Raw genomic sequence first — 72,089 nt, forward strand, 5'->3', positions numbered from 1 at the left:
ATATACAACTGAAAACTCACACCCCAGAAGTGACTCGAACCCATACTGCCAGGAGCAACGCAACTGGTATGGACAGGGACGCCTTAATCCGCTTGACCATCACGACCGGACAAGGAAGTGATAGCCGAAGCTATTTGAACCACTTCCCCGCCGGCACTCGGATGGTAATCTTGGGCATAGCATTTTATCACATCACCTCAATCTTTGGGGCACACGTGAGGAACACAAATGCAAACAAGCCTGAATGGTCCCCAGGACTATATACAACTGAAAACTCACACCCCAGAAGTGACTCGAACCCATACTGCCAGGAGCAACGCAACTGGTATGTACAGGGACGCCTTAATCCGCTTGACCATCACGACCGGACAAGGAAGTGATAGCCGAAGCTATTTGAACCACTTCCCTGCCGGCACTCGGATAGTAATCTTGGGCATAGCATTTTATCAAATCACCTCATTCTTTGGGGCACACGTGATGAACACAAATGCATACAAGCCTGAATGGTCCCCAGGACAATATACAACTGAAAACTCACACCCCAGAAGTGACTCGAACCCATACTGCCAGGAGCAACGCAACTGGTATGTACAGGGACGCCTTAATCCGCTTGACCATCACGACCGGACAAGGAAGTGATAGCCGAAGCTATTTGAACCACTTCCCCGCCAGCACTCGGATAGTAATCTTGGGCATCGCATTTTATCAAATCACCTCATTCTTTGGGGCACACGTGAGGAACACAAATGCAAACAAGCCTGAATGATACCCAGGACTAAATACAACTGAAAACTCACACCCCAGAAGTAACTCGAACCCATACTGCCAGGAGCAACGCAACTGGTATGTACAGGGACGCCTATACCTATACTCCTCTTGACATACCAGAAAATATCCTAAGGAAACTACTCCAAGCTTGTACTAAAGAGGCACCCTTCTTGAGGCCGGATGGGCACATGTATAAGCAAGTAGATGGGGTCGCCATGGGTTCTCCCCTAGGTGTCCTGTTTGCAAACTTCTACATGGGTACCATCGAGCAAAAAGTCTTAGTCGACATGAACTTGAAACCGGCCATATACTGCAGGTATGTTGACGACATTTTTACACAGGTACCTGATGTCAGACATCTGCAGGAGCTGAAGGAGGCATTTGGGCGGAGTTCCGTGCTGCGTTTCACTTACGAGATGGGAAAGGATGGGAAGCTGCCCTTTCTAGATGTAACAGTCATGGAAAAGAGCGGAGGTTTCCACACTGCAGTCTACACTAAGGAAACGAACATAGGAATGTGCCTAAATGCCAAAAGCGACTGCCCAGATAGGTACAAGAGGAGTGTTGTTAACGCATATGTCGACCGTGCTCTCAGCCACAGCTCAGAATGAAAGCAAGTGGACGAAGAACTCTGTAGGGTAAGGCAGGTCCTACTCAACAACGGCTTCTCCAATGGTTGCGTCGAAGACATCATAAGAAGGAAAGTGAAACGCCATGAAACCTCTGAAGAGACAACCAACACAACACCTATACCCCCTATTAGACTATTTTACAGGAACTTCTTTTCCACAGCTCATAAAACGGAGGAAAGGGTCCTGAAAGATATTGTTAATAGAAACGTTATCCCTATAGACAAAAATCAGAGGATACAACTGACGATTTACTATAAAACCAGAAAAATGGCCAGCCTACTCATGAGAAACTCTCCAGACACAAAACAGAACGCTTTAAAAGAGACCAACGTCGTCTATGCCTTCAAATGCCCACTTGGGGACTGTAAGCTCCAAAAACCCCAGTATATAGGCAAGACAACAACATCTCTTTCTAGGCGTTTAATGATGCATAAGCAACAGGGCTCCATTAAGGAACATATAATCTCTTCCCACAACCAAACCATCGCCAGAGAAATTCTAGTAAACAACACAGAAATCATCGATAGATACAGCGATAGCAGGCGGCTTGACGTTTGCGAGGCACTACACATCAAGAAGTCAACACCAGCAATCAATAGCCAATTAATGCACAACTATATTCTACCCACCTCAAGACTCCGCTCCAATATAGAAGCATCAAGAAATATGGACCAATAGGCTTTCTGCAATCACTTCTATTCAATACCTATTGTTTCGTGTTCTGTCTTGAGTTGATGAAATTAATACCTTATTAAATACCACCTCACCCCATCCACCTCACTCAAATGTAGATATAAACAAATCGGAGATGTGTAAGTTCTATTCAGTTGTGTATGTGTAAACTAAAGTCTTTGAAAATGTAATAAGTTTTACGAAACGCGCTCAAGTGTCGCGTCAGACTAGAAATAAAAATAAATTTGGAGAATTGATTTTCGAATTACCACCAACAGTGAAAAGAAATGTACGAAAGATTGAAAAAATTCGTGTTAGAATTATTAATCTTACTTTTTCGGTCATATTTAATAATATATGTCTACAGGAAAGACTGCTACCAAAATATACTAATATATATATATATATATATATATATATATATATATATATATATATATATATATATATATATATATATATATATATATATATATATATATATATATGTCGTACCTAGTAGCCAGAACTCACTTCTCAGCCTACTATGCAAGGCCCGATTTGCCTAATAAGCCAAGTTTTCATGAATTAATTGTTTTTCGACTACCTAACCTACCTAACCTAACCTAACCTAACTTTTTCTTCTACCTAACCCAACCTAACCTATAAAGATAGGTTAGGTTAGGTTAGGTAGGGTTAGTTAGGTTCGGTCATATATCTATGTTAATTTAAACTCCAATAAAAAAAAATTGACATCTTACATAATGAAATGGGTAGCTTCATCACTTCATAAGAAAAAAATTAGAGAAAATATATTAATTCAGGAAAACTTGGCTTATTAGGCAAATCGGGCATTGCATAGTAGGCTGACAAATGCGTTCTGGCTATTAGGTACGACATATATATATATATATATATATATATGTCGTACCTAGTAGCCAGAACTCACTTCTCAGCCTACTATTCAAGGCCCGATTTGCCTAATAAGCCAAGTTTTCCTGAATTAATATATTTACTATAATTTTTTTCTTATGAAATGATAAAGCAACCCTTTTCTCTATGTATGAGGTCAATTTTTTTTTATTGGAGTTAAAATTAACGTAGATATATGATCGAACCTAACCAACCCTACCTAACCTAACCTAACCTATATTTATAGGTAAGGTTAGGTTAGGTAGCCAAAAAAAGCTAGGTTAGGTTAGGTTAGGTAGGTTAGGTAGACGAAAAAACATTAATTCATGAAAACTTGGCTTATTAGGCAAATCGGGCCTTGAATAGTAGGCTGAGAAGTGCGTTCTGGCTATTAGGTACGACATATATATATATATATATATATGTCGTACCTAGTAGCCAGAACGCACTTCTCAGCCTACTATGCAAGGCCAAATTTGCCTAATAAGCCAAGTTTTCCTGAATTAATATATTTTCTGAAATTTTTTTCTTATGAAAAGATAAAGCTACCCATTTCATTATGTATGAGGTCAATTTTTTTTTATTGTAGTTAAAATTAACGTAGATATATGACCGAACCTAACCAACCCTACCTAACCTAACCTAACCTATCTTTATAGGTTAGGTTAGGTTAGGTAGCCAAAAAAGTTAGGTTAGGTTAGGTTAGGTAGGTTAGGTCGTCGAAAAACAATTAATTCATGAAAACTTGGCCTATTAGGCAAATCGGGCCTTGCATAGTAGGCTGAGAAGTGCGTTCTGGCTACTAGGTACGACATATATATATATATATATATGTCGTACCTAGTAGCCAGAACGCACTTCTATGCCTACTATTCAAGGCCCGATTTGCCTAATAAGCCAAGTTTTCATGAATTAATTGTTTTTCGACTACCTAACCTACCTAACCTAACCTAAGCTAACGTTTTCGGCTACCTAACCTAACCTAACCGATAAAGATAGGTTAGGTTAGGTTAGGTAGGTTTGGTTAGGTTCGGTCATATATCTACATTAATTTTAACTCCAATAAAAAAAAATTGACCTCATACGTAATGAAATGGGTAGCTTTATAATTTCATAAGAAAAAAATTAGAGAAAATATACTAATTCATGAAAACTTGGCTTATTAGGCAAATTGGGCCTTGAATAGTAGGCATAGAAGTGAGTTCTGGCTACTAGGTACGACATATATATATATATATATATATATATATATATATATATATATATATATATATATATATATATATATATATATATATATGTCGTACCTAGTAGCCAGAATGCACTTCTCAGCCTACTATGCAAGGCCCGATTTGCGTAATAAGCCAAGTTTTCCTGAATTAATATATTTTCTCAATTTTTTTCTTATGAAATGATAAAGCTACCCATTTCATTATGTATGATGTCAATTTTTTTTTATTGGAGTTAATATTAACGTAGATATATGACCGAACCTAACCAACCCTACCTAACCTAACCTAACCTATCTTTATAGGTTAGGTTAGGTTAGGTAGCCGAAAAAGTTAGGTTAGGTTAGGTTAGGTAGGTTAGGTAGTCGAAAAACAATTAATTCGTGAAAACTTGGCTTATTAGGCAAATTGGGCCCTGAATAGTAGGCTGAGAAGTGCGTTCTGGCTACTAGGTACGACATATATATATATATATATATATATATATATATATATATATATATATATATATATATATATATATATATATATATATATATATATATATATATATATGTCGTACATAGTAGCCAGAACGCACTTCTCAGCCTACTATGCAAGGCCCATTTTGCCTAATAAGTCAAGTTTTCATGAATTAATTGTTTTTCGACTACCTAACCTACCTAACCTAACCTAACCTAACATTTTCGGCTACCTAACCTAACCTAACCTATAAAGATAGGTTAGGTTAGGTTAGGTAGGGTTGGTTAGGTTCGGTCATATATCTACGTTAATTTTAACTCCAATAAAAAAAAATTGACCTCATACATAATGAAATGGGTAGCTTTATCATTTCATAAGAAAAAAATTAGAGAAAATATATTAATTCAGGAAAACTTGGCTTATTAGGCAAATCGGGCCTTGCATAGTAGGCCAAAAAGTGCGTTCTGGCTACTAGGTACGACATATATATATATATATATATATATATATATATATATATATATATATATATATATATATATATATATATATATATATATATATATACATATATATATATATATATACATATATATATATATACATATATATATATACATATATTTATATATATATACATATATATATATATATATATATATATATATATATATATATATATATACATATATATATATATACATATATATATATATACATATATTTATATATATATACATATATATATATATATATATATATATATATATATATATACATATATATATACATATATATATATATATATATATATATATATATATATATATATATATATATATATATATATATATATATATATATATATATATATATATATATATATATATATATATATACACACACACACAAATGGAAATGTTCGTTTGTTCAAAATCGCTAATCTCCGAAAGTTCTTCACCGATTGCTTTGAAATTTTCACTCGACGTTCCATTCGCATCCGAGCGGGTTTTTATATACATATTATATAGATGTCATGTTTGTGACGAGAAAAAACTTTTTTTTTGTATTGGTTTCGAAATGCGGTTCTAATGTTGGACAACCAGGCGTATGCCGCTGATGTTATTCTCTTGATATGGGCTTCGGAGGACAGGTCTTGCGTTATATAAACCCCCAAGTCTTTCTCTCTCTCTGAATCTTGAAGTATTTCACCTCCCAAATGATACCTTGTATCTGGTCTCCTGCTCCCTACGTCTATCGTCATTCCACTACATTTGCTTGGGTTAAACTCTAACAACCATTTGTTCGACCAATCCTGTAGCTTGTCCAGGTCGTCTTGAAGCCTCAAGCTGTCCTCCTCTGTTTTAATCCTTCTCATAATTTTGGCGTCGTCAGTAAACATTCAAAGAAATGAGTTTATACCCTCAGGGAGATCATTTATGTAGATTAGAAACAGGATAGGTCCGAGTACAGAGCCCTGTTGGAATCCACTGGTGACTTCACGGCAATCTGAGGTCTCACCCCTCACTGCAACTCTCTGCTTCGTATTGCTTAGGTACTGCCTTATCCACTAATGCGCCCTACCACTTACTCCAGCCTATTTCTCCAGCTTATTCATCAGCCTTTTATGGGGTACTGTGTCAAAGCCTTTCTGACAGTCCAAGAAAATGAAGTCCTCCCATCCTTCTCTTTCTTGCTTAATCTATGTCACCTGGTTGTAGAGCTCTATTAAGCTTGTAAGGCAAGATTTTCCCTCTCTGAACCCATGTTGGTGATTTGTCACGAAGTCCCTTCTCTCCAGATGTGTTACTAGGTTTTTTCTCACGATCTTCTCCATCACCTTCCATGAAGTACAAGTTAAGGTCACAGGCCTGTAGTTCAGTGCCTTTTGTCTGTCACCCTTTTTGTATATTGGGACAACATTTGCTGTCTTCCATATATCTGATAGGTCTCCCGCCTCCAGTGACCTGCTAAACACTATGGAGAGTGGCAAACAAAGTGTCCATGCACATTCTTTCAATACTCATGGTGAGACTTCGTCCGGGCCAATAGCCTTTCTATGTCCAGATCCAACAGTTGCCTCATGACCTCATCTCTTGTAATTTCGAATCCTTCCAAGGCCGCCTGGTTTACTACCACCTTTCCTAGCGCAGTGACGTCACCTTGTTCTATTGTGAAAACCTCCTGGCACCTCTTGTTGAGTTCTTCAAACACCAACCTCACCTTGTTTCATTACCTGTTCTTTCACTGTTGTTTTACTCCTGATGTGACTGTGGAGTAGCTTTTGTTCGGTTATGGGTTTGCTTGCTATATCATTTTCATAATTTTTCTCTGCTTATCTTCTCACACTAACATACTCATTCCTGGTTCTCTGGTATCTCTCTGTTTTCTGGTGTTTTGTTATTTCGGAAGTTCCTCCATGCCCTTTTCTTCAGTTCTTTTGCTTCCATACATGCCCTATTAAACCATGGATTCTTCTTTTGCTTGTCGGATTTTTCCTTTATGGGCCGGTATGAACCTTTTTTACTGCCACCTGACACTTTTGGGTGACATAGTCTATCATGTCTTGTACAGACTTAGCACTGAGGTCTGTGTCCCATGGTATATCCCTTAGGAAACTAAGGGATATACCATGTGTGTGTGTGTACTTACCTAATTGTTCTCATCTAATTGCGCTTACGGGGGTTGAGCTCTAGCTCTTTGGTCGCGCCTCTCAACTGTCAATCGACTGGCGTGCAGATTCCTACGCATACTGGGGTCTGTCATATCTACATTTGAAACTGTATGGAGACAGCCTCCAACACATCACTGCCTAATGAATTGCACCTGTTAACTACTCTGTCACTGAAAAAGTTCTTTCTTACGTCCCTGGGGCTTATTTGGGTACTCAATTTTCACCTGTGTCCCCTTGTTCGGGTACCACCCATGTTAAGTAGTTTATCTTTATCTATCTTGAGGTTATCTTGAGATGATTTCGGTGCTTTCTAGTGTCCCCGTGGCCCGGTTCTCGACCAGGCCTCCACCCCCAGGAAGCAGCCCGTGACAGCTGACTAATACCCAGGTACCTATTTTACTGCTAGGTAACAGGGGCATAGGGTGAAAGAAACTCTGCCCATTGTTTCTCGCTGGCGCCTGGGTTCGAACCCAGGACCACAGGATCACAAGTCCAGCGTGCTGTCCGCTTGGCCGACCGGCTCCCTATTGTCTATCAATCCTCCCTATCTCCCTATCAATTCCTCTGAGAATTTTGTAGGTAGTGTCTCTCCTTATTCTTCTGTCTTCTAGTGTCGTGAGGTGCTTTTCCTGCAGCCTTTCCTCGTAACTCATACCTCTTAGTTCTGGGACTAGCCTAGTAGCATACCTCTGAACTTTTTCCAGCTTCGCCTTGTGCTTGACAAGGTACGGGCTCCATGCTGGGACCGCATACTCCAGGATTGGTCTTACATATGTGATATACAAGGTGCTGAATGATTCCTTACACAGGTTCCTGAAGGCAGTTCTGATGTTAGCCAGCCTCGCATACGCCACAGATGTTATTCTATTGATATGGGCTTCAGGAGACAGGTTTGCTGTGATATCAACTCCTTGATCTTTCTGTCCGTTTCATGAAGGACTTCATCTCCCATTCCGTATCTTGTGTCTGGCCTCCTGCTTCTGCTGCCAAGTCTCATTACCTTACATTTACTGGTGTTGAACTTTAGTATCCATTTGTTGGACCATTCATTCAGTCTGTCTAGGTCTTCTCGGAGCCTCATACTATCTTCCTCCGTCATAATCCTCCTCATAATTTTTGCATCATTTTGTGTGGGAAAACTTGAATCATATAATTCATATAAATTAATGCTTATTTTGATAGCTGCGAAGGACCATCACTTTTTAAAGGAAAAGTGGTAACCGGGTAGAGGAAGTGGTTTACTATTAGATCCATGAACTAGTGTCATATGGATATTATTGATAACTATTATCTTGAATATTAAAGGAACTGTAATTTATGAATCAAATCTTCTCACCCAAAATAGGGGGTTAAATGCCAAAAGACTATTGTATCCCTGACATCATTTCAGTGTGGTTCGTTCGCTGAAGTAAATGAAATAAGTAATTGCAAAATTGAACAATAATAATTAGAGGCGAATGGACCTCAAGATACTACAATAGACTATTATTACTACCAGTAGTTAGTAACATGGATATATTAAATAATGGTTAGATAAGAAAATTGTTGGTATCTAATGTTCATGAGGCTATAGAATTATACTTTACTTCTTAGCTCACGTAAATGAAATATAATTTAAAATTATTATTAGGTTTCAATTGTTCTTAAGTAAGCAATAACGAAATTGAAATAATCTCAGCTGCTTAGCTGTGACATTGAACGGAAGCGGGATGTTGAGATGGCGTCATTTGGAACTGGCTGGAACACGTGACCTGCTAGCGTAGCGTGGGAAATGGTTGCACTCACGGCTGCTCCAACACACGCTGGAAACCCAATGGGGTGTTAAATTTGTTTACACAAGTTAAATTATATCATTACGATTCAATGGACGGGACAAATTAAATTCCCTGTGAACGTACTTGTCGTTAGGGGAGGGATCACGACGTAATGATGGGCTAAGGGAAAAGTTATCATATAATAGAGCTCCTATAAGAAAACTAGACCACTTTACCTGCTGGTTGTCCACCGATGCAATCCTTGGATTGCTAATGGAGTAATTGCACACCCCAGGGCCGATTAATAGCAAAGGCCAATCGTGTAGTTGATGAAAGTTTTGCCTCTCCCTGGACTTATGGCCGCCACGTTGTCTCAGGCGTCGACCACACGCGTGGAGGTCTCGCGTCCGACTCTCCTCCCTCAACCCCTCTCTCGCGCATGAGCAACATATTTTAGTAGAAACGGAAAATTCTTTTCCTTGTAATTACTTTACTTAATACACCAATGATAACAGGGTCGCAATTATAGGGAGTTATATATTGTTTATATTCTCGCTGAATAATAATATATATGAACAGTGTTCTTATTAAACGAGAAATGGATGGAATTTCTGTTTCCTCCATGATAGTTTAAGATAACAGATAAACTGTTATAATGTGATATTTTAGTTGATAACTCGTTGGTTTTGGATCACTAGTTGTGATATTATCAGATATTAATTCTTGTAAAGAATACTGACAAAGGTTGAGAATATTATTAAATTCTCTGGCATGTTGACATTAATTATGCCTTGCTGGATTTATTCTGACGCAATACTGTCCCTCGATGTGGGAAGAATTTGGTAAATGATGTGCAGATAGGAAAATATTAACTTATATTAGTACTACAATTAGTAGAGTTAGTAATTAGTATGGTTAATACAATATTCATGTGTCACTACCCTGACACCTGATGATGTCAGGGTAGTGAACTCCCAGATGTGGGAAGGAAGTTCTTATTGACTCAAAGTAGGAAGTTGGTAGAGTGCTTGATTGTCATTAGCCCTTAAGCTGCTAAGGGGTCCTGGGGACATTTACACCCTTGTGCACAAAAAAAAAATCGTCTTCTAAACATGTTAACTTGTGTCCTCTGAGCATAGGAAAAATAATAAAAAAAAATTATTGTACTTACCAATGACGTAATTGAGCCGACAAGTTGGCCGATGACGTCACAGAGCGTGAGCACTCAAGGGTGATGCATCAGGGAGCCATCACTCACGGTCAGGCCCGAGTTGCCGCGAATTTATTTTCGCGGCATTATTTACAGTATTCTTGGCACATAACAATAATTTTTTTGGCTAGTATTGTTCCAATTACTACCACTAGATGTTGTATTATAATAAAGCTGGTATAAACTCACTACGCGCTCACATATTAATGTCGCAAGTATGCCCACCAAAATGGTATAGTTTACAGGAAATGTTCAATGTATTTGTTTTCTTCAATATAAACACTAAAATTGACTTAATATGAACATTTATTTACAAAATAATTACACATTTAGTAGTCCTGGAGACTGTGAAACTGTGCAAAATAGTCGATATAACACAGAGGGACTGCACACACTTCGCACCATGTTAACACCAATTTACTTTTCTGTGGCCTCAGTTTGGTACTGGAACACACAACACCGACGCTGGCCTGCTGCACGAGCTCCAGTTGGTGGTAATTTCTTGATTTGGTGTACCGGAAAGGCCTCCCTGTAAGCGAGCCTGAGTGCAGGAGCATGGTTCAACATTGGGTCTCGAATGGGTCTTTGTATGCCAGGGGTGTCCTTGCCAAATTTACCTAGTAACTGTTTCACAACTTGAAAACTAAATGAACGGAAATATGGTTTTCTACTTGTTTTCAAAAGATACATGTTGTAACTGTTCAGTATTGTTACGTCAATAAGGTGGAAGATCATTTTCTTTGTCCACTTTACTGTTTTCCATACACACTCTACAGCACCCACCATCATGTTACATTTATCAACTAAACGCATGTTGATGTTGTAGTCCATCACACAATCTGGCTTATATATTATTTGCTTTGTTGTTCTGTTCACCTTGCCACTGTCCACCATTGAACCAGGGTGAATGGTGGTCAGCATGTTCACTTCACGTCTGTCTTTCTACCGCACTGAAAGTATTATACCACTTTTTCTTACCTCGCAATCACCTACTTGCATAGCAGTGTCAAACAGAGGCATTTCCTTCGTTTTGGCTTTATTGTGTCACACACTCCAGTTTTATTATCAAGCAAGAATTTGGTTAGTAAGGGGACTGGAATAATAGTTATCTGTGTACAATATGATGCCCTTGTTCAGATATAGTGCAAGCAGTGCCTTCACCACACTACCTGAGAAGCCATGTTGGTCATTAGCAGGAATGTCTACATTTGTAGCGGAATATAGTATCATGTGTAACACCATTCCTGATTCATAGTCACAGAGCACAAAGAATTTCAATCCAAAGCGGTGGCGTTTTAAGGGAATATACTCTTGAAGGCAGCACGTCCTTTGAAAAGCACCAGGGATTCATCAATAACCAGCTTCTGAGCTGGTAGTAATCTTGGAACTTTCCAATCAGGTCATTTAGTACGTGCCTCACCCTCCAAAGCCTATCATCCTGTCTCTCGTCTGCATTATTTGCAAAATGAAGGCAGTGTAGGATCAACAGAAATCTGTCTCGGGACATATATTTCCCGAACAGTGGTGTTGGAACAGCGTTGTCTTTGCTCCAATAATCTGATATTACATGTTTCACAAAATGTTTCATTAACATACAAATTGCGAAAAACACTTACAGTTCACCTACAGTTGTCTCTTTCCAATGCTATAGTCGTGAAAATTCTGATACCTCCTCACAATAGAGATCGGCCGCAAGTCTGTTCGTTTCGTGAACAATATGTTCCATGAGCGGGTCATCGAAATATGGAGAAAAGAATTCCATTTCACTCATTTTGTCACCAGTATCAGGGAAAAGATCTGTAATTCCCACATCTCTATTGTCGAAGTCGGGAATTTGTGGAACAAAATCTTCCCCATCACTCCACACAAATAAACCGGCGAGGAATCCAAGGACCAGGAGCTGAAGCAGGTCTAGCAACAGAAGGGGCAGGAAGGGTCGATGAGGGAAAAGTATTGGAATATAAGAGGATTTGTTCTTCATTGTCGCCATATTGTTCCATGCGGCAGCGCTTGGCTGGGCGGGCAGTGGTGTAGAGTGATGTTGAGTAGTAGCGGGTAACTCTCATGGCATCCTCACCCTCGTGGCACCAACATGTTCACCCTCACTATCTGTGGTTTTTATTTCTTCAGGCTGCGTATAGTCCTCATCTATATCCGAGTCGTCAATATCAGATTCGTCAACGTCTTTGAACAATTCATTGGCTATTTCGTCTTTGGCCAAAGACTGTGCGGCGTGGTGCGCTGAGCGAGGTCGGACGCGGGGTCGTGATGCGCTCGTCATGGTGTCTGGCCATTAACTAAGGCCTGGGAAACAAAGGAGGCCTGCTCTAGATTTTTTTTCAAGATTACGTCTGTTTACAATCGCCCCTGGCTACGGTATGGGTGACCCTTTTACACTGCGAGACATTTGAATCGTGCCTGGCACCCTTTGGTGTATATATACGCCATGCGCACAGTGGGACATGTTACTCATGGCGTATATATACGCCATGCGCAGTTTAAGGGTTAGCGTGCAAGATGCAGTGAAAGGTGGATGATTGATTATCATTTCTATTGCAAAGGAATGGCAATACTGAAGTTTATTGAATTACAACTATAGGCTGGATTACCTGCAAAGATATATGTATATATATGTTCTAGGGCTGATAATGCCATATTTGTTTTACAAGGTTTAACCCTCTAGGTGAGGTTCATAGTGTCATAAATGTTTTATAAGATTTAACTCACTGGGTGTGGTTGGTAGCATATGTGGCAAGCCAGAAGTTGGGCTACCACTTGGTATAAGTAACAGACAGAGTCCTGCTGGTATTGGTTTGCAACCAGGTTATAATATCATAAGGTGTCGAAGTTTATATACTTGTATATTGTATGTGAGTGCTTTAATATATATGTCATGTGTGTTGTACATGTTCTCTGTCTAGTAAATGTATATAATTTACTGGTTTTTGCCCTTGTCCTAGTGAGGCTTCCCAGAAAACAGAACAGAGAGAGACAGCACCTCAGCTGTGGACAGGGTAGTACAGAATAATAATTCAAACGAAAAGGGGATTGAGATCATAGCAACCAAGGAGAGAGTTTGGGTCACGGAGGCTCAAGTGGGTGTGTGCACATGATAACGAGGTTTGTGTTACAGCTGCATCCCCGAAAAATGTGACGCTGAACCCCTCTTCAAAAGCAAGAAGCGTGCAGGGTGATCTTCCGATTAAAGTGTAAGCACTCTACAGAGGTTTTATTTTGGTGGGTTGTCTGGAAGATACAATCTATCGACCCACAATAACATATTTATATTATTACGTTGACCCACAACGTAATACCTATCATAACCAAGGCACCTGTTTGTTCCCAGGCTGGTCACGGCGGCTAGGCGGCGGAGCGGCGAGGCTTAAGTGGTAGCCCACCACCACCCCTGGGGAAAGGGTGGCGCTCTTCAACAATGGCGTCAAAACACTATGACTGGAAATTCCAACGAATTTCTATGGGAAAACTGCCCTGAACACTGGCACGAATTTCCCTCACTCTACTGCTACAGAACACTAACGGTAGGTCAAAACGTCTGACAAATCATTAGAGTGGGGACTCGAGTTCGTTGGTGCTCGTATAAACATTACCCACTTTCCACGATTTCCCCTACTCTCCCTTGCTATCCCCAAATACGACGAGTTCCCGGATTCTGCTGTGTTCCACGGGCCCCTCGACGACGTGGCTGGTCGCAGAAGATGTGGAGTAGCCAACCGCCAAGACGCCCTTTTATTCAATTTGGCCGAATGAGCAAAGGGAACTTCAGGCATAGGCGGCAGAATGGCTTCCTCAAGCAAGGTACTGGCATCTTCCCGGGTTCTCCTTAAATGAACCAGTCAGAGGAAGGCATACAGCTGCCTTCCCCTCTTAGCCAATCAGAGATGGACTACTATGGCCGCAGGGTGACTCCAAGATGGCCGACCAAGATGGCGGGTGGCGTTGCCATGGCGACGAGGCTGGTGGAGTGGTGGGCGACCCTTGTCACCACGCTGGCTACTCCAGCGCAAACCCTCTGTCTCCCTAGAGCCCTACAGAACCAAAAGTGTTGCTCGCTCTAACCTTCCCACAAATGCACTACCACGGCCATTGTAGCATATTCGGGATGCTGACGACTCAGGCTCTTAGATGAGCCCAAACTCGAGATTATTCGTGTACAGATTACCAGAACTAGTCCACGTGCATGGCCGTGCACAACTGTGTGCGTGCTGAGTTGATGGGCATATAAAACCAGTGGAAAGTTTAGCTGGTGTCAACCCATTCCCTCACAATTTTACAATCAGTCCTAAAATATACATATAACTCAGTCTATGGCTGTAACACTAGAGGCATCTGCATGAATATTCCCCAACACAAACGATATCAATCTCTCACCTTCCACTGCATCTTAAACGCCAATATGCATTCAAGCACTCTCCTTATACATTAGATGTGATCATCATGAGCCTCTGTTCCGCTCGTAGAGGCTTCCTACCATGTATATCTCAAATTCTCCCAGAATTGTCAACAAGGTACCACAAGGTACAACAAGGTTTGATACCTGATCAACCAGGCTGTGACTCATACGTCAGGCTGCGAGCAGCCGCGTCTAACAGCCTGGTTGATCAGTCCAGCAACCAGGAGGCCTGGTCGACGACCGGGCCGCGGGGGACACTAAGCCCCGGAAACACCTCAGGGTAACCTCAAGGTAAGGTTCCTCTGCAGTCCTCCCAAACTGCTACACAATGAAGTTCTCTTCAAACACCAGTGATGCTTCACCACTGATCCCACAGACACTTGAAACTCCTCTTCACTGCTCCGTTACACAACTCGAGGTGCACTCTTCACTACGGGGTCCTGCTCTGCCGCAGAGTACAGCCTTCACTTCTTCAACCTCAAAGTTTCCTCCATTAACTTCTTCCCTGGCCTTAGAGTTCTTCTATCAACTCCTCTCCCCAAACAAACCGGCAATTTCTTTTGGCATATCAATACAAAATATTTCCCTAGTAAAACTTACTTAAATGTATTCACAAAACATAAATATTTTCCATCCGATATTTCTTTAAACTGTCATACGTCTCGAGGGTACTCCCCCGTCCGGACAAGTCCATGCTCGACATTGGCTGGCAGCCGCCGCCTCATATTCCTGATCATATTGTATAAAACAAAGAAGACTACCAACCTCCTTATTAAAAATAGCCTGAAGCCAATGTAGAACCCTTTACAGCAGTCAAGCGTTGCATACATGTTCACCTATCCCCAACGAAGGATGTAGCCTTCAATCTATGTACATAGGTATGATGTTGACGAAGCTTCCATTCGGGGGCCTATACGAGAGATTGGAATGACACACCCTCAGTTCGAGTCCAGGAGGTTGGACTGATACACCCATTGTGGCAGTAGGTAGGCCGTGTGACTGAAGGCATATTTTCTCTCTCTCTGGAAGACCTACACGACAGGATGGAGAAGGTACAAACTTTTGTGGATTCAGGCAAGCCTGAGGACTTTGAAGATTGCACCAAGGAGCAGTTGAAGCAGACAGCAGAGAAATGTGGCATCAAGGTGAAGTCATCAAAAGTGGCCGGAATGAGGGATGAGATCCTTAGGCAGTTGAGAGCTAAAAATGAAGTGGCAGAGCACCGAGCCCAGAAAGGAGCTGGATGTGGAAAGGAGGATGAAGGGCAAGATGAAGTGAGATCCCAAGGTTCAAGTAGGAGTAGTCGCAGTAGCAGGAGTAGCAGGAACAGGAGCTTAGAACGGTTCCAGGTAGAGCTCCAGATACAACGAGAGCGTGAGCGTGAGGAGAGACAGTTCTAACTGGAGAAGTTGAGGTTAGAACTTCAGATGAAAAATGAAGCAGAAAAGGAGAGAATCAGACTTTAGGTAGAAAAAACAGAGAAAACCAGGATAAGAGAACTGGAGTTAGAACAGGAGTAAGAAAAAGAGAAAACCAGGCTAGAGGTATAGAGAGAAAAGGAGAAAACAAAAGAAATGCAGATAGAAGCCAATAGAACTTTGGCAGAGCAAAGGATTGAACATGGGTTGTCAGAGAAAAGGACATTCCCCTATTCGTGCCTGAAGAGGCAGAGAGTTTCTTCGAACATTTTGAGAAGGTAGCCAACATCAAATAGTGGCCACAAGAAGAGTGGGCCTAATAAGTTCAATTAAGGTTGACCGGGGCTGCCAGAGGCATATACCCAGCTATCATTGGAGGAAAGCCGAGATTGTGACAGTAAAGAACAACATATTACGTTCTTTCAGTTGACCCCATAAGCATATAGGAAACGCTTCAGAGAAATGAGGAAGGCTCCAGCAAGTACATTTGCTGAGACGGCAAGGGATCTGGAAAGGCGTTTCCAGAGATGGATGGTGGCTGCCAGAGTTGGATCTTATGCTGATCTAAAGCAGTTAATGATCATGGAGAAATTCCAAGAAATGATGCACCCCGAGACGAAGTTCAAGATCCAAGAGGCATGAGTAAAGGATGTAAGAGATGCCGCAGATAGGGTAGACATGATTACAGAGGCGTATAGGACCTTAAGAGAAAACAGGGTGAAAAGTGAGGCGAGACGTAACAATGGCAGACCCAGTGGAGTCTGGGGAGGAAGAAATTATGGTAGACCCAGAGGGACCTGGGGTGAGAAAAACTTTGATAGGTGGGCAAATAAACTGAATTATCCAAAGACACAGAAAAGTAGGTTGCACATTTCATCTAAAAGTAAGGATGATGGAGCTGAACGAGAAGCTAATCGCGTGCCAAGAAATCAAGAGTCCAGTCAAGCCCCACAGAGTACAAGTAGTGTGTACTCTGAGGAGTCTGAGGAGCTCCAACGCGAGTGGACCGAGTCAGAGCCACTCGGGAACATATAAAAGAGACTTCTCTCAAATGAGATGTTACAATTGTAGCAAATTAGGTCATGATGCGAGATTGTGTGCAGGGCAAGAGAGCTGTGACCCTGGCCATGTGTGACCCATGGAACAAATGTATTAATATATTTCAAAACAAACCACAGAAACCACTTAGTGAACGAGCGGTATAGGTTGTTCATGAGTAAAGATTGAGTCAGTATAGAAGGCCAACCTGAGGTAGAAGTTGGTATCCTAAGGGATACTGGAGCTAATCAGAGTTTGATTATGAGAAGCCTGATTGGGAATGATCGACTGTTAGCTGGCAGCATGAAGATAAAGGATTATGGGTTGTTGTTGGAGAGTGACATGCGCGTATGTACTGTCAGGCTAAAGTCAGACTATTTGTCGACAGAGGTGATGTTTGGAATATGTTCCTACATACCTGTTCCAGGAGTCCAAGTGATCCTGGGAAATGACTTGTGTGGGACGAAGGTGTTGCCAAAGATCATAGTGGAAGCTGTTCCAGAAGAGTGCACGGAGGGCCACGGCACGGGTGGGACACCCGAGATTGTAGACCTGACTGACATCCAAGAGGATGAGTCAGCGGACCGCCAAGCCATTGAGAACCCTGTCTCAGTAGTGACGAGGGCAGAGGTGGCTGACAAGGAAGACACTGAAAAGGACATGGCAGTGTCGACTCCACCGGTAGAAGATATCGTAGTGGAGATAGCGTGGCTGTTTGATGAAAGCCTTGCTCAGGGAAATGAAGGAGACACTGGTGAGGATGTGACAGTGTCGACCTCATCAAAGGAGGATATCGACGTGGAGATAGCGTAGCTGTTTGGGGAAGGTCGGGCTCGAAAAACGGAGGCCGGTGAGGTCAGAAGTGAAAAGGACCCTGCTGGAGAGAACTAATGTGAAGAGACAGGACCTGAGTAGAGCCCAGCCTGCTGAAATTGAGAGTCAGCAAGTGGAGATAATTATGCTGAACCGAGGTGAAGAAGGATGTGGAAAGACATCCTTCAGGAGTAAAATCGAAACATCGACAAGAGTAAAACATCAAGTTGTCCAATGGAACAGAAGTGTAGAGATGATGAAGTTGAGTCGTTTGAGATGTCAGAAGTTGACACATTTCACGAGAAGCGTGAAGAAGAGATAGTGGAGACTAGTTATAGCCAGGAAGAGGAAGTGAGAAGAGATAGTATGTGTGGAGAGATGCTTACTAGCACCCTAGAAGAGGTAGAGCGACAAGTACGGTCGAGGGCTGTTGAGTGTAATACGGTAATCGAGGAAACTTTGAGGGAAAGAGGAAGCGTTGAAGGAGAAGAATTGAAGTTGTGTAGTATAGTGAAGCGTGAGAAGAGGATGATAATGGAAGCATGTAGGAGTAGGAAAAGGTCGAAAATTCAATGGAAGTCGAAAAGGATAAAGTCTCGGATAAATGAGTAGACAAAAGAAGGTATCGTCGGTGAAGACGAGGAAGTGAAGTATGATGACAAAAGGCGGAAGTATGACGGGAGAGTGAAGTATGTTGGTGATAGACTAAAGTATGATGGTAGTAGATGGAAGCATGAAGACGACAGAGTGATGTATGTGGATGTGAGACTTAAGCGTGATGGCGACAGACTGAATCGTGATGACGATGAACCGAAATAGGAGAACGACAGAGAAGGTACAGATGGTAAATGTTTGACTCTGGACGTGAGAAGTGCAAGAAGAAGAAGAAACGGAGGGAGGAAACAGTAAATAGAGAGGACTGATGTTCTGTGAATGCATATAATTATGTTTTATTAGGGAAATAATTTTTATTGGCATTGCCATGGAAATTGCAAGTTTGTTTGAGGAGATGATGGAAGAACTCCGAGGCCAGGAGGGAATTTAATGGGCGAAACTTCGAGGTTGGAGAAGTGAAGGCGGAACTCTGAACGCTGGGGCAGAGCAGGATCTCACAGTGAAGAGTGGACCTCGAGCTGTGTAAAGGAGCAGTGAAGAGGAGTTTCACGTGTCTGTGGGATCAGTGGTGAAGCATCACTGGTGTTTGAGGAGAATTTCACTGTGTAGCAGTTTGGGAGGACTGCAGAAGAATCTTGTTGACAATTCTGGGAGAACCTGGAGATATACATGGTAGTGAGCCTCTAGGAGCAGAACAGAGGTTCATGGTGATCACACCTAATGTATTGTGCTTGAATACCTATTGTCGTGTAAGGTGCAGTGGAAGGTCAGAGATTGATTTCTTTTGTGTTGGGGAATATTTATACAGATGTCTCTAGTTTCCTATCTGTGTTACAGCCATAGAGTTATATATATATTTTAGGACTGACTGTACAATATTGTTTTGACGAGATTTAACCCCATTTAGTGAGGGAGTAGTAAGTGGCAAGCCAAGAGTTGAGCAGCCACTTGAGAGGGACGGTTTGTGAAGCCAGGATATGGAATTGAATTGCTACCAGGTTGTAGTAGTTTAAAATGTTGTATGCTAATGTTTTATTGTTCCTATTTCATGTACTGTATATGTTCTTCTGTTTATTAAATGTGTATTGGTAACTGGCTTTTGTACTTGTCCTGGTGAGACTTCCCAGAAAGCAAATGGGAGAGAGAGAGAGAAAGAATCACAGCTGTGGACAGGGTGACAGAATACTAATTTACAAAAAGGGGATTGAGGAGATTATTCCAGACAAAGAGACAGTGGGGAGTCATGGCGGCTCAAGTAGGGTGCGTGCACAGGACAACGAGGCCAGTGTTGGAGCCACACCCCTAGATATGTGATGCTGAACCCCTCTCCAAGATAAACTGTCGTACAGGGTGATCAACTGAGAAAACTTTAAGCATTCCAAAGTTCATTGTTGTTCGACCGGTGGTAGCGAGAGTGTGGCTGCAGAAGTCAGTTGTCTCTTCTTACAGGGAGTAGCGTTTTAGAGAGGGGAGGGGAGAAGTTTTACACCTGTATGGAAGTAACAGTCTAGTGCAGCAACCAGATCTTTCTTTGGAGCTTTGAGCTCCATTAGCCCCAACCCCCCTCATGTCAGGACATCATATATCTATATAAATAAAAATGGAAATGTTCGTCTGTTCAAAATCACTAATCTTTGAAAGTTCTTCACCGATTTCTTTGAAATTTTCACACAATGTTCCATTCGCATCCGAGCGGGATTTTATATACATACTATGTATATGTCACTTTTGTGATGGGAAAAACATGCTTTTCTTTAAAAAATTCTTTTTTTCATGTGCAGGAAATCTTTGAAACCTCTTTATCGATTGACTTGAAATTTTGACACAACGTTGCATTCGAATAGGTGCGTGCTTTATGTACCAACTATATACATGGCTCACCTGTGACAGGAAAAAACATGATTCGTTTGGAAAACAGGCGCCATCTTTTGAACGTAAGAGCAGCCCATGCTGTAATCTCCAAAAGTTCTTCACCGATTGCTTTGAAATTTTGACACAACATTCCATTCGAATACACACGTGTTTTTATTTGCATATTATATGGATGCAACACCTGTGACAGGTATAAACATGCTTTTTCTGAAAAAACAGCACCATCTGTTGCACATAAGATCAACACATGCTATACTATATATTATGATTCCATTTCAATGTTTTCGACTGCATTGATAAATTGGAATTTCATAGATTTTTATTTATTTTGTGTGACATTGCATTGGAATTGAACTGTGTTGTTTACCATACTGTTCATATCGTGAGGATAAGTATAGATACCACATTTGTGACATACAAAACCATGCTTTTTTTGAAAAAGAACGGCATCTATTGCACATAAGATAACACATTCAATCTATAAATAAAAATGTAAATGTTCGTTTGCTCAAAATCCTTAATCTCCTAAAGTTGTTCACCGATAGCTTCAAAATTTTGACACAACTTTCCGTTTGAATTCAAACGGGTTTTTATATAAATACTACAGATGTCACGTTCGTGACAGGAAAAAAAACATGCTTCTTTAAAATTGTGTTTTCAAATTTTTTTCATGTGAGGGAAATCTTCCAAACCTCTTTACCTATTGTTTTGAAGTTTTGACACAACGTAGTATTCGAAAGTTGCGTGTTTTTATACACCTACTATATACATGGCTCACTTGTGACAGAAAAAAATGCATTGTTTGAAAACAGCGCCATCCTTTGGACGTAAGAGCAACACATGCTGTAATCTCTGAAAGTTCTTCACCGATTGCTTTGATATTTGGACACAACGCTCCCTTCAAATACACACATGTTTTTATATACCTACTATATAGATACCACACCTGTGACAGATAAAACATTTTTTTATAAAAAAACAGTTGTTTTTTTTATAAAAAAAAGCATCTGTTATTTATCTGTTGCACGTAAGAGAACCACACGCAATACTTTTTATGTTACGATTCTATTTCAATGTTTCCGATTGTATTGATTAATTGAGTTTCAATAGATTTCGATGTATTTTTATTTGTATTTAATTATTTTGTGTGACATTGTGGTGGAATGAAGCTGTGTTGTTTACCACACCATTCATTTCATGATAATAAGTATAGATGCCACACCTGTGACAGGTAGAAACATTTTTTTTGTTAAAACAGTGCCATCTGTTGCACGAATGATCAACACACGCTATACTAAATATGTTACTATTCCATTTCAATGTTCCCGATTGCACTGATAAATTGAGTTTCCATAGATTTTGATTTATTTTCATTTTGATTTAATTATTTTTTATGACATTGAATTGGAATTCAGGTGTGTTGTTTATCATACCAATCATTTTGTGAGTATACTTTTTTTTGTTTTTTATTTCGTTTTATTAACTATTCTTATTTTTCCGTGACGACAACATCAGATTATTTGATGTTTCCAATTTTCTTATGTGAACCTCAGATCATTTGGGAATGAATCGGACGTGGGAGTGTGGAACGGTGGGGAGTACAATGGGACAGGAGTGCGGGATAGTGGAGAGGATGAGGGACCAAGGGAGTGGGTGTTGATGGGGAAGAAGAGGAGACAAGGGAGGGGAGAATAGTAGAGAGGACGAGGGATTGGGAGATGGTTGGGAGGAGAACAGGATGGTGGAGTGGGGAATGGTGGAGAGGATGATGGGATAGTGGAGTGGGGGATGGAGGGGAGAACAAAGGGTCGGGGAAAAGAAAATGGTAGGGAGGACGAGGGGATAGGGAATGGTTGGGAGGAAGAGGGATTCGGGAATGGATGGAAGGACGAGGGAAGGGGAAATGGTGAGGAGGATTAGGGCATCGGAAGGGTGGTCGGATATGTCGTCCTGTCGTCCAACAGGATCTTCAACTCCACCTTCCGGGCCTTCTTGCTTGGTCTGGACCAAGTGAGATGGCCAGGATTCTGCTGGACGACATATTCGACCTCGAGACACAAAAGAAGGTCACCACCAAAGACACCTTACAAGCAGAACTTATTGCGGAAGGAGGAAAGAATCGAGGCAACTACATAAGCACCATACTGTCCACCGAGCTCAAAGTGGCAGCTAAGAGCCTTCGTGACAACAAGGAGATAGTCGTCAGGAGAGGTGACAAGTCGCCAATATACGTCATTCTTAAAAAAGACGAATATCTGGCGAAAATGAACCTCATTCACTCTGACAAAAATAAATTCCAAAGGGTAACGAAGGACACTACAGCCGAATTGAAAGCAAAGGTCAACAAATTGATCGAAACTCTGAACGCCAAGAAATCCAGACTCCACCTGCCAAAGATTATTGGGGAATATAAAGCTGGATATGCGTATGGAAATGTCAAGACACATAAGCCTGGAAACTCACTTCGGCCAATCATCAGTCAGATACCCACACCCATGTACAGACTGGCGAAGCGATTCAACGGCTTGCTGACTCCTTATGTCCCTTGCGCCTTCAGCCTGAAGTCTCCAAAGGATTTTGTTGACTTACTGCGGGGAACACGGGCCACAGGGACAAGAGCTTCGTTGGACGTAGAATCACTGTTTACCAACCTACCTGTGGATGAAACAATCGGGATGATAGCAGACAGAGTGTATCGTGATCTGGCCTGTACTCCTCTTGACAAACCAGAAAACATTCTAAGGAAACTACTCCAAGCTTGTACTAAAGAGGCACCCTTCTTGAGCCCAGATGGGCACATGTATAAGCAAGTAGATCGGGTCGCCATGGGTTCTCCCCTAGGTGTCCTGTTTGCGAACTTCTACATGGCTACCATCGAGCAAAAGGTCTTAGTCGACATGAACTTGAAACTGGCCATATACTACAGGTATATTGACGACATTTTTACACAGGTACTTGATGTCAGACATCTGCAGGAGCTGAAGGAGGCATTTGAGCAGAATTCTGTGTTGCGTTTCACTTACGAGATGGAGAAGGGTGGGAAGCTGCCCTTTCTAGATATAACAGACATGGAAAGAAGCGGAGGTTTCCACACTGCAGTCTACAGTAAGGAAACAAACATAGGAATGTGCCTAAATGCCAACAGTGACTGCCCAGACAGGTACAAGAGGAGTGTTGTTAACGCTTAAGTCGACCGTGCTCTCAGCCACAGCTCAGGAGGGAAGCAAGTCGATGAAGAACTCTGTAGGGTAAGCCAGGTCCTAGTCAACAACGGCTTTTCCAATGGTTTCATTGAATACATCATAAGAAGGAAGGTGAAACGCCATGCAAACTCTGAAGAGACAACTAATACAACACCTATATCCCCTATTAGACTATTTTACAGGAACTTATTTTCCACAGCTCATAAAACGGAGGAAAGGGCCCTGAAAGATATTGTTAATAGAAACGTTATCCCAACAGACAAAAATCAAAAGATACAACTGACGATTTACTATAAAACAAAAAAAACGGCCAGTCTACTCATAAGAAACTCTCCAGACACAAAGCAGAATCCTTTAAAAGAGACCAACGTCGTCTATGCCTTGAAATGCCCGCTTGGGGACTGTAAGCCTCAAAGAACTCAGTATATAGGCAAGACAACAACAACTCTTTCCAGGCGATTAACGATGCATAAGCAACAGGGCTCTATTAAGGAACATATAATCTCTTCCCACAACCAGACCATCACCAGAGAAATCTTAGCAAACAACACAGAAATCATCGATCGATACAACGATAGCAGGCGGCTTGAACTCTGCGAGGCACTACACATCAAGAAGTCAACACCAGCAATCAACAGCCAATTAATGCACAACTATATTCTACCCACTTCAAGACTCCGCTCTAATATAGAAGTATCAAGAAATATGGGCCAATAGGCCCTCTGCAGTTACTTCCGTTCTTACCTTCAATTTATCCAATTAATACCCATTGTTTCGTGTTCTGTCCTGTGTTGAAAGTTTTGTTCACCTCATCCAAAACTGTTGTAACATCACCTCACTCAAAATGCGGGTATAAAATAAAAAGAAAGCTGTTTAAGTCATAGCATAGTAAGAACTCAGTTTAGTGTTTGCAGGTTATAGTTGTGTGTGTGTAAACTAAAAGTCTTTGAAAATGTAATAAGTTATTACGAAACGCGTTCAAGTGTCGTGTCAGACTAGAAATAAAAAGGAATTTTGGAGAATTGATTTTTCATTTACCATAAACACTGAAAAGAAACATAAGAAATATTGAGAAAATTCGTGTTAGAATTATTAATCTTACTTTTTCGGTCATATTTAATAAAATATGTCTACAGGAAAGACTGCTACCAATATATATATATATATATATATATATATATATATATATATATATATATATATATATATATATATATATATATATATATATATGTCGTACCTAGTAGCCAGAACGCACTTCTCAGCCTACTATGCACGGCCCGATTTGCCTAATAAGCCAAAATTTCCTGAATTAATATATTTTCTGTAATTTTTTTCTGATGAAATGATAAAGCTACCCATTTCATTATGTATAAGGTCAATTTTTTTTTTTGGAGTTAAAATTAACGTTGATAAATGACCGAACCTAACCAACCCTACCTAACCTAACCTAACCTATCTTTATAGGTTAGGTTAGGTTAGGTATCCAAAAAAGTTAGGTTAAGTTAGGTTAGGTAGGTTAGGTAGTCGCAAAACAATTAATTCATGAAAATTTGGCTTATTAGGCAAATCGGGCCTTGCATAGTAGGTTGAGAAGTGCGTTCTGGCTACTAGGTACGACATATATAATATATATATATATATATATATATATATATATATATATATATATATATATATATATATATATATATATATATATATATATATATATATATATATATTAGTATATTTTGGTAGCAGTCTTTCCTGTAGACATATATTATTAAATATGACCGAAAAAGTAAGATTAATAATTCTAACACGAATTTTCTCAATCTTTCGTACATTACGCTTCACTGTTGGAGGTAAATAAAAAATCACTTCTCCAAAATTCATTTTATCATCGATAGATACAGCGATAGCAGACGGCTTGACGTTTGCGAGGCACTACACATCAAGAAGTCAACACCAGCAATCAACAGCCAATTATTGCACAACTATATTCTACCCACCTCAAGACTCCGCTCCAATATAGAAGCATCAAGAAATATGGACCAATAGGCTTTCTACAAACACTTCTATTCAATACCCATTGTTTCTGTTCTGTCTTGTTGTTGATACTTTTAATACCCTATTAATATCCCCTAGTGTTCTGTCTTGTGTTATTGCCACATCACCCTTCCCACCTCACTCAAATGTAATGCCACATCACCCTTCCCACCTCACTCAAATGTAGATATAAAATCAGGGAAACGCAAGTTCTAATCAGTTGTGTATTTGTGAAGTCTTTGAAAATGTAATAAGTTTTACGAAACGCGCCCGTGTCGCGTCAGACTAAAAATAAAAATGAATTTTGGAGAAGTGATTTTTGATTTACCTCCAACAGTGAAGCGTAATGTACGAAAGATTGAGAAAATTCGTGTTAGAATTATTAATCTTACTTTTTCGGTCATATTTAATAATATATATATATATATATATATATATATATATATATATATATATATATATATATATATATATATATATATATATATATATATATATATATATATATATATATATATAACTGAAAACTCACACCCCAGAAGTGACTCGAACCCATACTCCCAGGAGCCACGCAACTGGTATGTACAAGACGCCTTAATCCACTTGACCATCACGACCGGACAAAATGAGGTGATAGCCGAGGCTATTTGAACCACCCCACCGCCGGCACTCGGATAGTAATCTTGGGCATAGCATTTTACCAAATCACCTCATTCTTTGGGGCACACGTGAGGAACACAAATGCGAACAAGCCTGAATGGTCTCCAGGACAATATGCAACTGAAAACTCACACCCCAGAAGTGACTCGAACCCATACTCCCAGGAGCCACGCAACTGGTATGTACAAGACGCCTAATTCCACTTGACCATCACGACCGGACAAAATGAGGTGATAGCCGAGGCTATTTGAACCACCCCACCGCCGGCACTCGGATAGTAATCTTGGGCATAGCATTTTACCAAATCACCTCATTCTTTGGGGCACACGTGAGGAACACAAATGCGAACAAGCCTGAATGGTCTCCAGGACAATATGCAACTGAAAACTCACACCCCAGAAGTGACTCGAACCCATACTCCCAGGAGCCACGCAACTGGTATGTACAAGACGCCTTAATCCACTTGACCATCACGACCGGACAAAATGAGGTGATAGCCGAGGCTATTTGAACCACCCCACCGCCGGCACTTGGATAGTAATCTTGGGCATAGCATTTTACCAAATCACCTCATTCTTTGGGGCACACGTGAGGAACACAAATGCGAACAAGCCTGAATGGTCTCCAGGACAATATGCAACTGAAAACTCACACCCCAGAAGTGACTCGAACCCATACTCCCATGAGCCACGCAACTGGTATGTACAAGACGCCTTAATCCACTTGACCATCACGACCGGACAAAATGAGGTGATAGCCGAGGCTATTTGAACCACCCCACCGCCGGCACTCGGATAGTAATCTTGGGCATAGCATTTTACCAAATCACCTCATTCTTTGGGGCACACGTGAGGAACACAAATGCGAACAAGCCTGAATGGTCTCCAGGACAATATTCAACTGAAAACTCACACCCCAGAAGTGACTCGAACCCATACTCCCAGGAGCCACGCAACTGGTATGTACAAGACGCCTAATTCCACTTGACCATCACGACCGGACAAAATGAGGTGATAGCCGAGGCTATTTGAACCACCCCACCGCCGGCACTCGGATAGTAATCTTGGGCATAGCATTTTACCAAATCACCTCATTCTTTGGGGCACACGTGAGGAACACAAATGCGAACAAGCCTGAATGGTCTCCAGGACAATATGCAACTGAAAACTCACACCCCAGAAGTGACTCGAACCCATACTCCCAGGAGCCACGCAACTGGTATGTACAAGACGCCTTAATCCACTTGACCATCACGACCGGACAAAATGAGGTGATAGCCGAGGCTATTTGAACCACCCCACCGCCGGCACTTGGATAGTAATCTTGGGCATAGCATTTTACCAAATCACCTCATTCTTTGGGGCACACGTGAGGAACACAAATGCGAACAAGCCTGAATGGTCTCCAGGACAATATGCAACTGAAAACTCAAATACGTGGGGTGGGGTGGTTCAAATAGCCTCGGCTATCACCTCATTTTGTCCGGTCGTGATGGTCAAGTGGATTAAGGCGTCTTGTACATACCAGTTGCGTGGCTCCTGGGAGTATGGGTTCGAGTCACTTCTGGGGTGTGAGTTTTTTCAGTTGCATATTGTCCTGGAGACCATTCAGGCTTGTTCGCATTTGTGTTCCTCACGTGTGCCCCAAAGAATGAGGTGATTTGGTAAAATGCTATGCCCAAGATTACTATCCGAGTGCCGGCGGTGGGGTGGTTCAAATAGCCTCGGCTATCACCTCATTTTGTCCGGTCGTGATGGTCAAGTGGATTAAGGCGTCTTGTACATACCAGTTGCGTGGCTCCTGGGAGTATGGGTTCGAGTCACTTCTGGGGTGTGAGTTTTCAGTTGCATATTGTCCTGGAGACCATTCAGGCTTGTTCGCATTTGTGTTCCTCACGTGTGCCCCAAAGAATGAGGTGATTTGGTAAAATGCTATGCCCAAGATTACTATCCGAGTGCCGGCGGTGGGGTGGTTCAAATAGCCTCGGCTATCACCTCATTTTGTCCGGTCGTGATGGTCAAGTGGATTAAGGCGTCTTGTACATACCAGTTGCGTGGCTCCTGGGAGTATGGGTTCGAGTCACTTCTGGGGTGTGAGTTTTCAGTTGCATATTGTCCTGGAGACCATTCAGGCTTGTTCGCATTTGTGTTCCTCACGTGTGCCCCAAAGAATGAGGTGATTTGGTAAAATGCTATGCCCAAGATTACTATCCGAGTGCCGGCGGTAGGGTGGTTCAAATAGCCTCGGCTATCACCTCATTTTGTCTGGTCGTGATGGTCAAGTGGATTAAGGCGTCTTGTACATACCAGTTGCGTGGCTCCTGGGAGTATGGGTTCGAGTCACTTCTGGGGTGTGAGTTTTCAGTTGCATATTGTCCTGGAGACCATTCAGGCTTGTTCGCATTTGTGTTCCTCACGTGTGCCCCAAAGAATGAGGTGATTTGGTAAAATGCTATGCCCAAGATTACTATCCGAGTGCCGGCGGTAGGGTGGTTCAAATAGCCTCGGCTATCACCTCATTTTGTCTGGTCGTGATGGTCAAGTGGATTAAGGCGTCTTGTACATACCAGTTGCGTGGCTCCTGGGAGTATGGGTTCGAGTCACTTCTGGGGTGTGAGTTTTCAGTTGCATATTGTCCTGGAGACCATTCAGGCTTGTTCGCATTTGTGTTCCTCACGTGTGCCCCAAAGAATGAGGTGATTTGGTAAAATGCTATGCCCAAGATTACTATCCGAGTGCCGGCGGTGGGGTGGTTCAAATAGCCTCGGCTATCACCTCATTTTGTCCGGTCGTGATGGTCAAGTGGATTAAGGCGTCTTGTACATACCAGTTGCGTGGCTCCTGGGAGTATGGGTTCGAGTCACTTCTGGGGTGTGAGTTTTCAGTTGCATATTGTCCTGGAGACCATTCAGGCTTGTTCGCATTTGTGTTCCTCACGTGTGCCCCAAAGAATGAGGTGATTTGGTAAAATGCTATGCCCAAGATTACTATCCGAGTGCTGGCGGTGGGGTGGTTCAAATAGCCTCGGCTATCACCTCATTTTGTCCGGTCGTGATGGTCAAGTGGATTAAGGCGTCTTGTACATACCAGTTGCGTGGCTCCTGGGAGTATGGGTTCGAGTCACTTCTGGGGTGTGAGTTTTCAGTTGCATATTGTCCTGGAGACCATTCAGGCTTGTTCGCATATATATATATATATATATATATATATATATATATATATATATATATATATATATATATATATATATATATATATACATATATATATATATATATACATATATATATATATATATATATATGTATATATATATATATATATATATATATATATATATATATATATATATATATATATATATATTGTCACGTGGGGGTGGGCGGTCCGGGGCTCTGCTAACACTTTACTGCTAGGGGCTCAAAAGGCCCAAATACTCAGCCCCTCCGACTCCCTGGATTCACCGGAGTCTCCTTGGTCACACAAGAGAGGACCAACAATGCCCACCTCCGCAGGTCTTTGCTTCCACCACAAAGGGGTGCCACTGATTCACCCTGGAAGCCCTTCAGTCAAACACGGGGAAACTGCTGTTAACAGTTCCGGCCTAGACCCGTGGGGGAGTGAAGGAAGACTCAGGCTTACCTATAACCATAACCTCCCTGAGTCTTGCCTGCCAGACAATAAAAAAGGTTGCAGGAACTCCTTTCCCGCCTGTCTTCTCTATCTTCCTCTTAGCAAGGTCGCCAGCTGGGTTATTATATCTGCACCCCAGCAATGCAGGTCAGTGGGTGTATTATATATTGTTTGTAGCCAGAAATGTATGCTCATAGAGAAATATCATAAATGGAGGCACACTCAAACACAGTAATAAAATGTGTGGATTTACTGATGCAAATTACATGAACGCACACACACAATCACAAGTAATACATGAATATGGAATATGGATAATGAGTCTGGAGATCGTCAGCCTCTTCTTCCACGACCTCCAACACTCCTTCAACTGGGCAGGAAGACAGGAGTCTCACACTCTCACAGGAGGGCCTCTTCACCACGTCGGCACCTCTTCTTCACTGTCCTGCCATCCATACACACTGTCCTCTCTGACAGTCCTGGACACAAGCTGCTTTGCATCCTACTCTACTATTAAAGTAATAAAGTCTTGCTGCCACATACACAAGTAAATATTGTGGCCTAACTAGCCTACTCATACAAGGGGTAATGGGAGGGAAAAATGATCTACCTTACACTCCTGGCTCACGACGCCTGTCCCTCGATGGTGTGAGGTTCCCACGCTTCCTTGGGTCGATCCTCGACGATCCAGGACGTTCCACAGGTCCTCAGGTGTCGTGAAGCCTTCGCGTCGTCGCCGTTCCAATCCCTGAGATTCAGCTGTCCCAATCCTGGTTCATCGATGGGCGCTGAGCTAATCACTATTTTTCCCCACACTCGCCTCTCCCACAGGGCGTCGCTCCTTGTCCTAGGCACGGTGTCGTCCTTCCAAGATTCTCAGTGGATGTGACCCCAGTCACAGCTGGGCTTGCTCGCCCCACCTTCCAGACCTCAACGTCCAGCCAGCGTCGTCGCCGACTATTTTCCAAGTTTGGCACTTCTCTGCTCACTGAACTTGGTTCCTCTTTGCTTCCCAGAAGCGCAGGGTCTCCAATAACTGTGATGGGCTGCGAAGGCCAGCTCAATCCACTGAACAAGGCTTGCAGAGCCTCCAATTCTTGAGAGCAGACCGAGGCGCGTCCTGTCGCTTCCCAGGTCAGATCAACTCTGACGTTGGCGCCGCCCAGGGCACTCGGTGACGTCATGGCGGGCCCTGATTTGTCGCCCGCGACCTACGTCGGCCAATCCGCGATCGGCTTGTCTCCCTTCCAAAAGGTCATATCTGCCGTAGGGGATACTGTTTCATTTTATAACAAGGCGCCAATTTCTCCTTATTTACAACTTATAATGTAACCTCCTTCCATTAACTGGCAGCCGGTCTGGTCGCCACATATATCATTAGACTCCCTGAACCTCAGAGAATCAGTAGGGAGAGCTGATATGACTCTTTAAGCCGGCAAACGAAAGAAATAGGAGAGGGCACCGTAACAATATGTATATATATATATATATATATATATATATATATATATATATATATATATATATATATATATATATATATATATATATATATATATACATCTTGAGATTATCTTGAGATGATTTCGGGGCTTTTTAGTGTCCCCGCGGCCCGGTCCTCGACCAGGCCTCCACCCCGAGGAAGCAGCCCGTGACAGCTGACTAACACCCAGGTACCTATTTTTCTGCTAGGTAACAGGGGCATAGGGTGAAAGAAACTCTGCCCATTGTTTCTCGCCGGCGCCTGGGATCGACCCCAGGACCACAGGATCACAAGTCCAGCGTGCTGTCCGCTCGGCCGACCGGCCGATTTGCCTAATAAGCCAAGTTTTACTGAATTAATATATTTTCTCTAATTTTTTTCTAATGAAATGATAAAGCTACCCATTTCATTATGTATGTGGTCAATTTTTTTTTATTGGAGTTAAAATTAACGTAGATATATGACCGAACCTAACCAACCCTACCTAACCTAACCTAACCTATCTTTATAGGTTAGGTTAGGTTAGGTAGCCGAAAACGTTAGGTTAGGTTAGGTTAGGTAGGTTAGGTTGTCGAAAAAACATTAATTCATGAAAACTAGGCTTATTAGGCAAATCGGGCCATGCATAGTAGGCTGAGAAGTGAGTTCTGGCTACTAGGTACGACATATATATATATATATATATATATATATATATATATATATATATATATATATATATATATATATATATATATATATATATATATATATATAGGTATATATGTATACATATATATATATATATATATATATATATATATATATATATATATATATATATATATATATATATATATATATATATATATATATATATAGGTATATATGTTGTAGCTAGTAGCTAGAACGCAGTACTTGGCCTACTATGCATGGCCCGTTTTGCCTTATAAGCTACATTACTACTTTACTACATTAATATTTAAATAATCAGATTCAAGCCCCAAATATCCCACATTATGGTCCTTATCGAACCGGATAGGCATTAAATTTATAATTAAAATATTAACCATTAATAACTAATCCTTGTGTGATAGAAGCTAGACTAACTATTTAATTAATTGTGTCAACTAACATTGTAACACATCAGTTAGCCTAGATCACACTAACATATTGCTACTTTCACCTCATGTATAAAGTAGCTTTAGTGGGTCATAGCCAATTACCCACAACACTTAGACCTATACCTCACACCGAGGTGAGAATCTTTAAGTCACCAGGAGCAACAGCTCATAACTTTTACAATAACACCACCCTAACACCTGCGTTAGAGTGGCCTCACCATCTAACCATTATATACTTAGGTGGTAATGACATCCATCCCACTCGTCATCCAGCCGAGGTGATCAAACACCTCAAAGCCATAATTTCTTCTTTCAAGCTCATCAGTGAATCGGTAGTATTCACATTAGTGGAACCTCGCCAACCAAGTCAAGATAATCGTTGGGGAGTAACCCCAGAATACTACCTGAGAGCTGCTAAGTACATAAATTTGAGGCTGAAAAAACGAGTGAGATTGGATGCCACATATATCCAATTTACAGCCAGACCTTACAGACAGAACCTGACCAGAGATGGTGTACACTTGTCAGGGGAATCTAGGTTGCATGTGGTTGACAAGTTAATTAACACCATCAACCATCACAAAAGGCTGTGGCTAGCAAGCCAAACTTAACTGTACATAATTGTTCACCTGTGTGTGCAAGAGCACTCTTATAAAACAAAAAAAAAACAAAAATACAGCACAACTATATTCACCTTACTGCACCACAATAATCTTTACCCATGTTATTAGGTAGAATTTAGGCTGAGATTGTGCTGAATTTGGTACAAGCCCAGACTAAATAATTTTATAATTCTTAGTTAGGAATTATTACGACTAGATCTAAACTAGTCAGTGTTGTATGTATTATATTATTTGTGCTGACCCTATACAGGGTGGGATTAATTTTGAGATAACTCTGATTGGAGTGTCTCCATAATATTTCTCTTGTATGCATTATTTTGTGTATCTATTTTGTGTATTGCTGGATTATCTCCATTAACTCTGATGGTGATATGGATGAGCTAACCGGACGAGAACTAATGGTGAAGTTCAGACAGTGCACAAAATATCTAGCTATTTGTTGTTAGGTAGGTAGGTACATTCAACCTCAAGTGAGGTAAAATATAAAGTAGTCACCTTAAATTAGGCTACAATTAATGTTACCTGTTCACTAATGAACAAGTACCCAAGCTTCATCAGTAATACATATACTAACACTGTGAAGTTTGAACCTAAGCCCAACATGGCTACTCCTGAGCAATTGAGGAGAACCTACATTGGCCTTAAAGGTCATTTGACCAGATTAATTAATAAGGCTGAGGGCTTAACTAAAGATACTCCCATTGACTCTTATCACTTAGAGGCATCAGTTAGATTGGCTGATCTGAAATTTGATCAAGTCAGATCTACAGGTCAATCTTACCTTGATCTGCTAAATACTGTAGAAACTGATCCTGAAGAAGCAAGTCAAACTGTAGACGACATCTCCCAATATGAAGACGAGACTCACGATAAAATTATCAGGCTATCTAAATTAGCCAAACAATCAGGATTCAATACCAGTAACACTGGGTCTCACTTCAATAATCACTTACCCGAGGTTCGTTTACCTACTCTAGACTTGCCTACATTTTCAGGATTAGATACAGAAAATTGGGACAATTTTTGGACTTCCTTTGAAGTTCACATCCATAAGAAACAGTCTCTAGACAAGGTTTCTAAATTTTCATACCTACTTAGTCTTCTCACAGGAGAGGCTAAAAAGGTCATCCATAACCTTACTCTTAATGAGAGTAATTATGAGGAAGCTATAAAACTCCTGAAGTTGAACTATTGCAACAAAGAGTTAAGTATAGCTACCCTTTATTATCAATTGCTAGATCTGAATGCACCAAACAGAAGACCAGAGCCACTTCAAAGCTTCAGACTAGAAGTAGAGTCTCTAGTAAAGGCCTTAGGTACCAAGGTCAATATACCTGGGTCTGAATGGTCTATCAAGCTATTGTTACAGAGGAAATTACCTCGAAATGTCTTGACAGAGCTCTGCTCACATTATAATACTGAGTTTCTTACTCTCGATCAAATTTTCGAGGGGTTGAGGATCACAGTTAATAGGTTAAAGACTCATGACAAAATTAAACCTGAGTCTAAGCCAATTAATACTGATATTTCAGTCAAACCTAAACAGACTCAGAGTAAGTCTAATAAATATAAATCCAAACCTACTCCATCCACTAGGAAAAGAAGTGGAAATGTAGGTACCTATTCAGTATCTCCTTCAGAGATAACCAATGACCTGTCTACTAAAGAGACTAAGTCTATTAATCAGAGAAAGTGTCTGTTCTGCAATCAGGAACACACCACTTACCAATGCTCTGCTTATCCTACGTATAATGCTAGAGTTAAAAGGTTACAGGAATTGCACAAATGCACCAAATGCATGGGTTCTCATGATCCCAAGAAATGTGCAGTACCACTACGTACCTGCAACCGTTGTAACCAAGGTGTACACCACTACGCCTTATGTAGAAAATCTTCTACACCAACCATGACCACTGGAGAGAATTTTACTAATTCTACTGCAGTGCAATATTGCAAAGTACATCACAAAGTGAATGTACTTGCTACTGAGTCAGGCAATAATACTACTTTGCCTACAGCTCAACTTAAATTAATAAACCGAAGATCTAGAATTAACACTAGGGGTCTTTTTGACCAAGGTTCACAGAAAACCTTCATTACACAACAGTTGGTAGATGAATTAAATTTAAAACCTGCCAAAAGTGTGAAGTTAAACATTTCTGGTTTCCTGTCAAATAGTGGACCTCGTGACTACAAGGTAGTTAAATTACTAGTTAGATTAGGATCCTCTACTAGCCCAATCCATGCGGTGGTAGTGGATAAGATTCCTACGGACCTGCAAGTCACAGGATTAGCTCTCACTGCGAGACACCTTAAGCGAAACCGCATGAGGCTAGCGGATCATAAAATAAATTCCGATTGCCTCACAGATATTGGAATATTAATAGGCGCGGATCATTATTACAAGTTTATCACTGGATGCACTAGACAACATGGTATGAATTTGTTGTCGTCCGCAGGGGGCAAATTGCTCACAGGACCCGTGCTTTTCAGACAAGGTCCAGCGTCCACAAACCAACAAACCAATAATGTAATTGTGGCGTGACTAGGCTTAGAGCAGTCACCCCTACGCTTCAGGGAAATAGCCGAGGACATTGAGTCTGACCCACCAATACATCGTTTGTGGGATTTAGATACGTTAGGCATCATCCCTGAGCAACCAAGTCCTGATGATAAGTGGACTTACCAGCAATATCTGGATACAGTTGTCTACTCAAATAAACAATACTGGGTAAGACTCCCATGGAAGTTAGATCATCCACAACTTCCAGTGAATTATTTTATGGCAGCCTCACAATTGCAGTCTCAATTAACACGACTGCAGAAGCAGCCAGACAAACTAACCATGTATCACTAACTTATCCAACAACAACTTAACAATAAGTTCATTGAAGTTGTTGAACACGATGACCGAAAAACAGGTCATTATTTACCTCACCATGCTGTGGTGAAAGACTCATTGACAACACCTATTCGTATTGTCTTTAACTGCAGTGCTAAAGTAAAGCCAAGCAGTGTGTCTATAAATGAATGTCTCCAAACGGGACCTAGCCTAACACAAAGGCTACATGACGTGCTGTTACGATTTCGCACAGGCATTGTTGCCTATACAGCTGACATCAGCAAAGCCTTTCTCCGAGTAGGAATGCAGGAGGAAGATCGTGACTACACAAAATTCCTCTGGTTCAAGGATCCACTGGATCCTAACAGTGAATTAATCACCTATCAGTTTGCCTCCGTATTATTTGGTGCTACGTCCTCACCGTTTCTCTTGCAAGCAACATTAGACACGCATTTGAGGAAATCAGACAGCCCTTATAAGGCAACCATTAGCGACAACTTGTATGTCGACAACTTCCAGGGGACAACTAATGATCAAGCTGATCTGGTAGAAATCTACCATGAGGCTAACCGAGAACTGTTAGGAGCCAATATGCCTCTACAGTCATAGGCCTCAAATAATAAACTGCTTAACCAGTTAATCGAGAAAGAATTTCCCGATTATCAGGTACCCAGTATATTAAAGGTTCTAGGCGTGGAATGGAACACCAGCACTGACGAGATGAATGTCAAGTCAGTGCAAACTGATAATTCAACCCTTACCATGAGAACACTGCTCTCATTTGTCAGTCAACCATTTGACCCTTTAGGCCTACTTAGTCCTATATTAATAAGGGGCAAACTCCTAATGCAGGAGTGCTGGCAGAAACATATGGGATGGGATGATCCGTTATCAGTGAGTTACAAGCCAAATGGCAAATACTCTCAACGGATTTTAATCAGTTAGGCGTTTTGAAATTTCCTCGTAATGCTTCAGGACCAAACTTACCCACCGATTTGCACGTTTTTTGCGATGCCTCTGGCAAAGCATATGGCGCAGTAGCCTATTTAGTTAACAGTGCTCAAGCAATTTTACTCACATCAAAAGCAAGAGTCGCTCCCATCAAGAAGAGATCCTTACCTCAGATGGAGTTGACTGCATTGCTAGTGGGAGTAAGATTGGCCCATTGCCTGGCAAAGACACTCAGTAATATCCACTTTGGTGAGATTGTAGTGTGGTCAGACAACGAGGCAGTCTTACAATGGGTAAGAAACAATAACAACAAAACTCCTTACGTCAGTAATCGCGTCAGGGAGATTCATGATTTATCCGCAGGATATAAGTTTAGACATGTCCCTACTAAGGACAATCCTCCAGATTATTTATCAAGAGGATTGACATTAAAACAACTTGTCAAGTCTTCGCTGTGGTTCAATGGACCTTCATGACTTGTTGGTGGTCAGTGGCCCAAACAAAAGCCACAAGTCATAGTGACCAATATCACCACTCCCATGACGGAACCAGAGCCTCAGCGAACATTAGCCATTGATCCTCATCATTATTCCAACTTAAGCAAATTGTTACGAGTGACTGCGCACGTCTTTGATTTCCTTACTAAAGTAGGAATTCGACATAAATTTCCCAATCCTGTCCACTATTGGATCAAGCGTGCACAGAAAGAGACTTACGGAAGCGAATTTGAGAATCTTCCGGATAAACTCACTAAGTCTCTGGGCATCTGGTACGATGCCAACACTCATAACATACTACGATGTGGAGGACGTTTGCTGCATGCAAAGATTGACTTAGACACTAAGAATCCCATTCTTTTACCTCGTCACCACATCATAACTAAACTTCTTGTCTTACATCACCATCAATATGGTAAACTACATGGTGGAGTTTTAGATACTCTCACCGACCTTAGACAAAAGTACTGGCTTCCTCAAGGTCGTCAGACTGTTAAGACCATTATTAAATCTTGTGTAATCTGTAAGAGATACGACGCTAGAGTCTGTCCTTACCCAGGACCTCCCCCACTCCCAGAGGAGCAAGTGGTTCATCTTCGTCCTTTCGAAACCACTGGAGTTGATTATACAGGAGCCCTACTCCTCACTGGTAACCCAGATAATATACCAGTGAAGGCGTACATTTGTCTCTTTACATGTGCTACAACCAGAGGCGTACACTTAGAGGTCACCCCAGACATGAGTGCTGAAGCTTTCATTCAAGCTTTCCGCAGATTTGCTGCCCGCCGATCATGTCCTAGATTAATGATATCAGACAACGGATCTAATTTTGTGGCAGGAGAAAGTTGTTTGCGAGAAGTCTGGAACCACCCTGAAGTACAGTCAGTCTTACAAAGAAGACAATGTCACTGGAAATTCATAGCACCGAGAGCCCCTTGGCAAGGTGGGTTCTATGAGCGAATGGTAGGCACAGTCAAGAAGTGTCTAAGGAAAACTTTACACCGACAAAAGGTCAGTTACTCAGAACTCCAAACTATTGTTGTGGAAATCGAGGCGCGAGTCAATAACCGCCCAATCACCTACCTGTCTGATGATTACACCCAGAGAGAACCACTGAGCCCCTCTCACTTGATCCATGGAGGTCTACTGAGCCCTCTCATCCCTTTAGCCGAAGAGGACCCTGTAGACCCGTCCCATGTGACCAGAGGAGACTTGGTGGAAAGCTACCAGCATCTTTCTAGAGTTATTAACAGGTGGAATGAGGTGTGAACTCGAGAGTACCTCACAGCTCTACGAGAGTACCACTACGGAGCTTCGAGTCCTTACAATAAGGTACAATTAAAACCGGGAGACCTAGTACTAGTCGACAGTGATGGACCAAGGTCAGAATGGCCCATAGGTAAAATTATCACCATTCATCCAGATCGACAAGGTGTCCTAAGAGTGGTTAAAGTCTTATGCAGAGGCAACACTACTCTGAAAACTTTAGAGAAGCTGGTTCCCCTTGAACTGACTGAACAAGAATATCAGCCAGATCCAGTTTCCCCAGTAATTTCAGAGGACGATGAATTTGTTCCTCCAAGCAACCGCCCCACTAGAGCTGCAGCTCAACAATGTAGGCGGAATTTGCAAGCCTATTACAACTCTGAAGAAGAGTAATTTCCTTCGCTTTCCACTGAGATAACTATGATGATACTACGATGTGATATCACGTAACAAAACATTACATGTCACTATGACCCAGGATATCGCATCACCGTAGATTCTGTTAGTTTAAATTGGGAGAGTTGAATTCTATAAATATTGTATAGGCTACAAACAACATGTTTCATTTGACATGTAAATAGCAAGACTCAAGTTCTTGTAAGTCCTTGATAAATCCGGGACGTTCGTTATGTGTGTACTAACATACTAACATATTAACATACTAATCTTAATATCACTTCGGGATAGGTCAGTACAACACAGTACACTACGACCCTAGAATCCTCCCCCCGGAGTTATGTTGGATATATCAAACACCGAATACAACACTGTTGTATTCTCATTACTTATTACTAACTATACTAATTATTGTAGTAAGTAAAATTAACAACACGTAGAATTCTCATGTACTAATAATTCCATCTGTACAGTAGGCTAGAATTCTCACGTCACCTGACGCCAGTATTGCGTCAGATTTCCTTACAGTAAACACATTATATCCAATGTATGTGAGAATTAAATTCGATTCTCTATAACTAAGGCATTCTGTATGATAACTAATTGCAGATGAATTGACCTCCAACTAAAAGCCGAATAGAGCGTTGGAGTCATAACGTTTATCTCGTAATGAAGCTAACGTCACCAGTGAATGCCATGGGGAGACATTAATTCCTCTCCCTTATATATTTACTATTCTTAAAGTGGTAAATAATAATAATTTCCTCCTCTAAATAATAAATCCGTCCAGCATTCAACGTTTCAAGCGTAAATGCGAGAAATATTAATGTTCGTGACATAATTTGTTTTATGAACGCGCGACGCGGCGTGGGTTTGGGGAGGACCAACTCAGTACACGTGCAGAGCCACTGAGAGGCAGACCTGTGCATACCGTACTCACAAGGAGACGCCATTGCCCAGCCACTAGGGCAGACGTTATCCATCCTCAGATGAAAGTCGCCACTGTGAGGCGTGAATAACCTTGCAGATAATATCTTCAGCTAGTGCTGGTGTCAAATAAGGAGCCTTTTAACTTGGTTCTTGACGACACGTGACCAGCCAGCGAAGCGCGCCACTATCCAGGATAGGCCTAGCCGGAGCCTGGGGACGCGAAGCACGGCAATCTTAAAACTTATACAGTGCCCCACAGCTAAGTATATTCCTTTATGTGATGCATCGGGTAAAGAGTTTAGTAGTAGCTGGGTGATTGACCGTTATGACGCACGATAACATCTAATAACAGGTGATTAAATTTTGTCACCTATAACTCTCAATTTCTTGAATATATAGATTCAGTAGTTAAATTACTTGCTACTGTAAATATTTGTCTTGCAGCACGAGAGCTGACTTCTCCATGCCACCTTCTCCCATGTTAATCCGTCTCATTCGTCAGTCGACCGAGTCCAGAGAATAAGAGGAACTTCCATGGCTTGTCTAAAGGAATCTTCATTAAGCTAAGATTTATTTTCTTTCATGATTCTATTGCAATTTCTTATGTGCAGAATTCCTCAGGATTAACATGTGGTTTACTGTAACTCTCATTACTATGCTCATAATCTATGTTCCCATTTATGGTAATGATATCAGTTTCAATATAATTTTTATAGGATTAGATTATTATTAATTGAATTAGTGAACGAACCACACTAATTCCTGGACGTACTTACCTCCAGTAATAACCCCCCAATGTAGGTGCTTGAGGGTTTGATTCATTTAAATATACAGCCCATTAATTATTTCTATGATCATATTTTCTAGTATTTTATCCATAGTTACTGGTTCATCTAGGAATTATCTAATGATCAGAAATTCTCAGTTTCCCTCTTTACTATAAAAGCGGGTGGTCCTTCGTAATTTAATTTAATACATTAATATTTAAATAATCAGATTCAAGCCCCAAATATCCCACAACAGTGGTGGCGGTGGCAGACAGTGATGGCGGTGGCAGACAGTGGTGGCGGTGGCGGACAGTGGTGGCGGTGGTGGATAGTAGCAGCGGGCGGACAGTGGCGGCGGGCGGACAGTGGCGGCGGTGGCGGCGGGCGGACAGTGGCGGCGGTGGCGGATAGTGGCGGCGGGCGGACAGTGGCGGCGGGCGGACAGTGGCGGCGGGCGGATAGTGGCGGCGGGCGGACAGTGGCGGCGGGCGGACAGGGTGGCGGCGGGCGGACAGTGGCGGCGGGTGGACAGTGGCGGCGGGCGGACAGTGGCGGTGGTGGCGGATAGTGGCGGCGGGCGGACAGTGGCGGCGGTGGGGGATAGTGGCGGCGGGCGGACAGTGGCGGCGGGCGGACAGTGGCGGCGGTGGCGGATAGTGGCGGCGGGCGGACAGTGGCGGCGGTGGCGGATAGTGGCGGCGGGCAGATAGTGGCGGCAGGCGGACAGTGGCGGCGGCGGGCGGACAGTGGTGGCGGCGGGCGGACAGTGGTGGCGGCGGGCGGACAGTGGTGGCGGCGGGCGGACAGTGGTGGCGGCGGGCAGACAGTGGTGGCGGCGGGCGGACAGTGGTGGCGGCGGGCGGACAATGGTGGCGGCAGCGGACAGTGGTGGCGGTGGGCGGACAGTGGTGGCGGTGGCGGACAGTGGTGGCGGTGGCGGACAGTGGTGGCGGTGACGGACAGTGGTGGCGGTGGCGGACAGTGGTGGCGGCGGGCGGACAGTGGCGGCGGGCGGACAGTGGCGGCGGTGGCGGATAGTGGCGGCGGGCGGACAGTGGCGGCGGGCGGACAGTGGCGGCGGTGGCGGATAGTGGCGGCGGGCGGCCAGTGGCGGCGGTGGCGGATAGTGGCGGCGGGCGGACAGTGGCGGCGGGCGGACAGTGGCGGCGGCGGGCGGACAGTGGCGGCGGCGGGCGGACAGTGGTGGCGGCGGGCGGACAGTGGTGGCGGCGGGCGGACAGTGGTGGCGGCGGGCGGACAGTGGTGGCGGCGGGCGGACAGTGGTGGCGGCGGGCGGACAATGGTGGCGGTGGCGGACAGTGGTGGCGGTGGGCGGACAGTGGTGGCGGTGGCGGACAGTGGTGGCGGTGGCGGACAGTGGTGGCGGTGACGGACAGTGGTGGCGGTGGCGGACAGTGGCGGCGGTGGCGGACAGTGGTGACGGTGGCGGACAGTGGCGGCGGTGGCGGACAGTGGTGGCGGTGGCGGACAGTGGTGGCGGTGGGCGGACAGTGGTAGCGGTGGCGGACAGTGGTGGCGGTGGGCGGACAGTGGTGGCGGCGGCGGACAGTGGTGGCGGTGGCGGACAGTAGTGGCAGTGACGGACAGTGGTGGCGGTGGTGGACAGTGGTGGCGGTGGTGGACAGTGGCGGCGGTGGTGGACAGTGGCGGCGGTGGCGGACAGTGGCGGCGGTGGCGGACAGTGGCGGCGGTGGCGGACAGTGGCGGCGGTGGCGGACACTGGCGGCTTTGTCTGGCGGTGGTGGCGGGCGGTGGCGGGCGGTGGCGGGCGGCGGCTGCTGTGATGAGTGGTGGCGGCTGTGGTGGGTGGTGGCGGCGGTGGTGGTGGGTGGTGGCGGCTGGCGGTGGTGGGTGGTGGCGGCGGTGGTTGTGGGTGGTGGTGGCGGCGGCGGCTGGTGGTGGTGGGTGGTGGCGGCGGGTGGTGGGGGGTGGCGGCTGTGGTGGGTGGTGGCGATCGGCGGTGGTGGGGGCTGGTGGCGGCTGGCGGTGGCGGCTTGCGGTGGCGACTGTGGCAACGGGCGGTGACGGCTGATAGCGGGCGGTGGTGGCGGCTGGTGGCAGGTGGTGGTGGCGGTGGTGGCGGCTGGTGGTGGTGGCTGGTGGCGGGCGGTGGCAGCTGGTGGCGGCGGGCGGTGGCAGCTGGTGGCGGCTGGTGGTGACGGCTGGTGGCAGTGGCAGCTGGTGGCGGCTGGTGGCGGTGATGGCGGCTGGTGGTGGTGGTGGTAGTGATGGCGGCTGGTGGCGGGCGGTACCGGGCGGTGGCGGGCGGTGGCGGCTGATGGCGGGCGGTGGTGGCGGCTGGTGGTGGTGGCAGCTGGTGGCGGCTGGTGGCAGGCGGTGGTGGCGGCTGGTGGTGGTGGCAGCTGGTGGCGGCTGGTGGCGGTGATGGCGGCTGGTGGTGGTGGTGGTGGTGATGGCGGCTGGTGGCGGGCGGTGGCGGGCGGTGGCGGCTGGTGGTGGCGGCGGTGGTGGGTGGTGGTGGTGGTGGGTGGTGGTTGCGGCGGTGGTGGGTGGTGGCAGTGGTGGCGGCGGCGGCTGTGGTGGGTGGTGGTGGTGGCGGCGGCGGCTGTGGTGGGTGGTGGCGGCGGCGGCGGTGATGGGTGGTGGCGGCGGTGGTGGTGGGTGGTGGTGGTGGCGGCGGCGGTGATGGGTGGTGGCGGCGGTGGTGGTGGGTGGTGGTGGCGGCGGCGGCTGGTGGTGGTGGGTGGTGGTGGCGGGTGGCGGTGGTGGGTGGCGGTGGCTGGTGGTGGGTGGTGGCGGCGGGTGGTGGGTGGCGGTGGTGGGTGGCGGTGGCTGGTGGCGGGTGGTGGTGTGTGGTGGCGGGTGGCGGCTGGTGGTGGGTGGTGGCAGGTGGCGGCTGGTGGCGGCTGGTGGTGGGTGGCGGGTGGCGGCTGGTGGCGGCCAGCTGGGACACACCCTACACCACTAAAGGTCTGAGCACAACTAACCATGTGTGTCTCTCTCACCACCAGTCCAGTGTTGCCAGCTCGCGCTCTCAAAATGTTTCCTTCAAAGATTGTATATTATCTTTGAACAACAAGTTTGATTATCAAGGAAATAATGCACATATTATTGTCACATTAATACTGTGCAATATCTTATTACATTCCTGCTAAATAATTATAATTTGAAACAGGACAAAAGATCTAACATATATATAAAAACCAACATTAGAGATCACGAGGCCTAGGCCTAGGCCTATCTGTGACCACACATCCTGCTTTGCTGGCCTGCTACCCTCTCACACCTCACACTCTTAACTCTCTCATAATCACTCTCACTCTCAATCACTCTTACGCACTATTAATCACTCTTACTCTCAATCACTCTTACACACTATTACTCACTCTTACTCTCAATCACTCTTACGCACTATTACTCACTCTTACTCTCAGTCATCCTTACTCACTCTCATACTCACTCTTACTCTGTCACTCTTACTCTCTGTCACTCTTACTCTCTGTCACTCTTACTCTCTGTCACTCTTACTCTCTGTCACTCTTACTCTGTCACTCTTACTCTGTCACTCTTACTCTCTGTCACTTTTACTCTCTGTCACTCTTACTCTCTGTCACTCTTACTCTCTGTGACTCTTACTCTCTATCACTCTTACTCTGTCATTCTTACTCTGTCACTCTTACTCACTCTCAGTCACCCTTACCCATTCATACTCACTCTCTCACTCTTACTCTCATACTCTTACTCTCAATTACTCTTACTCTCAATCACTCTTACTCCCAATCACTCCTACTCCCAATCACTCCTACTCTCAATCACTCCTACTCTCATTCTTACTCTTACTCTTACTCCCAATCACTCTTACTCTCGATCACTCTTATTCTCATTCTTACTCTTACTCTCACTCTTACTCTTACTCCCAATCACTCTAACTCCCAATCACTCTTACTCTCAATCACTCTTACTCTCAATCACTCTTACTCTCATTCTTACTCTTACTCTCAATCACTCTTATTCTCATTCTTACTCCTACTCTCACTCTTACTCCTACTCCCAATCACTCTTACTCCCAATCACTCTTACTCTCAATCACTCTTACTCCCAATCACTCTTACTCTCAATCACTCTTACTCTCAATCACTCTTACTCTCAATCACTCCTACTCTCAATCACTCTTACTCTCACTAACTCTCAATCACTCTTACTCTCACTCTAACTCTCAATCTTACTCACACTTACACACTCTCTGGCACGCTCACTCACCTTCAGTCACTCTTACTCACTCTTACCCACTCTCGCTCACTCTTACTCACTCTAGTTAATAAGAACACGCCAATATAAGACAACAAAACGTTTTCAGATTCTTTCACACCACTTTCCAGCAACTTTTATAATTTATATAAATTATCTTAGGGAATAATACATAAATTATATATTTAAACATGATATTAGTGTTTAGTGGAATGCATAAGGAGTCAAATTGTGTTAAAAAGAGCGATTTTTAGAAAATTTGGAAAACTACTTTTTTCTGATCATATTATAACAAAATGGATTTTGAATGTTTCACTCAGCCAATATATATCATTCACAATTTATTAATGAATTTTACAAAAAAAACACCATAAATTTTATATTTAAACATGTAAATACTATTTGTAATACATTAGGAACAAAAAAGTTGTAGAAAAACAATTTATTATAAAACCTTTGTGTTTGGATTTTTTGATTAAAAGTTTCTCAAAGGCTCTCCTGCACCATTCTCAATGCAAATCATTCCCACGCCTATGGGAAGAGATAGACAAACGTTTTCTAGATGATTTGTGTTTGCTGGGTTCTCTCTCTACAGGTACCGTCAGTGAACCCTCACAGTTGTTGTGTTGACGTAGGGTTCCATCGTTTCTATTGCATTGAGATTCGTCACACCCGACTCGTTCCTCTGGATCTGGGTCCTCTGGTTGCACGTCTAGATGCACTCTTCCCAGGACCGTGTTCTTGACTGAGGGGTTCCTGGCTAGTCGGGGGAGTCCCCTCCATTCCCCGGGTGAGCTGAGACATCGGCGTGGCGAGGGAGGGTGGACACGGGTGGTGGCATCAGGGGCATTTGGCTGTCCCTCGCTCTCACCACTCATGTGGGTACTTGTGTCTCCCTCCTTTTTGGGAGGAGCCTGAATGCTTGCTGTGACCTGTGCCATATCTGGGTGCATGGAGGGTAACACATCCCTGCAACAAGCACTGTGTGGGCGGTGAATAGGTGGGTGGGATACGCCCAGGCGCAGGGTGGGCGGGGTGGTGGAATGGCAGGAGCCAGGAGTGGTGCGGTGAGGCCGGCGAGCGGGGAGGAGGTGGGGGTTGACCGGGCCTCGCTCGGCTTTAGAGGGGGGGGGGGGATAGGGTGGCACTTAAACACTGGTATAATTTTCTTGTATATCACTGCACAATGGTGAATGAATCATACACATGTAATCCGACACACTGTGAGCTCTATTAGCTCTGAACTTGATTGCTGATTTGTATTTGTATTTTTCTTTCCCAAACGTATTTCTACAAACACTGGGTGGCACATGGGTGACCCCCCCTCCCCTTGCCTGACCGAACAAGAACACCCCCCCCCCTCAAACCTTAACTGTGGGAGGCCTAGAGGGCGCCAGCGTGGCCCTCACTGCCGTTGTATTCCATACACTGCAAACCCACCTGTTTGATCCGTTTTTGTTGAGATGGTCCACTCTAGGCACTTGCCGCCACTCCTGCACCTTCCCAGGACATTCACACAGTACTTTGTGAAGGCAAGGCATGGTGACGCCAGGATGTCTCTAGGTAATGGCTCAGGAAACAACAGAGCCTCCTCCACGTGTCCTCCCGCCGCCGCTCCGGTATCCCAGTATTATCGTACATATTATAATAATATATGCAGTGAAAAAAATCGCCCGATGAATGTGTTATGTTTACCATATTTCTCTGCGTTTGAAAATATGGTCAAGGCCTTGAAACTTTTTGATATACATGTATTGTTTAGCTACGGAAATACTGTTGGTAAACTATTAGTTAGAAACAGTCCTTGTAGTGATAATTGTGTCATTTAGAAAATACCTGGTAAAGATTGTAATAGGTTCTATGTTGGGCAAACATCTAAAGATTTGAAATGTAGAATTTCGCAACATAAATACACTGTAAGACATTGCCAATTGTAAAATGCTTTGTTTGTTCATTTGTCAGAAAATTCCCACCAAATTGATTGGGAGATGGCTTCATCAATAACGAATTGTAAAATCACTTTCAATAGGAACATCTTGAGATGATTTCGGGGTATTTTTTTTTTTTAGTGTCCCCACGGACCAGTCCTCGACCAAGCCTCTACCCCCAGAAAGAAGCCCTTGACAGCTGACTAACTCCCAGGTACCTATTTACTGCTAGGTAACAGAGGCATCAGGGTGAAAGAAACTCTGCCCATTGTTTTTTTGGCTGGTGCCCGGGATCGAACCCCAGACCACAGGGTCACATGCCCAGTGTTCGGTCCACTCAGCTGCCGATTCAACATAATTGAATCTGCTTTAATACAGATTACAAAATTATGTAATTTGAAAATTAGTAGTGGTTTGTAAAATTTAGATCCATTTTTGATTGATCAGTTAGAGGCCGATTTGAGTAGGATCATTGATACACATTTGTTTCACTAATTCATTGTTTATATTCTCTGTCTTATGCTATTATTATCCATGTTTGGGCAATAAGAACATAAGAACAAAGGTAACTGCAGAAGGCCTATTGGCCCATAGGATGGTACTCCTATTCATACCCACCCAATCCCAGTCATAAACAAATTTTATCAGTGTACCTCGCTTCACTTCACCTCTCTCTTGCCTATATATGTCCATATCGTTTTACTTGTAACTTACAGGCTATTCATGCCCATACCACCTCATGGGTGGCTTAACATTTATCAATCAATCTACTTGTAACTCACACTTCTGAAGACGTAATATTATATATGAAAGTACTTAATTTAAGGAAATTTCTGTTTCAATTCTTCCTCCGTGGACTGACACTGTCACATTTTTCATCCTGTGTTAATTTTCGTGATTTACACACACACACACCCACAGGGGCCTCGTAGCCTGGTGGATAGTGCGCAGGACTCGTAATTCTGTGGCGCGGGTTCGATTCCCGCACAAGGCAGAAACAAATGGGCAAAGTTTCTTTCACCTGAATGCCCCTGTTACCTAGCAGTAAATAGGTACCTGGGAGTTAGTCAGCTGTCACGGACTGCTTCCTTGGTGTGTGTGTGTGTGGTGTGGGGAAAAAAAAAAGTTGTTAGTAAACAGTTGAGAGGCGGCCCGAAAGAGAAAAACTCAACCACCGCAGACACAACTAGGTGAATACACACACACACACATATATATTGGATGGGACCTAAACATTCCCTCTAATGCATTATGTGTGGTTTCATCCGTGGCTAAGGGTCCCACTTCTTCCAACCAGAGGTGGTACTCCCTTCCTATTTAAATTATATATATATATATATATATATATATATATATATATATATATATATATATATATATATATATATATATATATATATATATATATATATATATGTCGCAGCTAGAAGCCAGAACGCGCTTCTCAGCCTACTATGCAAGGCCCGATTTGCCTAATAAGGCAAGTTTTCCTGAATTAATATATTTTCTCTCATTTTTTTCTTATGAAATGATAAAACTACGCATTTCATTATGTACGAGGTCAATTTTTTTTTATTGGGGTTAAAATTAACATAGATATATGACCAAACCTAACCAACCCTACCTAACCTAACCTAACCTATCTTTATAGGTTAGGTTAGGTTAGGTAGCCGAAAATGTTAGGTTAGGTTAGGTTAGGTAGGTTAGGTAGTCGAAAAACAATTAATTCATGAAAACTTGGCTTATTAGGCAAATCGGGCCTTGCATAGTAGGCTGAGAAGTGCGTTCTGGCTACTAAGTACGACATACATATATAACTATATATATTTATATATATATATATATATATATATATATATATATATATATATATATATATATATATATATATATATATATATATATATATATACTAGTTGTACACGGCGTTGCTGAGCCATAGCCCCCTTCCCATGCCCTAGTCCTCCCCACCATTCCCCCTTCCCTCATCCTTCCAACCATTCCCGTACCCCCTTTCTTCCCAATTATTCCCTATCCCCTCGTCCTCCCTACCATTACCCCTTCCTTGACCCTTTGTCCTCCCCTCCATCCCCCACTCCACTATCCCATCATCCTCTGCACCGTTCCCCTCTCCACCCTCCCGGTCTCCTTGTCTCCTTTTCTTCCCCACCAACACCCACTCCCCTGCTCCATCGTCCTCTCCACTATCCCTCACTCCTGTCCCATTGTACTCCCTACCATTCCACACTCCCACGTCCAATTCATTCCCAAATGATCTGAGGTTCACATCAGAAAATTGGGAACATCAAATAATCTGATGTTCTCGTCACTGAAAAATAAGAACAGTTAATAAAACGAAATAAAAAAACAATAAAAAAAAGTATACTCACAAAAAGATTGGTATGGTAAACAACACACCTGAATTCCAACGCAATGTCACAAAAAAAAATTAAATCGAAATAAAAATAAATCAAAACCTATGGAAACTCAATTTATAAGTGCAATCAGGAACATTGAAATGGAATAGTAACATGTTTAGTATAGCGTGTGTTGCTCTTACGTGCAACAGATAACACAGTTTTAAAATAAAAAGATGTTTCTACCTGTCACAGGTGTGGCATCTATACTTATTATCATGAAATGAATGGTGTGGTAAACAACACAGCTTAATTCCAACGCATTATCAATCAAAATAATTAAATAAAAATAAAAATACATCGAAATCTATTAAAACTCAATTTATCAATGCAATCAGAAACATTGAAAAGGAATCGTAACATATATAGTATTGCATTTGGCGCTCTAATGTGCAATAGATTTTGCTGTTTTTGATAAAAAAAAAATGTTTTATCTGTCACAGGTGTGGTATCTATATAGTAGGTATATAAAAACACGTGTGTATTTGAATGGAACGTTGTGTCAAAATTTCAAAGCAATCGGTGAAGAACTTTCAGAGATTACCGCATGTGTTGCTCTTACATCCAAAAGATGGTGCTGTTTTTCAAACAACTCATTTTTTTCTGTCACAGGTGAGCCATGTATATAGTAGGTATATAAAAACACGCACCTATTCGAATGCAACGTTGTGTCAAAATTTCAAATCAATCGGTATAGAGGTTTCGAAGACTTCCCTCACATGAAAAAAAGAAGTTTTCAAAACAAAAGCATGTTTTTTCCCGTCACAGAAGTGACATATACATAGTATGTATATAAAATCCCGCTCGGATGCGAATGGAACATATTGTGAAAATTTCAAAGAAATCGGTGAAGAACTTTCGAAGATTGGCGATTTTGAACAGACGAACATTTCCATTTTTATTTATATAGATATATGTTGTCCTGACATGAGGGGGTTGGGGCTAAAGGAGCTCAAAGCTCCAAAGAAAGGTCTGGTTGCTGCACCAGACTGTTACTTGCATACAGGTGTAAAACTTCTTCCCTATGTACTCCCTGTCAGAACAGACAACTGACCTCGGCAGCCACACTCCCGCTACCGCCGTTAACAACAATGAACTTTGGAGTGCTCAAAATTTTTTCAGTTGATCACCCTGTACGACTCTTTATCTTGGAGAGGGGTTCAGCGTCACATATCTAGGGGTGTGGCTCCAACACTGGCCTCGTTGTTCTGTGCACACACCCTACTTGAGCCGCCATTACTCCCCACTCTCTCCTTGTCTGGAATAATCTCCTCAATCCCCTTTTTGTAAATTAGTATTCTGTCACCCTTTCCACAGCTGTGATTCTTTCTCTCTCTCTCTCCCATTTGCTTTCTGGGAAGTCTCACCAGGACAAGTACAAAAGCCAGTTACCAATACACATTTAATAAACAGAAGAACATATACAGTACATGAAATAAGAACAATAAAACATTAGCATACAACTTTCTAAACTACTACAACCTGGTAGCAATCTAATTCCATATCCTGGCTTCACCAACCGTCTCTCTCAAGTGGCTGCTCAACTCTTGGCTTGCCACTTACTACTCCCTCACTAAATGGGATTAAATCTCGTCATAATAATATTGTACATACAATCAGTCCTAAAATATATATATAACTCAGCCTATGGCTGTAAGACTAGAGACATCTGTATAAATATTCCCCAACACAAAAGAAATCAATCTCTGACCTTCCACTGCACCTTAAACGCCAATATGCATTCAAGCACAATACATTAGGTGTGATCACCATGAACCTCTGTTCTGCTCCTAGAGGCTCACTACCATGTATATCTCCAGGTTCTCCCAGAATTGTCAACAAGATTCTTCTGCAGTCCTCCCAAACTGCTACACAGTGAAATTCTCCTCAAACACCAGTGATGCTTCACCACTGATCCCACAGACACGTGAAACTCCTCTTCACTGCTCCTTTACACAGCTCGAGGTCCACTCTTCACTGTGAGATCCTGCTCTGCCCCAGCGTTCAGAGTTCAGCCTTCACTTCTCGAACCTCGAAGTTTCGCCCATTAAATTCCCTCCTGGCCTCGGAGTTCTTCCATCATCTCCTCAAACAAACTTGCAATTTCCATTGCAATGCCAATAAAATTATTTCCCTAGTAAAACATAATTATATGCATTCACAGAACATCAGTCCTCTCTTTTTACTGTTTGCTCCCTCCGTTTCTTCTTCTTCTTGCACTTCTCACGTCCAGAGTCAGACATTTACCGTCTGTACCTTCTCTGTCGTTCTCCTATTTCGGTTCATCGTCATCACGATTCAGTCTGTCGCCATCACGCTTCAGTCTTACATCCACATACATCACTCTGTCGTCTTCATGCTTCTATCTACTACCATCATACTTTAGTCTATCACCAACATACTTCACTCTTCCGTCATACTTCCGCCTTTTGTCATCATACTTCACTTCCTCGACTTCACCGATGATCCCTTCTTTTGTCTTCTCATTTAACCAAGACTATTGGTTAGTCGACTTTCATCGAACTTTCGACCTTTTCCTACTCCTACATGCTTCCATTATCATCCTCTTCTCACGCTTCACTATACTACACAACTCCAATTCTTCTCCTTCAACGCTTCCTCGTTCCCTCAAAGTTTCCTCGAGTACCGTATTACACTCAACAGCCCTCGACCGTACTTGTCGTTCTACCTCTTCTAGGGTGCTAGTAAGCATCTCTCCACACACACTATCTCTTCTCACTTCTTCTTCTTGGCTATCACTCGTCTCTACTATCTCTTCTTCACGCTTCTCGTGAAATGTGTCAACTTCTGATATGTCACACGACTCAACTTCATCATCTCTACACTTCTGTTCCTGTGGACAACTTGACGTTTTACTCCTGTCCTCAGTCTGTCCACATCCTTCTTCACCTCGGTTCAGCACAGTTATATCCACTTGCTGATTCAATTTCTGCAGGCTGGGCTCTACTCAGGTCCTCTCTCTTCACGTTAGTTCTCTCCAGCAGGGTCCTCTTCACGTCTGATTTCACCGGGCCTCCGTTTTACGAGCCAGACATTCCCCAAACAGCTACGCAGTCTCCACGTAGATATCCTCCTTTGGTGGGGTCGACACTGTCACATCCTCACCAGTGTCTCCTTCATTTCCCTGAGCAAGGCTTTCATCAAACAGCCGCACTATCTCCACTACGATAACTTCTTCCGGTGGAGTCGACACTGCCGTGTCCTCTTCAAAGTCTTCCTTGTCTGCCACCTTTGCCCTCGTCACTACCGAGACAGGGTTCTCAATGGCTTGGCAGTCCTCTGATTCATCCTCTCGAATGTCAGTTAGGTCTACACTCTCGGGTGTCCCACCCGTGTCGTGGCCCTCCGGGCATTCTTCTGGCACAGCTTCCACTATGATCTTTGGCAACACCTTTGTCCCACACAAGTCTTTTCCCAGGATCACTTGGACTCCTGGAACAGGTATGTAGGGACATGTTCCAAACATCATAACTGCCGACAAATAGTCCGAATTTAGCCTGACAGTTCACACGGGCATGTCACTCTCCAACAACAACCCATGACCCTTTATCTTCATGCTGCCAGCTAACAGTCGATCGATCATTCCCAATCAGGCTTCTCATAATCAAACTCTGATTAGCTCCAGTATCCCTTAGGATACCAACTTCTACTTCAGGTTGGCCTTCTATACTGACCCAATCTTTACTCATGAACGACCTATACCGCTCGTTCACTAAGTTTACTTTCTGTGGTTTGTCTTGTAATATTTTAATACATTTGTTCCAGGGATCACACATGGCCAGGGTCACAGCTCTCTTGCCCTGCACACAATCTCGCATCATGTGACCTAATTTGCTACAATTGTAACATCTCATTTGGGAGGAGTCTCTTCTATATGTTCCCGAGTGGCTCTGACTCGGTCCACTTGCGTTTCAGCTCCTCAGACTTCTCAGAGGAGACACTACTTGTACTCTGTGGGGCTTGACTGGACTCTTGATTTCTTGGAACGCGATTAGCTTCTTGTGCAGCTCCTTCATCCTCACTTTTAGATGAAATGTGCAACTTACTTTTCTGAGTCTTAGGATACTTCCATTTATCTGCCCACCTATCAAAGTTTTTCTCACCCCAGGTCCCTCTGGGTCTACCATAATATCTTCCTCCCCAGACTCCACTGGGTCTGCCATTGTGATGTCTCACCTCACTTTTCACCCTGTTTTCCCATAAGGTCCTATACGCCTCTGTAATCATGTCTACTCTATCTGCGGCATCTCTTACATCCTTTACTCATGCCTCTTGGATCTTGAACTTCGTCTCGGGGTGCATCATATCTAGGAATTTCTCCATGATCATTAACTGACTTAGATCAGCATAAGATCCAACTCTGGCAGCCACCATCCATCTCTGGAAACGCCTTTCCAGATCCCTTGCCGTCTCAGCAAACGTACTTGCTGGAGCCTTCCTCATTTCTCTGAAGCGTTTCCTATATGCTTCTGGGGTCAACTGGAACGAGCGTAATATGCTGTTCTATACTGTCACAATCTCGGCCTTCCTCCAATGATAGCTAGGTATATGCCTCTCTGGCAGCTCCAGTCAACCTTAATTGAACTAATTGGGCCCACTCTTCCTGTGGGCCACTCTTTGATGTTGGCTACCTTCTCAAAATGTTCGAAGAAACTCTCGGCCTCCTCAGGCACGAATAGGGGAATGTCCTTTTCTCTAACTGTATTATCGTGTATGTGTGATACCTGGGTGGTGCTCTCTGGCCACCCATGTTCAATCCTTTGCTCTGCCAAAGTTCTATTAAGTTCTATCTGCATTTGTTTTGCTTTCTCCTTTTCTCTCTCTACCTCTAGCCTGGTTTTCTCTTTTTCTTTCTCCTGTTCAAACTCCAGTTCTCTTATTCTGGTTTTCTCTTTTTTTCTACCTCCAGTCTGATTCTCTCCTTTTCCGCTTCATTTTTCATCTGAACTTCTAACCTCAACTTCTCCAGTTAGAACTGTCTCTCCTCACGCTCACGCTCTCGTTGTATCTGGAGCTCTACCTGGAACCGTTCTAAGCTCCTGTTCCTCTTACTCCTGCTACTAAGACTACTCCTACTTGATCCTTGGGATCTCACTTCCTCTTGCCCATCATCCTCCTTTCCACATCCAGCTCCTTTCTGGGCTCGGTGCTCTGCCATTTCATTTTTAGCTCTCAACTGTCTAAGGATCTCATCCCTCATTCCGGCCACTTTTGATGACTTCACCTTGATGCCACACTTCTCTGCTGTCTGCTTCAACTGCTCCTTGGTGCAATCTTCAAAGTCCTCAGGCTTGCCTGAATCCACAAAAGTTTGTACCTTCCCCATCCTGTCATGAAAGTCTTCCCGAGAGAGAGAGAAAATATACCTTCAGTCACACGGCCTACCTACTGCCGCAATGGGTGTATCAGTCCAACCTCCTGGACTCGAACTGAGGGTGTGTCAATCCAATCTCCCAGATAGGCCCCCGAATGGAAGCTTCGTCGACATCATACCTATGTACTTAGATTGAAGGTTACATCCTTTGTGGGGGGTAGGTGTACATGTATGTAATGCTTGACTGCTGTAAAGGGTTCTACATTGGCTTCAGGCTATTGAAGCCTGAAGATCATGCACTCGTCCGGATAGGGGAGTACCCTCTCGATGTATGAGAGTTTAAAGAAATGGCGGATGGAAAATATTTATGTTCTGTGAATACATTTAAGTAAGTTTTACTAGGGAAATATTTTGTATTGGCATGGCAATGGAAATTGCAGGTTTGTTTGGGGAGAGGAGTTGATAGAAGAACTCTGAGGCCAGGGAAGAAGTTAATGGAGGAAACGTTGAGGTTGGAGAAGTGAAGGCTGAACTCTGTAGCAGAGCAGGACCCCGTAGTGAAGAGTGGACCTCGAGTTGTGTAAGGGAGCAGTGAAGAGGAGTTTCATGTGTCTATGGGATCAGGGGTGAAGCATCACTGGTGTTTGAGGAGAACTTCATTGTGTAGCAGTTTGGGAGGACTGCAGAAGAACCTTGTTGACAGTTCTGGGAGAACTTGGAGTTATACATGGTAGTGAGTCTCAAGGAGCGGAACAGCGGCTCATGATGATCACATCTAATGTATAAGGGGAGTGCTTGAATGCATATTGGCGTTTAAGGTGCAGTGGAAGGTGAGAGATTGATTTCGTTTGTTTTGGGGAATATTCATGCAGATGTCTCTAGTGTTACAGCCATAGGCTGAGTTATATGTATATTTTAGGGCTGATTGTACAATTGTGAGGGAATGGGTTGACCCCAGCTAAATTTTCCACTGGTTTTACGTGCCCATCAACTCAGCACGTGCACAGCTGTGCGCGCCCATGCACGTGGACTTGTTCTCGTAAGCTGTACCCGAATCAATTCGAGTTTGGGCTCATCTAAGAGCCTGAGTCGTCCGTATCCCGAATATACTACAAGGGACGTGGTAGTGCATTTGTAGGAAGTTTAGAGAGAGTAACACTTTTGGCTGTGTAGGGCTTGGAGGGAGACAAAAGGTTTGTGCTGGAGGAGCCAGCGTGGTGACACGGGTCGCCCACAACTCCACCAGCCTCGTCGCCATGGCAACGCCACCCGCCATCTTGGTCGGCCATCTTGGAGTCACCCTGCGGCCATGGTAGCCCATCTCTGATTGGCTAAGAGGGGAAGGCAACTGTATGCCTTCTTCTGACTGGTTCGTTTGAGGAGAACCCGGGAAGATGCCAGCACCTTGCTTGAGGAAGCCATTCTGCCGCCTATGCCTGAAGTTCCCTTTGCTCATTCGGCCAAATTGAATAAAAGGGTGTCGTGGCGGTTGGCTACTCCACATCTCCAGTGACCAGCCACATCGTCGAGGGGCCCGTGGAACAAATCAGAATCCGGGAACTCGTCGTATTTGGGGATAGCAAGGGAGAGTAGGAGAAATTCTGGAAAGTGGGTAATGTTTATACGAGCACCAACGGACTCGAGTCCCCTCTCCAATGATTTGTCAGACGTTTTGACCTGCTAGTGTTCTGTAGCAGGAGAGTGAGAGGGAAATTCGTGCCAGTGTTCAGGGCAGTTTTCTCATAGAAATTCGTGGGAATTTCGAGTCATAGTACTTTGACGCCATTTTTGAGGAGCGCCACGCTTTCCCCAGGGGTGGTGCGTGGGCTACCACTTAAGCCTAGCCGCTCTGCCGCCGAGCCGCCGTGACCAGCCTGGTCACGGCAGCTAGGGATCAAGCAGGTGCCTGGGTTATGATAGGTATTACGTTGTGGGACGTAATAATATAAATTTGTTGTTTTAGGTCGATAGGTTGTATTTTCCGGACAACCCACCAAACCAAAACCTCTGTAGAGTGCTTACACTTTAATCGAGAGATCACCCTGCGCGCTTCTTGCTTTTGGACAGTGGTTCAGCGTCACATTTTTCGGGGATGAGGCTCCAACACAAACCTCGTTATCATGTGCACACAACAACTTGAGCCGCCGTGACCCCCACTCTCTCCTTGGTTGTAATGATTTCCTCAATCCCCTTTTCGTTTGAATTATTATTCTGTACTATTATTCTGTATTCTGTACTATTATTCTATTATTCTGTACTGTACCCTGTCCACTGTTGTGGTGCTTTCTCTCTCTCTCTCTGTTCTGTTTTCTATGAAACCTCACTAGGACAAGGGCAAACACCAGTAAATTATATATATTTACTAGACAGAGAACATGTACAACACACATACCATATATATTAAAGCACTCACATACAATATACAAGTATATAAACTTCGACACCTTATGATATTATAACCTGGTTGCAAACCAATACCAGCAGGACTCTGTCAGTTACTTATACCAAGTGGTAGCCCAACTTCTGGCTTGCCACATATACTACCAACCTCACCCAGTGAGTTAAATCTTATAAAACAATTATGACACTATGAACCTCACCTAGAGGGTTAAACTGCGCATGGCGTATATATACGCCATGAGTAACATGTCCCACTGTGCGCATGGCGTATATATACACCAAAGGGTGCCAGGCACGATTCAAATGTCTCGCAGTGTAAAAGGGTCACCCATACCGTAGCCAGGGGCGATTGTAAACAGACGTAATCTTGAAAAAAAAATCTAGAGCAGGCCTCCTTTGTTTCCCAGGCCTTAGTTAATGGCCAGACACCATGACGAGCGCATCACGACCCCGCGTCCGACCTCGCTCAGCGCACCACGCCGCACAGTCTTTGGCCAAAGACGAAATAGCCAATGAATTGTTCAAAGACGTTGACGAATCTGATATTGACGACTCGGATATAGATGAGGACTATACGCAGCCTGAAGAAATAAAAACCACAGATAGTGAGGGTGAACATGTTGGTGCCACGAGGGTGAGGATGCCATGAGATTTACCCGCTACTACTCAACATCACTCTACACCACTGCCCGCCCAGCCAAGCGCTGCCGCATGGAACAATATGGCGACAATGAAGAACAAATCCTCTCATGTTCCAATACTTTACCCTCATCGACCCTTCCTGCCCCTTCTGTTGCTAGACCTGCTTCAGCTCCTGGACCCCGGATTCCTAGCCGTGGTGCAGCGAATGGCTCTCGGAAGACAGCAGGTTTCTTTGTGTGGAGTGATGGGGAAGATTTTGTTCCACAAATTCCCGACTTAGACAAAAGAGATGTTGGAATTACAGACCTTTTCCCTGATACTGGTGACGAAATGAGTGAAATGGACTTCTTTTCTCTATATTTCGATCAGCCGCTCATGGAACATATAGTTTTTCAAAGGACGTGCTGCCTTCAAGCAGTATATTTCCTCAAAACACCACCGATTTGGATTGAAATTCTTTGTGCTCTGTGACTGTGTATCGGGAATGGTGTTACACATGATACTATATTCCGCTACAAATGTAGACATTCCCGCTAATGACCAACATGGCTTCTCAGGTAGTGTGGTGAAGGCACTGCTTGCACCATATCTGAACAAGGGCATCATATTGTACACAGATAACTATTATACCAGTCCCCTTACTAACCAAATTCTTGCTTGATAATAAAACTGGAGTGTGTGACACAATAAAGCCAAAACGAAGGAAATGCCTCTGTTTGACACTGCTATGCAAGTAGGTGATTGCGAGGTAAGAAAAAGTGGTATAATACTTTCAGTGCGGTAGAAAGACAGACGTGAAGTGAACATGCTGACCACCATTCACCCTGGTTCAATGGTGGACAGTGGCAAGGTGAACAGAACAACAAAGCAAATAATATATAAGCCAGATTGTGTGATGGACTACAACATCAACAAGCGTTTAGTTGATAAATGTAACATGATGGTGGGTGCTGTAGAGTGTGTACGGAAAACAGTAAAGTGGACAAAGAAAATGATCTTCCACCTTATTGACGTAACAATACTGAACAGTTACAACATGTATCTTTTGAAAACAAGTAGAAAACCATATTTCCGTTCATTTAGTTTTCAAGTTGTGAAACAGTTACTAGGTAAATTTGGCAAGGACACCCCTGGCATACAAAGACCCATTTGAGACCCAATATTGAACCATGCTCCTGCACCCAGGCTCGCTTACAGGGAGACTTTCCGGTACACCAAATCAAGAAATTACCACCAACTGGAGCTCGTGCAGCAGGCCAGCGTCGGTGTTGTGTGTTCCAGTACCAAACTGAGGCCACAGAAAGGTAAATTGGTGTTAACATGGTGCGAAGTGTGTGCAGTCCCTCTGTGCCATATCGACTATTTTGCACAGTTTCACAGTCTCCAGGACTACTAAATGTGTAATTATTTTGTAAATAAATGTTCATATTAAGTCAATTTTAGTGTTTATATTGAAGAAAACAAATACATTGAACATTTCCTGTAAACTATACCATTTTGGTGGGCATACTTGCGACATTAATATGTGAGCGCGCAGTGAGTTTATACCAATTTTATTATACTACAACGTCTAGTGGTAATAATTGGAACAATACTAGAGAAAAAAATTATTGTAAAATGTGCCAAGAATACTGTAAATAATGCCGCGAAAATAAATTCGCGGCAACTCGGGCCTCCTGAGCGGCCGTGAGTGGCGGCTCCCTGACGCATCACCCTTGAGTGCTCACGCTCTGTGACGTCATCGGCCAACTTGTCGGCTCAATTACGTCATTGGTAAATGCAATATATATTTTTTTATTATTTTTCCTGTGCTCAGGGGACACAAATTAACATGTTTAGAAGAAGAAAATAAATTTAGATTTTTTTTTTTGGCGCACAGGGGTGTATATGTCCTCAGGACCCCCTAAGGGCTAATGTCAATCAAGCACTCTACCAACTCCCTACAAATAGTCAATATGAACTTCCTTCTCACATCTGGGAGTTCACTACCCTGACATCGTCAGGTGTCAGGGTAGTGAACCTTGACAGTGTGTGTGTGTTCACACGGGAACAGAGTATACATAGATTAGCCAAGGCCTGTGAGGGCCGTCCTAGTATTTTATACTCCACCCTGGTGGGATTCTTTAGGTAATTCATTCTAGGTTATTTACGATTATCCTGTCCATGTGGTGTAATCATTTGCAGGCGTCAGTGTCCGGTACCAGTATCTAAGTGCACAGGTAAAGAGTGTCAGTGTGGTAACACCGGGGATTTCCTGGCATTTGATTATTGTGGAGTGATACCTGAGTCTGTGTTATTCCTAATGTTGTGTTCCAAGGCTGTGGCAAGTGTGATTATATAAGAATATGATTTTGTGGCTCACCTGTTAACGTAAATTTGATAGATTGTGGTGAGTGACGTGGCTGTCTTGAGTGACAGCTCTGTAGATTAACGTAATTCTAGGGAGTAATTAGCGATCCATGGGATCGCTAATCACTCACCCAGATTGTACAGTTGTTAACGTTTTGATAATTGAAGGCTACAGGTGTCAGCAGGGATATAAATATTTATAATCGTAGTGTCACGAAGCCTAGTGTATTATTTACTGTGGTTGCCATATGTGGTTATTGCAACTGGGTTGCAACGTGTGGGCTCGTGTTCTAATATATGGAAAATAGAGCACTGGGAGTTGGTCATTACAACCGGACAGTAAAGTATTGTGCCGTGTTCTAATAGATTGAAATTCGAGCACTGGCCATGTGTGTTATTGCAAGGGGTTGTAACTACTGGGCCACGTGATTGTTGCTAGTGTTGACCAATCATCTTGTGTGTTATTGCAGTTCAGTAAATCACTGTTGGGCCGTGTTCTAGTGGGCTAGAGCACTGAGTGTTATTTACTAGTGTTCTGTAGTAATTGTAATTGCAACCGGATTGTATAGTAAATTACTGTGATTTGTTATTGTGATTTATTATTGTCGTGGATGAAACTTGGGCATTGAGTCAAGTACTTGGTGTTATATTTCCAGTGTACCTGGTGGACATCGATGTCAAGTATTCAGTGAGGTGATTGCAAGACAATTAACGTAATGTAATCAAGGGAAACACCCATTGCTTATAGGGAAATTGTTTTTTAACAATTTGTGTAACGTAAGATGCGTTTGGGTTAATTATTTATCTAAGAACAGCTGTGTTGGTCTCTCAGGGACCCTAGCCAAAGCCAGACAAGTATTGTAACATTCTGGGAGGGCTGAATCTTACATCTTTTATTATTGTCTGTTAAAATTATCGGTCAGTGGACAGGTAATTAATGGATTACAGGAAGTCATGGTAATTAACTTCGATCAGAGTTGATCGACTCACACGAAGGCTCCATTGTTTCATTAACGTAACGTCGGTTATTAATATGTCAGTGGGCAGGTAATTTGATTGACTCATTGGCAGAGTAACGTTATTGCACAATAATGTAAACGTGGTGATTCATTATCGGTTCCTGGGATCGTGAACGAGTCACTTGAATACGTCAAGGGTATGGAAGGTCCCAGACGGATCTCGGCTTATTAGGCAAATCGTGCCTTGCATAGTAGCCCGAGGAGTGCGTTCTGGCTACTAGTTACGACATATATATATATATATATATATATATATATATATATATATATATATATATATATATATATATATATATATATATATATATATATATATATATATATATATATATATATATATATATATATATATATATGTCGTACCTAGTAGCCAGAATGCACTTCTCAGCCTACTATGCAAGGCTCGATTTGCCTAATAACCCAAGTTTTCATGAATTAATTGTTTTTCGATTGCCTAACCTACCTAACCTAACCTAACCTAACTTTTTCTGCTACCTAACCTATAAAGATAGGTTAGGTTAGGTTAGGTAGGGTTGGTTAGGTTCGGTCATATATCTACGTTAATTTTGAGTCCAATAAAAAAAAATTGACCTCATACATAAAGAAATGGGTAGCTTTATCATTTCATAAGAAAAAAAATAGAGAAAACATTAATTCAGGGAAACTTGGCTTATAAGGCAAATCGGGCCTGGCGTAGTAGGCTGAGAAGTGCGTTCTGGCTACTAGGTACGACATATATATATATATATATATATATATATATATATATATATATATATATATATATATATATATATATATATATATATATATATATATATATATATATATATATATATATATATATATATATATATATATATATATATATATATATATATATATATATATATATATATATATATATGTATATATGTATATATTTTTGGAGCTTCCAAAAAACCCAGTATATAGGCAAGACAACAACATTTCTTTCTAGGCGTTTAACGATGCATAAGCAACAGGGCTCCATTAAGGAACATATAATCTCTTCCCACAACCAAACCATCGCCAGAGAAATCCTAGTAAACAACACAGAAATCATCGATAGATACAGCGATAGCAGGCGGCTTGACGTTTGCGAGGCACTACACATTAAAAAGTCAACACCAGCAATCAACAGCCAATTAATGCACAACTATATTCTACACACCTCAAGACTCCGCTCCAATATAGAAGCATCAAGAAATATGGACCAATAGGCTTTCTACAATCACTTCTATTCAATACCCATTGTGTCGTGTTCTGTCTTGTGTTGATGAAATTAATACCCTATTAAATACCACCTCACCCCATCCACCTCACTCAAATGTAGATATAAACAAATCGGAGATGTGTAAGTTCTATTCAGTTGTGTATGTATAACTAAAGTCTTTGAAAATGTAATAAGTTTTACGAAACGCGCTCAAGTGTCGCGTCAGACTAGAAATAAAAATGAATTTTGGAGAATTGATTTTTGAATTACCACCAACAGTGAAAAGAAATGTACGAAAGATTGAGAAAATTCGTGTTAGAATTATTAATCTTACTTTTTCGGTCATATTTAATAATATATGTCTACAGGAAAGACTGCTACCAAAATATACTAATATATATGTATATATATACTACGGAAGGGAGTACCACCTCTAGCTAGAAGAAGGGGGACCCATAGCCTCGGAGGAAACCACGCATAAATATATATATATATAAATATATATATATATATATATATATATATATATATATATATATATATATATATATATGTATATATATATGTATATATATATATATATATATATATATATATATATATATATATATATATGTCGTACCTAGTAGCCAGAACTCATTTCTCAGCCTATTATGCAAGGCCCGATTTGCCTAATAAGCCAAGTTTTCATGAATTAATTGTTTTTCGACTACCTAACCTACCTAACCTAACCTAACCTACCTTTTCGGGCTACCTAACCAAACCTAACCTATAAAGATAGGCTAGGTTAGGTTAGGTAGGGTTGGTTAGGTTCGGTCATATATCTACGTTAATTTTAACTCCAATAAAAAAAAATTTACCTCATACATAATGAAATGGGTAGCTTTATCATTTCATAAGAAAAAAATTAGAAAAAATATATTAATTCATGAAAACTTGGCTTATTAGGCAAATCGGGCCCTGCATAGTAGGCCAAAAAGTGAGTTCTGGCTACTAGGTACGACATATATATATATATATATATATATATATATATATATATATATATATATATATATATATATATATATATATGTCGTACCTAGTAGCCAGAACGCACTTCTCGGCCTACTATGCAAGGCCCGATTTGCCTAATAAGCCAAGTTTTCCTGAATTAATATATTTTCTCTATTTTTTTCTTATGAAATGATAAAGCTACCCATTTCATTATGTATGAGGTCAATTTTTTTTTTATTGGAGTTAAAATTAACGTAGATATATGACCGAACCTAACCAACCCTACCTAACCTAACCTAACCTATCTTCATAGGTTAGGTTAGGTTAGGTTAGGTAGGTTAGGTACTCGAAAAACAATTAATTCATGAAAACTTGGCTTATTAGGCAAATCGGGCCTTGCATAGTAGGCAAAGAAGTGCGTTCTGGCTACTAGGTACGACATATATATATATATATATATATATATATATATATATATATATATATATATATATATATATATATATATATATATATAAATATACATATATATATATAAATATATATATATATATATATATATATATATATATATATATATATATATATATATATATATATATATATATAAATATATATATATATATGACTGAAAACTCACACCCCAGAAGTGACTCGAACCCATACTCCCAGGAGCAACGCAACTGGTAACTACAGGGCGCCTTAATCCGCTTGACCATCACGGCCGGACAAAAGGAAGTGATAGCCGAGGCTATTTGAACCACTTCCCCGCCGGCAACTCGGATGGTAATCTTGGGCATAGCATTTCACCAAATCACCTCATTCTTTGGGGCACACGTGAGGAACACAAATGCAAACAAACCTGAATGGTCCCCAGGACTATATGCGACTGAAAACTCACACCCCAGAAGTGACTCGAACCCATACTCCCAGGAGCAACGCAACTGGTAACTACAGGGCGCCTTAATCCGCTTGACCATCACGGCCGGACAAAAGGAAGTGATAGCCGAGGCTATTCAGTCTTTCAGTCGAGTTTTCAGTCGCATATAGTCCTGGGGACCATTCAGGCTTGTTTGCATATATATATATATATATATATATATATATATATATATATATATATATATATATATATATATATATATATGTATATATATATATAAATGGGGGCCTCGAAGTTTGAACAGCAATGCAAATCGCTATTTCACCATCTTGTCCTCGGCATCCAACAACTTTGTGAAGGAAATTCTACCTGCCTATTTAGATCATCTGCCAGGCATACACTTTCCCATTTTTATATGCTGTGTCACCGAGTGGGCCTCACGTATGCCACATATGCCACATATTCCACATATGTAAGGCCAATCCTGGAGTATGCAGCCCCAGCATGGAGCCCGTATCTAGTCAAGCACAAGACAAAGCCGGAAAAAGTTCAGAGTATGCCACTAGACTAGTCCCAGAACTAAGAGGCATGAGTTATGAGGACAGACTACGTGAACTGCACTTCACGTCGCTGGAAGACAGAAGTGCTAGGGGGAGACATGATCACCACATACAAAATTCTCATGGAAATTGACAGGGTGGACAGGGATGGATTATGTAACACAGGTGGCACACGCACAAAGGGACACAGGTGGAAGCTAAGTACCCAAATGAGCCACAGAGACATTAGAAAGAACCTTTTCAGTGTCAGAGTAGTTAGCAAATGGAATGCACTAGGAAGTGATGTGGTAGAGGCTGACTTTATACACAGTTTCAAATGTAGATATGACAGACCCCAGTAGGCTCAGGAATCTGTACATCAGTTGTTTGGCGGTTGAGTGGCGGGACCAAAGAGCCAGAGCTCAACCCCCACAAGCACAATTAGGTGAGTACGTGCAGGCCCATCACTTCATCCACCACCATCAAAAGCCTGCAAATAATCCAGCTGGGATGACCCCATTGTAGACCAAGTTGCTGCAGAGTTCCTGGGTGCTGCAATGACTCAACACAACATTGCTCGCCTCGCAGCAGATGCAGCCCCTCATGAAGGGGACTTCCTGTTAGCAACCCTATTACGGTACCGACACCATTGTCAGAGTGTGGAGTGGCGATTTTCGCGCCATCTGTGGGTCTGCACTTCAACTCCCCTGATATTGAGAGCTATGTAGACAACGCCATCTGTTGGTGGTGGCATGATATTGGTGGAAGGCTCCAGTTTCCTGCCTCAGTCAGAAAGAGAGGTCGATCTGGATAACCTCTGGTGGGTGGAATACCAAGATCAACTCCATCTAGGTCGTGGTTTCAAACATAATATCAATCCCCGGTTAACAAGTGTTATCCCAGGGTCACCTAGTGTACTGTCCATCTGGCTAATGGTCGGTTTATGTCCACAGAGGTGGCATATGGAGGCGATTGAGCTGAGGAGGGCAGTTCACCTTGGGCAGTCCACGAACTCTTAGTTTGGTCTTGCAAGAGGACTAAGTAGCCGCCGTTGATTCGAGCAGTGTGTGTGTTAGCTGCTGATATATATAATGGTTTTGAAGGTCGACGTACACGGGATTGGCTTGTAAGAATTAAAGAAGACAGTGTTGTGTCTATTGTGAAGTGCTGCTAGCAAGCTGGTAGAGGCTTTTGCCAGGGTGTTAGGTACCCCTGTATGTGTTAGTTTGGGACCCCTGTCAGCGTGTTGCTAAAGCCCTCTGCCAGTGAGTATCTGGAGAGCGAAGGTGGAGTGTAGGCACATCGTGATTCTTTGTGAGTGGATTGGCCCATGTAGAAGGTGAACTCGCTAGTGTTTGCCAGTACGACTGGACATCGTGTACCTGGAATGTGGGTTCATTGGGCTTGATAAGCACTGTAGTTATATTCACCTAGTTGTGTTTGCGGGGGTTGAGCTCTGGCTCTTTGGTCCGCCTCTCAACTGTCAATCAACTGGTGTACAGATTCCTGAGCCTATTGGACACTTATCATATCTACATTTGAAACTGTGTATGGAGTCAGCCTCCACTACATCACTACTTAATGCATTCTATTTATTAACTACTCTGACACTGAATTTTTTTTCTAATATCTCTGTGTTGGGCCCTGAGTGAAAGGTATTTTGAACGTATGTACAGTAATAATCTAATATATATATATATATATATATATATATATATATATATATATATATTATTTTATTTTATTTTATTTTATTTTTTAAATAGGGAAGGGAGTACCACCTCTGGCAGGAAGAAGGGGGGACCCATAGCTTCGGAGGAAACCACACATAACGCATTAGAGGGAATGTAGGTCCCCTCCAATACAGTTTCTGTGTGCTTTTCTCCTACCACCCCCTTCCTTTTGTTTTTGTTTTTTTGCTATATTGTGTATTTAAAGGTTACAAGACATACATTGGTTGATACAAAAAATGTCTAAAGGTTATGGATCTCTTGAAGCTCCTCCTCTTCCGGACAGGAATCGAGGACGCAGCAGGCATTTCCCCTCTGGATCGCCACACTGAGGCGCTGAAACAAAAACTGGAAGCCCTTGGGTCTCTGGTGACGTCAATGAGCTTGGAGCCCAATTCCTTGAGCAATCCCAAGGCACTCTTGCCCCAGGGGCCATGCGTCTCAGACGCTATGGGAACAAAGAGGTATTGACCTTCCAGTCGCCTGTACTTGAGTGATTTTGCTGTTTCCCTTTGGTTGGCCGCCCCACCTGCTTGATCAGCTCCGAAGTGTACATAGGTGTCAGCCAGGATGGATACACATGTGTAGTCCCACACCAACTGTCTACCCTCCTTCCATGAGTATATGGTGATGCCGTCAGGGCGAAGTGCGGGGAAATCCGGGTTTTGGACCTCTAGGATGCGAGTTTCTCTCTCCGCTGGGCACCTAGCTGAGACGAGGCTTCTCTTGATGATGTCATTGACCTCGTTGTGTTTTGCTTGCCAGCCCTTTGTGCTTCCACAATGCAACCCATGCAGTCCATATTGGTCTGCTTCCACCCTGTTGCAAATACACTTGTATTCAGTGTGAATTAGGGCACCAAGGTAGAGGGCCACTGCTACAAGAAGGAATTCTGGATCTAGGCGCGTGCCCATTGCTGACATGGGTACTGCCAGGAGGAAGTCTCCTGGATGGGGGTCACGCACTGCTCTGAGGCGGGCTTTCTCCTTGTCTGATGTTGCGGCGCTGAGCATGGCATCAGCTACTTTTTCCACTAGAGGGTGGTCCCAGCCGGACTGTTTGTGTTGTTTTGTTGGCTCTATTAATGGTTGCTGGGGCTGCAAGAACACCACACTGACTTGAACATTCAGTGAAAGCAGGATCGTGTACTCTTGCTGAATCTCTCAGGGTTGCAGGTAAGATATCTCTGACGAGGTCGTGTGTGTATATATATATATATATATATATATATATATATATATATATATATATATATATATATATATATATATATATATATATATATATATATATATATATATATATATATATATATATATATATATATATTAGTGGTGATGGTGTAAATATATTGGTAGAGGGAATTGTGTCTTGCTTATTCCCTACCCCCCCCCCCCCCCTTCTTATTTATGTTTTGACACAATTGCATTATACTGCTTGACATGGCCAGTTCTTGAAAGCTTACTACCGACTTGGGGTCGGATATAAAAAAAGAGGTTATAACATCAAGAACCCGGATACTAGCCCATAGTCGCCAGAACAAACCCTAATGTCGGCAACTGGCACAGGTCTCGCAGTACACAGAAGTGGCAGATCAGAAATTTTAAATAAATATATCTATGATCTGGAATCAGTATCATCACACACTTTTTCATATTTCCAGTAATTAATATATAATTATTTTTTATTATTTTCATTATTATTTTTAAAATGAAAAATATTCATTATTTAAATAATTATCTGCATTTGTATTATAAATATTAAAATAGTACTTGATATTTAAACTTCCTTGTGTAAGATTAATGGAATATTTTGAATAAGGTATCATGTAAAAGAATTTGATATCTCTAATTATATGTAAATAAACCTTTTTGTATATTAAACAATTTATTGACATTTATATCAGTCATGGTAGTAGCAGTAACATAAATAATACAAAAGATAAAAGTAGTAGTAGTTAGTATAAACTTATTAATATTAAATGAAGTAGCAAGTACTATAGGTAATATCAATAATATTTTGGTTGTAATAGCATTAATAGCTGTAGAACTAGTTGATCCTGTTGAAGTAGCAGCAGAAACATAACTGTAAAATATAATTATATGACTAAAAATTACAAGAACACGTGATTTCGATATGTAAATTAAAATATAGTTTTGAAAATTCTTTTTTCTTCAGTAATTCACGGTGCTCCACATGTGTTGATAATTCACGGTGCTCCACATGTGTTGATAATTCACGGTGCTCCACATGTGTTGATAATTCACGGTGCTCCACATGTGTTGATAATTCACTGTGCTCCACATGTGTTGATAATTCAGGGTGCTCCACATTTGTTGATAATTCATGGTACTCCACATGTGTTGATAATTCACTGTGTTCCACACTTGTTGATAATTCACGGTGCTGGACATGTGTTGAACTTATTAAAGGGAACCGAGTAATGCAATCAAATCTTCTATAAGTTTTTATTATGCCAAATAAAACATGATATCTAAATATAGCAAGTGAATGTTATACATACATAAAAAAATCGCTGACTCTGATTAGCTTTGTTTATTATCAATCATATGTCTTTGCTCTGCATGTTAGTGTTGACATGTTTTGGATTCTGTAAATTTCCATTATTTTGTTTTGGACTGTGAAGGTTGTTGTTTATTTGTATTGGGATATAAAGGTTATCAGTGACGTGTCTATGATGCTGTACGTTAACATTCTCACGTCTCGGTCTATAGACACTAAAGTGGACTTGTCAAGTACTGCGTCTATGATCCATGACTTGTGTGGGACTTTGTACGCTACTAGAGACAAGTCTGTTACTTTGTACATTGACCTATTTGGGCCATAGAACGTTATCTTTGACCAGTTTGGGCCGCTTGATATAACGCTGACGTGTCTGGAAATTTGGCCACGTTAACACAGACCTAGCTCTCTGTGGGTCTGTGCATTGGAAAGATACCGTTACATAAATTGAAAGGAGTATATGCAGAACGTTACTTCAGGAGCAATAATTTTGTTTAATAATTTTTGTAACATTATTCATAAGAGCAATTCAAAACATTTACACTTGTGACGTGACAAACATAAAATTACAACGAACAAAATTACTTATTTTTTTTTATTCTAATTTGCATGGCAGAATGTTCACGAAGAAGGGTGTCTCCGCCGAAGCACCATTGCAGATGATATATTGAAATATTAAAAAGAGTTCCATGAATAAATGTTGAATAATTGAGGATAATTTGCTGGGCTATTTAAGCACTGACAAATTGCTTGAATATAGGAGGTTCTGTAGGTGATATTCTCCGGCTGAGAGAAAGCCAGAGACGGTCTATACGGTATTGACCCCTGTATTTGCGATATCCTCGAGTCCTCGTTGAGATAATTTTTAAATTTTGCCTTCATGCGATTTGGGCTCAAGATTCCTTCGCGCTTCCAGCGCTTTATCCATCTAAACACGGTGGAGGCGCTGTATCTGCTCTCTCTAGCGATGTCTCGGACTGGGTGTCCGCTCTTCCACATCTCTATAAACATTACACGATCAGAGACAGACGTTTTTTTGTAAATTTTTCTTCTCACCATTTTCCTGTGTACAACAAAATAAACAGTTTTAAAATCAAAGACATGAACATAACATTGTATTTATACCTTAAAATATTTAGGAGAACTAATGCAAAGGATTAGCGTTAGTTTCTTAAATATTTTCACCGTATTCTTAAATATACTCCGAAATATTTACGATTACATGTAGGAATATACACTTAAATATTGTCCCGTCCAGACAACACGATTGTCCCTACTGTAGAACCATTGTTCCTTCTGTACTACACCATTCTCCTTATTGTACTGTACTATATATAGTCCCTACTGAATTACACCATTGTCTTACTGTACGACACCATTGTCCCTACTGTATTACACCATTGTCCGTATTGTCCTTATGTACCATAGTCACTACTGTATTACAAAATTGTCTCTACTGTACTACACCATTGTCCCTACTGTACTACACCATTGCCTCTACTGTATTACATTATTATCCTTACTGTATTACACCATTGTCCCTACTGTACTTCACCATTGTCCTTATTGTATTTCACTTTAGTCCCTACTGTACTACATCATTTCCCCTACTGAAATACACCACAGTCTCTACAGTATTACACCATTGTCTCTACTCTACTTCATCATTGTCTATATTGTATTATATAACGTCTCTATTCAAGTACACTATTGACCCTACTGTACTACACTATCATCCCTATTGTACTACACCGTTGTGTCTACTGTAACACACCATTATCCCTACTGTACTACACCATTGTCCCTACTGTACTTCACCATTTTCACAACTGTACTTCGCCACTATCCTTACTGTACTGCACCATAGTCCCTACTTTACTAAACCATTGTCTCTAAAGTACTAGATTATTATTCATACTGTGCTACACAATTGTCCATACTGTACTACACAATTGACACTACTGTACCACACTATTGCCCCTACTGTACAACCATTGTCTCTATCGTACTACACCATTGTCCTTTCTAAACTACACCCTTGCCCCTACTGTACTGCAGCATTGTCCATACTGAACTTCACCACAGTCTCTACTGTATAACATCATTGTATCTACTGTACTACACAATTGAAACTTCTGTACTACACCATTGTTTCAACTGTACTACACCATTGTCCCTACTGAACTACTCCACTGTTCTTACTGTACTACACCATAGTCCCTATTGTAATACACCAATGTCTCTAGTGTACTTCACAACTGCTCTTTTTTGTACTTCACCATTGCCCTTTTTTGTACTACCTCATTGTCCCTACTATAATACACAATTGTCTCAATTGTACTATACCATTGCCCTTACTGTACTACTCCACTGTTCTTACTGTACTACACCATTGTCCCTACTGTAATACACCATTGTCTCTTGTTTACTACACTATTTTTCTTTCTGAACTACACCATTATCATTACTGTACTACTTCATTGTCCCTACTGTACTACACAATTGCCCCTTCTGAACTTCACCATTGTCCATACTGTTCTAAACCATTGTCCCTACTGTACTACACCATTGACAATACTGTACAACCATTGTCTTTATTGTACTACACCATTTTACATACTGTACTACACCAATGGCTCAACTGTACTACACCATTGCCCTGACTGTACTTCACCATTGTTTCTGTTGTAGTACACCATTGTCCCTACTGAACTACACCACAGTCACTACTGTACTACACCATTGTCTTTACTGTACTACACAATTGTCTCTAATGTACTACACTATTGTCTTTAATGTACTACACTATTGTCTTTAGTGTACTGCACAATTTGTCCTACTCTACAATACCATTATCCCTGCTGTTCTTCTCTATTGTCCGTACTGTACTACAGCAATGTTATTTCTGTACTACACCATTGTCCATTCTGTATTAAACCATTGTAACTACTGAACTACATTATTTTCCTTACTGAACTACACATATATCCCTACGGTACTAAACCATTGTCACATCTGTGC

Source organism: Procambarus clarkii, chromosome 28, assembly GCF_040958095.1.
Source record: "Procambarus clarkii isolate CNS0578487 chromosome 28, FALCON_Pclarkii_2.0, whole genome shotgun sequence".
Taxonomy (NCBI): Eukaryota; Metazoa; Arthropoda; class Malacostraca; order Decapoda; family Cambaridae; genus Procambarus; species Procambarus clarkii.